Source organism: Rhinolophus ferrumequinum, chromosome 23 (genome assembly GCF_004115265.2).
Source record: "Rhinolophus ferrumequinum isolate MPI-CBG mRhiFer1 chromosome 23, mRhiFer1_v1.p, whole genome shotgun sequence".
Lineage (NCBI taxonomy): Eukaryota > Metazoa > Chordata > Mammalia > Chiroptera > Rhinolophidae > Rhinolophus > Rhinolophus ferrumequinum.
This window is the reverse complement of record NC_046306.1, coordinates 7,980,763-8,039,250: the sequence shown is the minus strand read 5'-3', so window position 1 is coordinate 8,039,250 and position 58,488 is coordinate 7,980,763. Positions and strand designations below refer to the sequence as shown.

The following is a 58,488-nucleotide window of genomic DNA, read 5'->3' as shown; positions in this document are numbered from 1 at the left end:
ACCAAAGAAACTCTTCGCACGTTCCCACCCATTAGCTTCTTCCGTCTGCTACCTTCTTCCACGGTCTCTAACTTGGCGTAATGATTATTTAAAAAACAGTTTATCACCGAAATACCATGTTGCTTAGTTTGGTGGCTTTTGGAAATACATGAGTAATTTTCCTTACTTGCTTCTTTAAGTTTCTGAGCGTCAACATGTAGCTGCAGGCAGCTGTTGTTTGTTCATTTTTACTCTCGCGTAACCTCCATTGTATGAATACACCACATTTTGTCTCCACCTCCACTGCTGGTGGAAGGTGAGTTATAAGCAAGATAGCTATAAACCTTCATAGCACAGATTTCCTGACCCATGTGTGGTAAGTTTCTCTACGCCCAGAATCTGCATTTAACAAGATCTCCAGGTCATCCTTCTGCCCATTAAAGTCTGAGCACAGAAAGCAGAATCCACTACTTAACAAGGTTCCCAGGTGACCTGTGTCCATGTTAAATTTTGAGACACACTGGAGTCAGAATCTGCATTTTAACAAGATCCCAGGTGATTCTCATGCTCTGTAAGTTTGAGAAGTGCAGTGTGGGGGAGGAATAGCTGGATCACAGCGTTTGCTCCCGTTCAACTTTCCTAGGAGATGCCGAACTACTTTCCAACGTGGCTATATCAATTTGCATTCCATCAGCATATGTAACTTTTTAAATTAAAACGAAAGTAAGAAACTAGTTAAAAAGTTACTAGGGCACAATCTTAGTTGAAAATGTAAATAAACAGTATACAATTCCTCACTTCCTCCTCTTTCCTTCTGCTCCCACCCCAGCCACTCCCCTTTATGGATTAGAATCTGGAATGAGGAAACACTGGAGGAGGCTACGGGTGGGGCAACAGAGTGGATCAGGGCCTTTTTTATAGGAAAAATAGCCTCCATTCACCCGCTGGCTTCTACCCTGTTTCCCCGAAAATAAAACCTAGCCGGACAATCAGCTATAATGCGTCTTTTGGAGCAAAAATTAATATAAAACCTGGTCTTATTTTACAATAATATAACACTGGGTCTTTATAACATTACATAACATAACATAACATAACATAACACATATAAAATGTAATATAATGATATGATATAATACCGGGTCTTAAATTAATTTTGCTCCAAAACACGCATTAGAGCTGATTGCCAGCTAAGTCTTATTTTCAAGGAAACACGGTACATGTGTGGAAGTTCCTGACCTGTAAAGGAATGCTGTCCAAGAACAGGAATTTGAAGCTCCTAGACCTGGGGCAGGGTGTGGTGGCCTGGGGGTGGTCAGTTGTTTTACCTATTCCTAAGAAAAACGAGTTTCTGATCCCTTTCTGGCAACACTGAAATCACCCAGATCAATTGTCATTTTCAGGTTGTTTTCGTGTTTCCATGTCTTACGCCACACAATGCCTCTGACTGACATCTTCTGTTAGGGTGTGTTCCAGAGCCATTCATTTGTTAACAAACATTAACTGAGTTCCCTTTGGGTGTGAGGCATTATGCTAACCTCTAGAAATGCAACAGCAGACCTTTAAAGAAGTCACAGAACAATCAGGAGGAAAAATAAGTGAACCGGCAGTTAGTTACAAGACAGTATGACAAAGGTTCACAGAGTGGTCAGACAAAGCTTCCTGTAAGAGGCAGATTCACAACCCCAGATGTGTAGGATGAATAAGGTTGGGGCAGCCAAAGAAGTGAGGAAAAGAGGGTTTCAGGCAGAGGGGATACTTTGTGCAAAGACCATGAGGTAAAGAGATGGCACTTTTGAGGAACCTTAGTCTGGCTGGAGGGGGGTGGAGTGCTGGAAATAAGGTGAAGAAGGTGGCAGGGGGTTGGGGGGAAAGGCAAGCAGGATTTGATTACATCATTTCCTATTACTCCTTTCCCCTCTCCCTATTAAACCTCAGACACATCCAGAAGCAGATTTCAGGCTAGTTTGGGAAGGTTACTTTACCTCTCCTCACCTGAGAAACAACAATGGTGGTGGCGGTAATGACTCTCACAGTGAAAACAGTGAATATTCACAGATGCTCGCCATATGCTAAGTACTATTTTAGAAGACATTTTAATGTGTATTATATCTTACCAGAGTCCAGCTCTTCACAGATGTGTGATTTTGAACAGATTCTTAACCTCATTGAGCCTCAGTTTCCTCATCTATAAAATGAGGATAATAATTCTAACTACCTCAAATGGTTTTCCTGAGTATTAAAAGGGAATACTTGTAAAGGGATTGACAAACAGTGAATAATCAAGAATATTAGTTGTCATCATTGACAGGCATCTACCTACTACCCTTATACTATAGGATCTTTTAAAACTATTTAAAAATAGAATAACAATTATTGTAAATTTATTGATGTTGTTGAATGCCTATATTGTGCCAGGTGTGCTGGGGATACATCAGTGAAAAAGACAGAAGGGGTGTGTTTGGAACACTTAGTTCAGCTATACTATATGGGCCCACATGTGATCCCATATTTAATTAGGTTATTGCTTTGGGTTCTTTAACAGAGATCAAATAAAAGTGACTTAAATACAACAGAAGGTTCATTGCTGCTAAGTGACGCTCCAAGAGCTCATCCAGGGACCCATCTCCTAGCTTATGGCTTTAGTATGCCCTGGAGCGTTTTCCTCAAGGCAAAGATCCACACCAGTGATCCAGCCCATGGGAAGCAGCAAAGAGGAAGAGGAGGGCAAGCAACTGCCTTTTACAGAGGTGACCAAGAGGGTGTGTCTTTCTGGTTGTGTCCCATTGGCCAGAATTTCATCACATGGTCACATGTAGCTGCAAGGGAGTCTGGGGATGTGGATTCTAATAAGGTGGCTGTGTGCCCAGCTAAAACTCGGAGATTTCTGGGAATTTATCCTACAGATACACAGGCACACACACAAAATGACCCATCGACAAGCTTATTCATTGTAATACTCTCTGAAATCCCCACAGCCTGGGAACAACCCAAGTGTTTGTCTACAGGACACTTGCTGAATAAACTGGTACAGTGATACAATGGAATACTCCACAGCTGTAAAAAAAATAAATAAATAAAAGAGAAAGCTCTTTCTGTACTAATATGGTAAGATCCTCTGAATATATAAGTGAAAAAAGAAAGGGATAGGACGGTGTATATAGTATGCTTATGATATACTGGGGGTGCCAAAAAAATGTATACACATTCTTATATTCATCTTTTGTTACTGGTATATATCAAGTATTACAATTTTAAGACAGCTTTTCTTTCTTAAAATGTATATACATTTTTTTGGCACCCTCGATATATATGTTTATATATATATATCATATCATAAACATATATATCTCTCATATATATGATATATATGTATATATATGATATATACATATATATTGCAAAAGGAAAGTGGGTAATGGAAGAGTATATTCACATTTGCTTATGAATTTGTATAAAGAAACACTGGAAGGCTACACAGCATAGCAAATGTATAGCAAATGATCCCTTCATCTATGTCAACTTGGTGCATGCTGGACTGACTTTTAACTGCTAGTACCTGCATTTCTTTTCCTAAGGGGTTTCTCTGGTGACCAGCATCCCCTCTGTCCACCTGTGCAGCAGCCTGAATGACTTGGGCTATTAATCTCTTCCCACCACCTTGGGAGGAGCCCTCCATCAGTGCATGCTGGGAATTGGTGGATCCCCAGCTCCCTTGCCTCGAAGCTTCAGTTCCTTTCTGTCTCCCAGGGCTTTCCATCACAGTGGCAACAAGTATTGTGAACACACTTATGTATCTACTTCTACTCTCCTGTTCCTCATTTCCCCTTCCCTCATTGGTGTTTCATGGGATCACTTACCAAGTAAACTACTTGCCCTCTAATCCTTGTCTTAGTGTCTGATACTGGGGAAACCCCAATAAGTCAATAAGTCAAAAGAAAAAGAGACCAATAAAAACAGCTATTCATAAGGACCAGGAAGAGAACAAAGGATGGGAAAGAGACATCTCAGTGTATACCATCTTATATAGTTTTACTATTTGGACATTATGAATGTATGAACTATTCACTAACGACCTCACAAAAATGTCAGTGGTGCTAGTCCTAAAAAGAAGAGCACACTCGCTATTGGGGTACAATTAAGAGTCTTTGCCAGAGCACCCTGTTCCTGTTAGCTCATTTCTGCTTGATGTCAAACTGCTTGCCATATTGCAAAGGTGTGAGAGACATCTCTTCTCTCTCTGTTCTGTTAGAGGCACAAGTCCAAGGTAGCAAATGGAATGGGGGAATTGAGTGTGATGCTGAATCTTGGCATTGCCTGTCTGGCAGTGAACAATGGGCATCCATGACTTTTGGGCCTCAGTTTCATCACTTGAGTAGTGGGCATAATAAACACCCAACTGGCCTTCCTCTCAAAGTTATAAGGAAAAAGTCCCCTGCAATAAGTATGCAGGCCTGAGGAGCTTCTGGGTTGCTAAATCAATCAACCAACCAATATGGTAAATGTATTTAACTTGAGAGGCTGGGTTGATTAAGTTTCTACAAAGAAGTAAAATGCATGATATTTCACTAAAGACACAATCATTGAAAAGTAATGTTGCCTAATGAATGTTCAAAAATATATAAACTCTGATGTAAGACAGAGCTGGCAAGTCATAGTTCTAGAGCTTGGAACAAATGGTTTAACATTACTGGATCTTGGTTTTCTCATTGGTGAAAAGAGCATTATTGCAGTATCCACTGTTTAGGGCTGTCGGGCAGTTCTCTCATGGCGAAGGCAGCTTCTGACATGGCTCCTACTGAGCCCCACCGCCTGATAGTCTTGCTCTTGGCTAATCCCCTCCCCTAGGAGTTGGACTGGACCCAGAGACTCACTTTGAAGGAACAGAATTTGGCAAAAGTGATGGAATATCACTTCTGAGATTAGATTAGAAAAAGACTCTGGCTTCCTCCCTCTTGCTCACCCTGTCTTGTTCTCTCTAGTTTGCTCACCCTTAAGGAAAGCAGCTGCCATGTTGTGAGCTGTCCTATGGACAGCCCCAAGTGGCAAGATATTGATGACAGCCTCGGGCCGACAGCCCGTGAGGAAATGAGGCCTTCAGCTCAATGACCCACGAGTGACTGACTCTTGCCAACAACCACACGAGTGAGTTTGGAAGCGAACGTGGCCTCACTTGAACCTTCAGATGAGACCCCAGCCCTGGCCAACAATGTGATTACAGTCTTGTGAGAAACTTGAGATGGAAGACCCAGCTAAGCTATGCTTGGATTTTTGAACTGCAGACACTCTGAAATAATAAATATGTTTTGCTTTAAGCCATTAAGTTTTGGGGTAAACTGTTACATAGCAATAGATAAATAATACATCTCTATTTGGAAGTTTTGGTAGTGCCAGCCTTACATCCTCACAGCTCCAAGGAAAAGAAAGTTAAAGAAAGTGCTTTTCCCCCAATCATTCAAACAAAAGTTCCAGAATTCAGCCCTGGTTAGGCCTGATTGGTTTGCCTTGGGTGATAGGCCCAACCTTTAGACCATGAGTTGGCAAACTATGGCTTGTGAGCTAAATCTGACCCACTGCCTGTTTCTGTAAATAAGGTTTCATAGGAACATAGTGTCATTTATTTATGTGTATTATCTATGGCTGCTTTTGTGCTAAAATTGCAGAGTTCAGGAGTTGCAGCAAAGATCAGATGATCCTCTATATCTAAAATATTTACTATCAATTATTTCTGCTGAAACCAGCAACAATTTCTGTGGCTTTAGAAAAAAATTTGTTGACCCCTGCTTTCGACCAATAATTTTGACCAAGGTCATGGGGTACAATGATTGGCCAACCATGGGACACATACCCTCCCCTCCTGTAGGGAGTGTGTCAGCCCCATTTGAAGCTGAAAGTGGGAGGGGTGGATCTTTGAATGGCGGTACTTACCCGCCTACTTAAAGGTAATTTGGATGTGTCTACGCTGTCTACACTGGATTAGGTTGAAAGACAGTCTGTAAAGAATTTTAGTTCTTGTTGAGCCTTCAACATATGAATCTTTCAAATTAATCTTTACTCTGCTTATCTTTCTGAAGATACATGGTAACTTAAAGCATAAAGTCTTGTAAAAGCTGAGGCATCTCCAGCACTTTATTCCTTTCATGCATCTTCTCCTGTGCGGGGCTGGGTCTCAGAGCCAATAGGGAAAATCCTGCTTCTTCATATAGATGCCCATATGGAGACTAATGGGTTTTAGGTAGATTGGGTGAGAAGTCCCACGGGCAGGTTTTCCTTTCCTTTCTTTCCCATGAAAGGAAACTGACCAGAAATTAAGAAAAGAAAAAAAAAAAAAAAAGGGAGGGGGAAGAAAAAGAAAGGAAAAGGAGGCAAGACGAGATAGGAAGAAGAGACTTGCTGTATTTGCATCCAAATTTTCCAAGTACAGATACTTTTTTCATCATACTTGTATTGAGCGTGATTTTTAAAGTAGAATTGTAGGGAAGATATCATTTCATTCATTTAAATAAATACTAGACACTGGATATGGCAATTCATTAGGCAGTCATAAGTTAAGGATTTCACTAACAGTCTCCTGTATCAGTCAGTTTTTGCTGTGTAACAAAACAACCTCAAAATCTCAGTGGCTTTCCACAAGAAATACTCGTTTTCTTTTTTATAGGTCTGTGAGTTCGTTGTGGCTTTGCTGAGTTTGGCTCCAGGCTGCGGGCTGGGTTGAGGCCAGGTCCATGTTGCCTGCTTATTTCTTGTTGGGCCGTCAGCTACATGGGGCATGTTCTTCTTATGACAGGTCACGTGAGAGCAAGAGGATGAGCCAAATCATACAGGCACATTTAAAGCCCCTCTTCCCATCAGGTCCACTAGTGTTCCATTAGCCAAAGCAAATCACATGATTTGGCCCCAAACAATGAGACAGGGAGGTACATGCCATCCCCCATGATGCCCATGAGCAAAGGTGGATCAATATAATTCTGTACCAGGGATGGAGAGCTGAACTGGCAACAACAATTTCTCCTCCTACATTTACTAACACTGAAAACAGGAATACAATCACGTGACTAAGAATAAACAGACTGAGAAAGGCTGATAGATATATTGGCAGTAATAATAATTTTTTTATCTAAAGTATTAGATGGAAAACCCAAAGTCTGATCAGCTTTGTGGCATGTGACTTGTTATTTTTTTCTGGAAAACTGACCCATAGGATGTGAAAATCTAATTTTTGTCTTGTTGGGTTGTGTTGCTGTTTTGCACCACTAGGGTGAAGCATCAGGCATTATTTTATAGCTTCTGGGCTTGACCTTTTATCAGAAATAATGGTATACTGGAAGATGAGTTATTCCTGTTCTCCGAGCGGAATTATCAATAGTGCCACCTCACTCTTAAAGGTGTCTCAGTTTGGATGACAAATTGTATGATCCTTTTATATATATGGTATAAATGTAGTTTATAAAGTAAACTACTAAAGTAATTCTTTAAAAATGTTAATACCTAACATTTTTTGGGAAAAAAAAGATTGCTTTAAGGAACAGTATTCAAAAGTACTATTTTACTTATAATTTGTAAAAGTCTTGACGAGCCTAAGAAGCCATGTTTTAAACACACAAAGAAATACACCTTTTTGTGTTAAAAAGTACATGTAATATGTGTACAAACAGATGCATTTCCTGGGGACTGAGATGCCAATATGGTGCAGTGAGAAATCTCAGAGCTTTCCTCGGGTCCACTCGTGACTTTTGGAGAATTAGTTGTGGGAGGCAACAAGTACCTGGCACACCATCGGTGCCCAAGAAACATGGGCTTACTAAGAGAACTGAGGAGCTGGTTGGCCAGGCACCTCCATCATGTCTGCTCATCTGAGAGGAGACTGGGTTATTTCCTTGCCATGCTCTACTATTTTCCTCCTTTTGCCACTGGACTTGAATCAGCGGCTTTGTCTACGTGTTCATGCAAAGCTGGATGAACGTGCTCTTCTCTTCACTATATATCCAACATGGAATGCTGGCTCCGGCGCAAAACCTTTGTCACTGTATGATTCAAGTCAAATCAAATAAACTAGCTGTGTGACCCAGGGCCAGCTGCTTACCCACTGCACCGTTCAACCTCATCAGCCTTAAGTGGTGATGGGAATAATAGCTCCTGAATAGGGCTGTGGGAGGGTGGGGAGTGGCCAGTGAGTTGATGTGACTGACGCGGAGTAATTGCTCAATACGTAGCAGGTATTATGATAAAAATTCACAAATAATTCTAAAAACCCGAATATATTAATATCTTAAAAACTAGGGCAAATAGTGGGAACAACCCAAATTTCCATCAGTTGACAAACGGACCAACCAATAGCATAGCCATGCAATGGAATATTACTCAGACATAAAACAGGAATGCAGTACTGAGATTAGCCATAAAACAGGAATGCCACAACACGGATGAACCTTGAAAACACTATCTATGCTCAGGGAAAGGAGGCAGACACAAAATATCCCATACGGTATGACTGCAATTATATGAAATGCTAAGAACAGGCAAATCCACAGAGAGACAGTAGAGGAGTGGTTGCCAAGGCCTGGGAAGACGTGGGAATAGAAAGTGACCGCTAATGGGTATAACGTTTCTTTCCGGGGTGACGGAAATATTCTGCAGTTAGATGCTGGTAACGATTGCACACTCTGCGAATATACTAAAAAGTATTGCATTATATACATTAAAAGGTGAATGTTATGGCGTATGAATCATATCTCAATAAAGTGGTGATTAACAAATAAACCAGGGCAAAACAAAGATAACAAATTATCTTTCTGCCCAACCTATTTCTCCTCCCTGAAAAATGAAAACTTCTCTTGCATTCCTCATGTCTTGGTTATAATCTCCCAGCCCCTGGGGGGCCGACTCACCATTCGGCATAGCGGGCATCACGCTCAGAGCCAGCTAAAAGTGCCTGTCGGAGCCCATGAAAGGGCTTTAATTTCTTTTAAAACTCAGGATTTTTTTTTTTTTTTTTAGTATATACATATCTGCTTTATTCTTTTTAACAGGTGCATAATAATCCCATGTGATGGGCGTACATTAATATATTCCACCTGCCTTCTGTTCATGGACATTTAGTATGTTTCCAATGTTAGAAAAAAATTGTTTTTAATACACTCCATCCTGGATTATATTTCTCTTTATACCCATAGACTTGAAAAAAAAATTTTGAACATATATAATTGTGTGTGTGTGTGTGTGTGTGTGTGTGTGAGAGAGAGAAGGGCCTATGGCGGCAAAAAATGCCCACGGCCAGGACAATGCAGCGTGACCCTCTGGGCTCCCAATAATTCAATATTAAACTGTGACCTTTTTTGGAGCTTGTGTGCTCTGGTTTGGGGACTTGTGGGGGCCCTCTTTTGTTTTCATGAGATGAAGCGGAAGTTGGAGGAGGCACAACACAAAATTAGAAAACTGAACTCCCCAAAATGAAAAAGGTGCTTTTGCCTCTGTTCGTTACCCACCAGCCAGATACTCAACACTGGGGGAAGGAGGTGTGAAGGAAGTAAGGAGGAACGGGCTCAGGGGCAGTTAGGCTAGTGATCACCAGAGTGACTTTGGGCAAGTCACCTGACCTCCCTCTCTTGCCTGTGTCCCCATGTCATTGAAAGGGCAGAGATAGGTCAGCGGAAGAGTATTTTTGAAGAGTGAAGGGTTGATTTAAGCAAGAATTCACCCTCTCTTTGGGCTGCCTTCTTTGAACTTGAAGTTCTCCCCTGAGATTAGATAGCCCCATGGGGTTGAATCCAGTTCCTCAGACAACCTCAGATAACCTCTGACTTACAGAAGGACTGTCATCACAGCAAAGGAAGCAGGAATGGCAGGGGGAGAAAAGCTATGATAGTTTTTATTCCAGATTCTCAACTGAAATCTTTCCAGGAGGTCCAATTCTGCCTAATGAATCAAGGAGAAATTTCAGTTGCAAGCATTTGGTTTTTATTGCTCAGAGAGAGAACTCTTCTGAAACCAAGACAAAAAAGGTCAAATTAAAAAAATAAATAAATAAATAAAGAGCTAAAAAAAAAAAAAAAAGGAAGAAAAAGCAGAAGTAGCTACATATACAGTGCCTGCATTCCAGGGATACAACCCTTGAATTCAGTTTTTTAAAAAAATTTATTTTTAATTAACAACCCTTGTATTCTTGGCCTCAACAGAACCCATACAAAACTAGATACCAGCAGGCTTATACCAGCTCCCTAGGATCAAGCACAGTGGAATAATGGTGAACACAAAATTGAACTATTTTGGTGTGTATAAAAAGCTCACAGCAAAGATAACTTTGAATCCCACAAATTGTAAATCGAAGTGCAACAAAATAGGCGTGTCATTTACATTAGGGGCGGGGCCACAGGAACCCCAGGAAGGCCCACCGGGTCCTACAGTAACATTCCATCGACATCCATGGTGGGGGGTCAGAATAGAGGGGATGTGAATTCTTGTAAACAAGCCCTGATTTAGCAAGGAAGGTCACGACTAACCAAAACATGCTGATTAGAAAGAGAGCATGTGATTTGAGTGTTGGTTCTAGGTTTAAATCTGGTAGGGCTAGTAGCTGTGTGACCTTGGGGACGTCTCTTACTTTCTCTGAACCTCTGGTTCTTTACCTTAATATTTCCCACAGGGCTCGACCAGAAAAGTCTCCAGAAGTGCTAGATTTAAAATACAGATTCTCAGGACCCACCCAGATAGATGCCCTGTCTCGGAATTTCCAGAGCTGGGCAGTGGCTGTGCCCATTTTAACAAGTTTTCCAGGTGAGTCTCATACCAGGCAGGTTGGGAAACATCCTTCTCTGTGCAGTGTGGGTATAACAGTGCCACCCTCGTGGGCTGTTGGGAGGATTACGTGAGATTATTATGTACAGAATTTAGAGCTGTGTTGGAACATCGTGAGTTAGCTTTTATCATTGAAAATCATCATTGCCATTTATTATTTATTAAATAAATAAATATTAGTATTTAATTAATATTTATTATGCTCCTACTATGTGCAGGGTCCAGGACAAAGGCTGGCAAACTATGGCCCAACACCTATTTTTGTATGGTCCGTGAGCTAAGAATGGTTTTCACATTTTTAAAAATAAACAAAACAAACAAAAAATTTATGACATATGAAGATTATCTGAAATTCAGATCTCAATGGCCATAAATGAATTTTACTGGAACACCGCTGCACCCACTCCTGTAAAGCCACAGCCAGAAAGTAGTCTGTGGCCTCTTTCACGCTACAAAGTCAGAGCTGAATCATTGCAACAGAGAGCATGTGGCCCAATGAGCTGAAAATATTTTCTACCTGGCCCTTTACAGAGAAAGTTGGCTGAACCCTGCTCCAGGATGAGGGTTTTCAACTGGGGTTCTTGTATTTTGGGAATATGGAAAGATTTTTTTAAGAGGTGTATGGCATGATTCAGGAACTCAATTCTCAGATTTTCATCTTTCATGTGTACTCTTTCCTAAGGTGGATCATCGAAGAACACACCCAAAAGATATGTCATCTTGAATAATCCATACTGAATCAATAAAGAGGTAAAGTCTCTGGGACATTAAGAAGAAACAAGAAAGGAAGGAAGGAAGGGAGGAAGGGAGGGAGGCAGGAAGGGAGAAAGGAAGACTGATATTTTGTTTGAGCTTTGCTGTCACTGGATCTGGGGCATTTGAGAATTGGATCATACCAGTATCAAACTTTTCATCTCCACGAGAACAGAATTTCAAGATTACTTTAGAGACAAGAATCCTATGTCCAAGGTGACATTCATCTGCCAGGACAAAAGGAATACCACCTATGTCCATTTTCTAAGGAACTTACTCAAGAAAGAATTCTAACCGAATAAAGATAAAATCAGAGTCAAGATGTGAAACGGGGGCATCTTAATGATTCCCTCATTAATTAATGAATTAAATAAAATCTCTAACGTGTTCATTTTATATTTGTATGACAGTCATGATTTTAAGTTTTTTTTTTTTTTTAAAAAACGACCTTTTAACACAGGTGAAGTCAAATGGAAAATATGTAGCTTTAAATGCTTTCATTATTAAAGACTGAAAATAAGTGAACCTAATACAGGAAATTAGAATAACAAAATGAACTGAAAGAAAAGGAGGGGAAAGAATTAGTAAAGATAAAAGATATAAGCTGAAATGAATAAAATAGAAGAGGGGTAGAGAAAAGAAATAAAAGCAAAAGCTTTACTTTTAATACAAATGACAAAATAGATACACTCTTGCCAAACTAAGGAGAAGACTGAAAATACAGAACAAAAACAATAGAAATAAGAAAGCTGATGGACAAAAAAAATGATAAAGATTTTAAAATAATTTTCGGAGAATCTTTTTTTTTTTTTTGAGAATCTTAAATAGGATTATAGGGCTACAGATTTGAAAATTTAGAGCACAGTAAATGATTTTTTTTCTTTTGAAAAATATATATTACCCAAATGGATCCAGATGAAACATAAAACCTGAACAGGCCGGTAATTACAGAAAAAATTGTAAAGTTTGTTAAGGATGTACAAAGAAAAAGGGCATCAACCCAGATGATAAACAGATAATTCCTGAGATAGCCAAACTATCGCTGGTTAGTGAAAAAGAAGGAAAGAGCTCCAATTTCTTTTCAGAGTACCATAACCTAAAACAAACAAGCAAAAATCAGAGCGCGCGCACACACACACACACGAAAACTAGAGATTTGTACTTATGCATATAGTTGTAAAAATTTCAAGTAAAATATGAATAAATGAAATCTAGCAATGCCTTAGAAGATGAATCCAATATGACCAAGAGGGTTTGCTTCAGGAAAGCAAGATGATTCAATACCAGGCTATGTCCTACATGAATTCACTGTATCAACATATTTAAGTGCAAAAGCCATATATTTATATCAAAAGATACTGATAAGATATTTGATAATAGTTTGCAACCCACCCTGATAAATACTCTAAGTGAAAGTTGGAGTAGAAGAAAATGACCTTAGTACTATACAAATCACCACCCAAAGGAACCATGTACTTTATATTAAGTTGGGAAATTCTAAACCATTCAAGTTAAAGTTGGAGATGCAACAGGGATGTCAGCTGTATCAACATTGTTTGGAAGTTCTGGCTAATGCAATAGGACAAGAAAACAAAACAAGTGGTATAAATATTATAAGGAAAGGGTCAAAACAACCTGGAAATGAGATGACTGTATCAGAACCATCATAAATTATATTTATCAGAGACCAAGAGTTTCTAATAAATACTATTGATTAATAAGAATTTTTGCTAAGGTAGCTCAATATTGACAAGTATACCAAAATATAGCCATCCTTTACGCTTGTAACAAATAATTATTTTAAAATGGAAAAAAAATTCCTATTTACAATTACAATAACATTCAGACTAATAATAAAATACTGGCTTATATAATAAGACTGGATGGTGTATGAAGAAAACTATGTAATTTCATTGAATAATATTTACAACAGCATCTGAATAAAGATTTTGGGTGGAAGATTTAACATTTTAAGAAAGTCATTCTTTTCACAAGTTCATGTATCACACTGATGCAATTCTAATAAAAATCTTCAAAAGGTTTTCTTTTTCTGGGTGGGGAAGGTACTGGACCAAATGACAGTTCATTTGGAAATATGAGTATCTAAGAATTTCTAGCCTCTTCAATAAACGGTGCTGGCAGAATTGGAAAGCCACATGCAAAAGAATGAAACTGGACTGCTATCTGTCACCATGTACCAAAATTAATTCAAAATGGATCAAAGACTTAAGCATAAGACCTGAAACAATAAACTGCATAGAAGAAAACATAGGTACTAAATTTATGGACCTTGGGTTCAAAAAGCGTTTCATGAATTTGACTCCAAAGACAAGGGAAGTAAAAGCTAAAATAAATGAATGGGACTATCAAACTTAAAAGCTTCTGCACAGCAAAAGAAACCACCGACAAAATAGAGAAGCAACCAACTGAATGGGAGAAGATTTTTGCAAACAATGCCTCTGATAAAGGGCTAATATCCAAAATATACAAGAAACTCATGCAACTCAACAACAAAAAAACAAACTACCCAATTGAAAAACGGGCAGAGGACCTGAAGAGACATTTCTCCAAAGAGGGCATACAAATGGCAAATAGACATATGAAAAAATGTTCAACATCACTAATCATCAGAGAAATGCAAATAAAAACCACAATGAGATATCACCTCACCCCAGTCAGAATGGCTATCATCAACAAGACAAATAGTAACAAGTGTTGGAGAGGCTGTGGAGAAAAAGGAACCCACATACACTGTTCGTGGGAATGCAGATTGGTGCAGCCACTATGGAAGGCAGTGTGGAGGTTCCTCAAAAAATTACAAATAGAATTACCATATGACCCAGCAATCCCTTTGCTGGGCATCTACCCCAAAAATCTGAAAACATTTATCCATAAAAACACGTGTGCTTCAATGTTCATTGCAGCTTTATTTACGGTGGCCAAGACATGGAAACGAACACAATGTCCGTCGATAGATGACTGGATAAAGAAGTTGTGGTATATACACACAATGGAATACTATTCGGTGGTAAGAAAAGATGAAATAGGACCATTTGTGACAACACGGATGGATCTTGAGATTCTAATGCTAAGCGAAATAAGTCAGACAGAAAAAGCAGAGAACCATATGATTTCACTGACATGTGGTATATAAACCAAAAACAACAAAAGAACAAGACAAACAAATGAGAAACAAAAACTCATAGACACAGACAATAGTTTAGTGGTTACCAGAGGGTAAGGGGGGTGGGGGGTGGGAGATGAGGGTAAAGGGGATCAAATATATGGTGACGGAAGGAGAACTGACTCTGAGTGGTGAACACACAATGGGATTTATAGATGATGTAATACAGAATTGTACACCTGAAATCTATGTCACTTTACTAACAATTGTCACCTCAATAAACTTTAATTAAAAAAAAAAAGAATTTCTAAGACAATGTTGGAAACAAATAGCTACAGGGAGGCTTTGTAAGCCTGAAAGTTATTATGGCTTACTTTAATGCTAATATAATCAAATATGTGATACTGGCAAACCACAGAAGATATAGAGATCAGTGAGAAAAAGTAGATTCCAGAAATAGACCCGAGTATATTTGGGAACTTCATGTGAAGGTGAAATTAAGATTTCAGTTCCAAGGAAAATAACACTTTATTTAGCAAATGTTCCTGGTATATGTGGGCAGCCAAACTCCAGTGTTACCCATATTATAAACAGGAATTCTGGCTGCAGTAAGGTGCTAACTAAAAACAAACAAACAATTAAAATGTTACAGAAAAAACCTCAGGAGGAGGGAGGACTTTCTTAGAAAATACAGGAGTCATAAATTAAACAATAGAAGAATCTGCCTGCATAAAAAAAGTTATTTTTAGATGGAAACAACCATAAGGAAAGTCAAAAGACAAAGGACAGGAGGGGAGAAAACTCAGCAATAGGTGACAGCCATAGGGTCCATATCCCAACAACCCAAGGGAAAAAATGAGGGAGTGTGAGTTTCAAGTTTATCGAAGAGAAAAACGGAAATGATCAACAAGTCTATGCAGAGATGTCACAGAATTACCACACAAAACACCAGCTGGGGCAGTGCACAAAGACCAGGTAACTCATTTCACTCATGAGATTGACAAGATGGATAACACACGAGACGGGTGATAGTTGGGCCCACACCAGATGAGATTATCCTTTTGAAAAAGTCATCTGAATTAATGCAAATACGAACGGTGGAAATGTGTTGAAACTCCAAAAGCACAACTGAATATGAGGAGTTATGGAGGTGTTTAATTACTGTGGCAGTTTGTAATTGCAAAAAGCAAACAAACAAACAAAATCTGCCTAAATATCCATGAGTAGGGAGATGGTTGAAGGAACCATGGGATAGTCATAGTCTAACTTCTGTTTAAAAATATAAGTTAGGGATAGCTGTATGGACCCATAGCACCGTTAATAAACGGAATAAGAGCAAGTTGACACAATTGCTACAAAAATAGGAAAGAAAACTTTTCTATGTTATTTTTTGAGTCTATGTATGTTGGTATGAATACAGAGGAAACTTTCCTCACCTGGGGTGGAGTGAGAAAGGCTGGGGGCTGGAGATTAGTGGCAAGCAAGGTTATTGGTTTTTGTATAATTCTGTATATAGTTTATTGCAAGGGACAAGTTTTACTGTTGTACTTTGTTTGAAAAAATCCAAATATGTATGTGTGTGTATGTACATGCACATATGTCTATGTATGTATGGAGGGCAGCAGCTAGGTGGAGATATAAAGGTATAAAAAGAAATATAGTATAAAAAAGGCTACAGTATGCTTAATTCAACCCTCAACTCTGTAACTGGAGTAGAAAACATACACATAAGCAAGGAAAAAAATTAGAGGACAGTCCATCAAAATGGTCACAATTTTTACAACTGGACTGGAAAATTATTCGTGACTTTAATTTTTTTCTAAATAATGTAATGTATTTCCCATATTTTCTATCTTGAATACACATTACTTTATAATTAGGGAAAAAAATCCTTTAAAAGTTGAAAAAAGGGACACTCTGGGAAAAAAGAAAGCAGAAAACAGGTTCATGACAACAGATGTTTTCCAGCTAAAATTCATTGGCTGAATAGCTCCCTAAAGACCTGCAAACAATAATTCTAAAGCAATGACGTTAAAATATTAACATAGGACGCTGCAAGCTTTTTCGATTTCTTACCAAACCATAATGAATCAGTATTACCATTGCTGATATGAAAATAAAGAAATTCGGGCAAAGAAAACACGGAGAGTTATCAGAATTGTGTTCAAATATTAAAGATCAAAGAAAGAAAGAAAGGAGAAAATCCAGCTCGAATTCTGTATCTATTTCCTAAGGGCAGCTGACTTTCCAGTTCAACAGGCAATCCGCAAGGTTTCCAGCATCACCATTTTGTGTATTGCCTTAGTTTGTTACACATCTTTTGTGTAAAAGTGAGCTAAACTGCACGAGCACTTTAGGGAAGTAAAAGTGTGTGAAAACTGGTAAAAATGTATCTACGTGTTCTCAAAACATTTTAAATATACTTCTTGGCACAAGAGTAACCTTCCTTCCTCACCAATCTTTGCTGACACTCTGTGAGAGCATGTTTCATTCATTCAGTATTTATTAAGAGCCCGCTGTGTGTTGAAAATGATGCTAGAGGCTGGAAATTAGAGAGATTACCACGGTAGTTGTCTTTCCGTACAAGCATGGGTAATCCTAGCTTGCTCTCTGGCGCCACCTACCGATAAAACAGCATTTCCATACAAAACAAAATTTTAATTTCCCTCTTCTCAGTATAGCCTATGCTTTGGAAAAACCTAGGTGCTTTTCCAGTCCCATTCGTCTGATCCCTGGGACTGCACATATATTAATGTCTAAAACAATGGTATCTTAGAAAACTCTGTCCTAAATGTTAGCAGGAACTTGCATCATATTTGCATCTAAACAGAAATGTCTGGTTCGTCAGTCAGAAGTTTCAAAAAGAAAACGATAATTAGGTCACTTTAAGCACCACACATATTTGACTGCTCAGGAGGCAAGACGTTTGTATAATATTTATGAGAGAGGACTAAAAACCTCTGCTTCTTCAAGTTCTCTTTAATTATATAATTCATACCCCCTGAACCCCAAATCATACCGTGAGTAAAGACTCATTAACATTCAGTATATTTTAATCATGTATGAATTTATTAGGAAACCATTCCTTTTTTTTCTCATTAGCACTAAACTTTTTTTTTTTTAGGGGGGGTCAAATACCCATGTGATATTATGTAGAAAATGGTCCTTCATGCCAATAGATTTGTATCCATGTGCTCAAACACTAATACCCCAAAGTCTGGTGGGTATTTCAGAATGGGGACTTAAGAGAGGCTGTGAAGTACCACCTACTACACACAGGTAATGAGACAGAAAAACCCTTCCTTAGAATTGGGAAATCAAGTTGGAAACAAACAGATGTATTCACTACTCATCGCTTTTAATTCCAAGCCCTAATTGGAATCATGTTGGTAACATTTAAGATTCTACAACAGTTACGACTGGGTGATTCAGAGGTGGTCTCCAGGTTATCATAGCGTTAAAAAATGATAGTAAGCAGTACAAAATTACAATTTATTCCGCGTGTGTGTGTGTGTTCACAACAATCCTTAAAAACATTAAGGGCAAACCTCTTCCAGAATTCTATTTATGACTTCTTTTTTGTCACATTTCCCTCCCTTTCTTTCTTTCTTTTTTTTTTTTAAGCACTAATCCGGTATGGAGTCCGCCGGACAGAGCAAAGCTGGGTGGGCCCCTCCTTGAATGATGGAGTAAGTCTGCTTGGGCAGTTCTTGTTGGGAGGAGGAGGAGAATATCGGTGGGGCCGTGGAGGCCACAGCAATGCTCTGGCCTCCGTCGCTCACCACTGTCACTTCAGCTGCCCCCTCCTGAATCAGCGCGTTAAGGCCGTCAAAGTCAGTACAAGTAATCCCCGAACTGGTGATGAAAGTCTGGTTGCCAGAGCCTTCCTGGAGGCCACCAGGGCCGGTGGGGATGAGGGCCTGGTGCAGAGTGGCTCCGTCTGTCTGATCATGCGTGGTCAGCAGGACAGCCGGCTGGGTCATCGTGCCCGCCTCGCTCGGACACCCCGAGGACTGAGGAGGGGCGATCAGATTGACCTGGCGTAAGATCTGCAGCCGGCTGTTCCCGGGGAGCTCCTCTGGGCTCTGGGCCACCAAGGCGGGTGGTACGATGTTCACGGCGGCGGCCGCGGCCTGGACAATGGTGTTTGCCTGCGGCACCTGATGCCCCACGATGATTTTGACTCTCCCCTCGCTGAACTGGGGCACTTGGCCGGGCTGCAGCGGCACCTGCAGGTGACCCACCGTGAGGGGCGCGGCCGGCTGCTTGCCGGGCTCGATCTGAAACTGCAGGACGGTCACATCCGAGTTCTTATTCTCACTGTACTCACTGTGCTGCCTCTTGTGGCTGCGGAGCGAATCCTCGCGCATGAACGAGGCATCGCATATGTCGCAGTGGAAAGTCTTCTTGGCGTCCAGCTTGGCCACCTGCCGGCTGCTCTGGCGGCCGGTGTCTTTCCTCTCCGAGGCCTCGGTCTTGACCATATCCCCGTGGAACTTCTTCATGTGCTTGCTCAGGTTGCTGGGCTGTTTGGTGTCGAAGCTGCAGTAATTACACTTGAAGGGGCGGTCGGTGCAGTGGACGCGCTCGTGGATGCGTAGCGCCGCCTTGCTGGAGCAGGAGTAGCTGCACTCAGAGCATTTCTCCGGGTGCTCCGACTGGTGCACCCGGCTGTGCTTCCGGAGGGTGGCTTTGCTGTCACCCAGGAAGTCGCAATGCGGACACTTGAAGTTGTTCCCACTGTGCTTGATGCGGATGTGCGACTTCAGGTTTCCTTTCATGGTGCAGCGGACATTGCAGAACTCACACTTGAAAGGCTTCTCCCCCGAATGCACGCGCATGTGCCTTTTCAAGTCCGAGCTGATTTTGAACTTGGCGCTACAGAGCCAGCACTGGAAGGGGGCGTCCCCTGTCAACACAAGGTGAGTTTCGATAAGAACAGGAAGGCAACAATCACAGCGGATCCCCCCGAAGCACACACCAGAAAATCGCTCACACCAAGGCGGGCGGGTGGAGACCTTCTAACTGCAGCTGCTAGCAGCCCCTGGGAGAAAAAAAAAAAGGGGGTATGGAGGGGCGGGTCGGGGACTTCTCTTCTTTCCCCAAACCTAAACCACCACCATATGCTTGGTACACTACCACCTTTAAAAAACCCAGATGAAAAACAGAGATGGAAAAGAGCTATTTAATTGTCCCAAGTAAAATAAGATTTGTGAATATACTTAGCACATTCTTTGAAACAATCAAGCTATCGTTCATTGAGTTAACGTGGCCACTCTGCTACTTAGTTATTGGCTGACAGTTGTACAATTTTGCATAATCCGTTGATTTTGATTGAGTTACATGTTGTAACAGATCGAAGGGACACATTTTTGAATCATCAGCTCCATGCTCACTCATCAAAAAATTCTTTTTACAATAATTGAAATGCCCAGCTTATACTTTATGCAGATTTTTATTAATAAAGACATGTTGATTGTGCAAACTTTATCCCACATTGCCAGCTGCGTTCTTTACTTGTGAAGTTACAAAATCCAGCTGCTTCATTTGTTTGTTTAATTGCTAAATTCATATTCGCTGAAAGATGAGCAGGGAAAGTGAAACTGCCAACATCTGAATGGACGTGATAATCCAAATTTATTTCGTCAATGAATGTCAAGTCCAAATTATCTAAGGCACTGTGAATTCAAGCACATTGGTGACCCGCCTATTTCGATACTGTGTAAGCAAAATGACAGCAGCTAACGTTCTTCGGTTGCTTCCTTGATGGCAGACGCTCTGCTGAGCACTCCACAAGAATAGTCTCATTGGATGCTCCGAACATTCCCACGAAGTAGGAACTATTATCAATATTATTCTTAATGCTATTATACAAATGAGGAGACTACAAAAATTGTTCATGGTCACCCAGGTGTATGTGGTAGGGCTTGGATTCCAACCGACCCAGGCTGACCCCAAAGCAGGTATTCTTAGATGCTAGATGATTATCTGTACATATGACCGATGTTCACTTTCTTAGGCCATCAACTCAAGAGTAGGATTGTGTTCCAGTTTTTTGGTGTAAGGCTTAACACATCACCTGGAGCTGCTTAACACATACAATTAAAGATGGCGGGGCGCAAACGTAGCAAGCTTTGAGAAAATTGAGAAGCCCAAACCTATGTAATGTTTTGTATGACTGAGTACCACCCAGAGCATACACACTAAACTCTAGAACAAAGAATGGTAAGTAATAGACCATGGGCCAATTTCGGCCCACAGCCTGTTTTTGTCAATAAAGTTTTTTTGGAATACAGCCAGGACCATTTGTTTATGTGTCATTTATGGTTGCTTTCAAGGCAGAGGTGAGCAATTGTGACAGAGACTGTATGGCTCACAAAGCCTAAAATATTTATTATCTGGCCCTTATGGAAAAAGTTTGCTGACCCCTGCCTTAGAATGTTGTTTTTAACCTTTTCTTACACCATCAACCCTTTTCCCCCAGTTTAGTGAAACCCATAGACCCTTTCTTAAATACACAGAGTAAACTAATGCGTACATACACAAAGTAAACTAAAATAAAAATCAATAGGAATACAAATGAAACTAATTATATGGAAATACCCTGTTTCTCCGAAAATAGGACCAAGCCGGATAATCAGCTCTAATGTGTCTTTTGGAGCAAAAATTAATATAAGATCCAGTCTTTATCATATTATATTATACCATACCCAGTCTTATATTATAGTAAAATAAAACTGGGTCTTATATTAATTTTTGCTCCAAAAGATGCATTAGAGCTGATTGTCTGGCTAGGTCTTATTTTTGGGGAAACATGGTAGTTATTACAAAAATTAAAAGAAAAAATTTGTGATATAGCAATGGATGAGCTTTATCAATACATTAAATAATAAAATCTAGTGGCGGGTCTAGTAACTACAATCATTTCTAAATAGAGAAGAGCGGAAAAGATATTTTGATCTACCTACAACATCTGTTATGAAAAGATCTGGGATTTCTCCTGGCAACGAGTTCACATGCACTATTATCAGACTGGCTGCCTATTTTCCTAACTAAGGACATATCAAATTTCAGTACAGGTTAGTGAAAATGAAGATGTAAAATTTTTTTCCCTTCCAAGTTCACGAACCACCTACATTCTATTCATGCGTCCCTGGGTGGAGATGTCTGTGGACTCAGAATAAGAATCTCTGCTCCAGGGGCCAGCCAGATGGCTCAGCTGGTTAGAGTGTGAGCTCTCAACAACAAGGTTGCTGGTTCAATTCCCACATGGGACGGTGGGCTGCGCCCCACCCCGCAACTAAAGATTGAAAATGGTGACTGGACTTGGAGCTGATGGACCCTGGAGATACACACTATTCCCCAATATTCCCCAATAAAATTAAAAAAAAAAAAAAAAGGAATCTCTGCTCCAGAATGTTCTATTAGGTTTTCCCGTCACACTCCTGCCCAAATAGTGACACTCTTTCTGCCTTTTTCTTTTTTAAAGAAGTCAGCAGAGGTGAAACCTAGAAAAACCAGATAACCACATCTCATAGCTGAGCTGCAGAGCTTAATAACACTTCTGACCTGAAAGCAAAGAGTTTAAATCCCTTCATCCTCTTAAATGAGTCATAATGGTCAGTAATAATCCCACCGGACCTTCAGTTCTCCAAAGCTAATGGCTATGCTTCCTGCTGCTCACTACCTGATCCCTAGTATCCAGTATGTAGTGGAGACTCAATGAATGTTGAGTGAATAGGAACTGACATATCAAAGCTGACAGACAGATCTTTCTGGAGTTTAAATTGCTACTAAGACAACTGACAATGTAGTCGATTGATCAAAGCGAAGGAAGGGTAAAAACAAAATCCTATTAATTTTACAATTTGTAAAATGGTCTAAACGCCACCGATCTAAAAAGGGAAATGAACATTCCATGGAGACAATGCACAAATGGCACACACTTACATTTTTAGAAAATACACATTTTCTAGACCAATTAAAGATGCTACTATAAATGGTAAGTGTATCCTTTTAAGTCAAAATGATTCTGAATCACTTTCATAAATGAAACTTTCAGCTCCTCTAACTTGGGCTGTGGAGGTTTCTGAAGAAAATCATTTGGGCATCAATTATGTCAATGTCTTCACTTGCTGTAGTAGATGCCAAAAATGTTCCCAAATCTCCCCGCCTCTCACCCTTCCCTACAGGGGCACGGCCCCTGCCACATATGTAATTATGCCCACTTTCCTGACAGGGCAGGACAACCTGCCACGACCTCAGACAATAGGCTCATTCATGTCATTGGATTTAGCTGATGGCATGTTGTATACACTTGACACAAGTAATGGCTTGAAACAGGCTTGTGCATTGGGGTTTGCTCACTTGCACCTCTGTCATCCATCGCCATGAGAAGGTCAAGTCTGACCTAGCCTGCTGGTCCCAGGAGGAAGATGACAGATAGGTGCAGCAGAGCTACAGAGCTGTAGCCAAGGCCAGTGGAGGGCAAGCCCAAGTCTCCGATTCATGAGCCCCGCCAAGACCGGCAGAGTTGCTTAGACGATACCCAGCTGATCCCCAACACGTGAAGAGAAAAGGCATGTTGTTGTATCCCCTGAGGTTCTGGGGGGAAGAGTTTGTTACACTGCCATTATTGTGACAATAGATAATGGAATCAAATATTGGTGTTGAGACTTGGAGTTCTGCCATAACAGAAAACCACGGAGCACTGGCTTTGGCATTGGGTGGCAGGTAGAGGCTGGAAAAGTGGCAATGAACACTATGGAATGACAGACATTTGGTAAAACTGTCACCTGCAGTAGCTTAGACGATAGAAACTATTCCTCTTAAATCTGAGACTTGGTCAAAGAGATTAATTCCAGGCAGAATAGTGAAAGTGTGTTATCAGCTATACATGATAAGGCATCACAAGAAAGACACACACTCAAACTGACCATTTTCTACATGGAATTTAGAGAGAATAGAGAAAAATCAAAGATGTGTTGGGTTAAAGTTTCTCATTTCCAACGAGCAAATGGTTTGCAAAGTCAGACAGAAGCCTGGGGACAAAGATCATATCCGAGGAACTGATTTCGGGGTAGATTGAATGAGAAATGACGGGTGTGAATGTAAGACTTTTGTTACAATCTCCGAAAGAATGAAGTTGGTGCCAAGTTAAGTTCTCTCAGCTGGACAAAGATTCCTAGAAGTCTCAAGGGATTCAACCCACAGAGGGTTATATGCCAAAAGTGCTTATAATTGGCTTTAGAGGAAAGGCAAGACTCCAGAAGAATTGTGGATGTGGCTGCTGGCACATTGACACACAGGAAACTAACACAGTGTTTTAAGAGAGCAAAGCTGTCACCAACCTAGACTAAAGCAAAAACAAAAAACGGTCCCTAGCTTTCGGTAGACAGGAAGCCATGCTAAAAAGTTTCTCAAAGGTACATTTTCCACTCCTTTGCAGAAGTGGGTAAGGAAGGTGTTGGAAAGGAGGCACTGGTAGACAGAATCAAGTACCAGGGGGCTGAGCCAAGGGCCAATCAAGAACTATTCCGTCCACAGGGTGGGGGGACCTGGGTACATCTGTCCAGAGGGATTTCAGAAATCTGTGGACCAGTGACTGCCAAGTGCCCCTGTTCTCCCCCTTTCGAACAGCAGGATGACTGCACTTATCCTGACTCTGTCGCACCGCTATACGTTGGGAGTGTGGGCACAGACGACTTGTGTGTTTACTTCAAAGGCTTTAGGTCCACAGGAACCACATCCAGATGGAGATCATAACATCCTGGTCTTTAAGCCTGATCCCACGATTGGGTGCGACTTGTGAGGGTTTGGGGAGAATGTGAATGCATTTGCATGTCAGAGAGATGTGAATGAAGGTGGGGTGGACTGTTGTTTGCAAAAATGGCCGCAATTCAAGGCGGCTGGTTAGCCCAGTTGGTTAGAGCGCGGTGCTCTTAACAACAAGGTTGCCGGTTCGATCCCCATATGAGCCACTGTGAGCTGCATTCTCCACAACTAGATTGAAACAACTACTTGACTTGGAGCTGATAGGTCCTGGAAAAACACATTTAAAAAAATAAATTTTTTTTTTAAAAAAGCGGCCCCAATTCTTTATTCCTCCTTATATCTCTGTCCCTTGCCATGTAACTTTGTGGTGACTTCCCACTGTGGGTAAGCTCAGCCCCATTCGTTGACACCAGGCCCAAACTATAACTTGCTTTAGCCAATGGGATGCAAGCAGAAGTTTGAAGAGACTTACACAGTGGGGCATGCTTGCACGTATCTCTGCTGTTGTCAGGAGAAGGATAAGCCTGGGGTAGCCCAATGGTCCCAGAAGGAGGATGAGAGCTATGTAGAGCAGAGCCAGACTGTCTCAGCCAAGGACAGCCAGCTAACCTACAGCCAGATCCCCAGCCAAGGTCAGTGGACACCCAGCCTTCCCCACACATGTGATTAAGCCCAGCCAAGATGAACAGAGTTGTGTAGCCAACCCCCTGCTGACCTGAAGTATGGGAGAAATAAATACTTGTGATAACACGCCACTGAGGTTCTGTGGTGGTTGTTACACAGCATCATTGTATCAATAGCTAATGGATACACTTGACAAAAGGCAAACATACATAATTTGTTACCTACTCTGCTGAGTTTTTCCATCAAGCTGTCCCATGCTGAACTGATCAGAGTATACTTAAAAATGAGTGAAATGCCTCACCAACCATTATACAGAAATTTATTAAAACTGCATTGCTTATACCTCTATTTCATTTAGCATACCTCCTCAATTAAACACTAGTGAATAAGTTACAAAGTTACATAAATATATATTCCATGTTTCCCCGAAAATAAGACCTAGCCAGATTATCAGCTCTAATGTGTCTTTTGGAGCAAAAATGGTCTTATAGTAAAATAAGACCGGGTCTTATATAATATAAGACTGGGTCTTACTTTAATTTTTGCTCCAAAAGACGCAATAGAGCTGATTGTACTGCTAAGTCTTATTTTCAGGGAAACACAGTATATTGTTATCAATTTGATCTTTCCCCGTATCTTACTGATACAGGCCCTTCTGGGCAGATGAAACGCAAAACTGCACAGGATGGGATGACCAAACGTCCCCAATTCATTTACTTCCGACGTGACTACATGCTTTAAGGTGCTGATGACTGAAGCAGGAGGAAGTGAGGAGCACAGAGTGAGAACACTGGGAGGGACTTACCTGTATGGGACCGCAGGTGGACGGTGAGCTGGCTGGAGTTGCGGCTGGCGTAGGGGCAGATCTGGCATTTGAAGGGCCGCTCGTCGGAGTGTATCCGCAGGTGCTTGTTGAGGCTGCTGCTGTCTGCGGCGGCGTAGTCACACGTCTTACACTTGTAGGGCTTCACGCCCGTGTGGCACCGCATGTGCGTCTTCAGCTTGTCCTTCCGGCTGAAGCACTTGCCACAGACCTCACACTTGTGGGGTTTGTCTCCTTCAAATACACACACAGATGGCATCAGGAAACGCGAGCAAAAAAGAAAAAGGCTCATTTCCCACTGCCTTGGGAAGCGTAATACACAGTTACCAAAGCGTATTTAGAAAACTCCCAAAAGCTGGATAGATGATTGGCAAAGAGCTAACATCTTTGGAGGGTGTGTGTGTGTGGGGGTATTTCTTCTATTTTCTTTTATTATTATGCTATTATTGGTGTTTTCTAATTTTTCCTACACTGAATCTGTTATTAATTAAAAATCAAAAGCAACTGAAATACATTTTTAAAGTACAGCTAGTAAAATCAGAAACTGTTCTTTGTCTCATACCCATTTTCTGTCCTTATTTCCTCTTCACGTCAAATATACCCTAAAACTCAGAATGCCTAAGTTGTACGAGCTCATGGCTGACCAGCTAACGATTACATTTTTCAGCCTCACGTGCAGTGAGCTGGGATTCTACAACAAAGTCATCAATGGAGCAGCAAAGAAGGTAACTATGTCCCTTTCGTAAGTGGAAATTGCTTGCTTTATAACTTTTTCTCTTTCACCTCCTTGTTGCCAGCTGTAACCAAGACATGGGGGTGAACTGGCAGGTGTGGACAGGTGGGGCAGCCCACCTGCAGATGGTGGATCATGGGACGTAATGGACCCTAATGCCAGAGAAGGAACTTGTGATCTCATAGGACAGAGCAGCCTACCTGCCCGAGATCACCTGCTCACCTCTGGTCAGTTATGCAAGGGACACATAAAGCCCTACCTTGTCTGAGTGGGTGTCTGGGTTTCTTTGCTCTAGCAGCTTCGTCTGTGCTCATTATACATATGTCAACTTGTCATCCCCAAATAACTGCTAGTTTTTTCATGTATGTTTTTCCCATCTTTTTTTGTATCTGTGTGGATGTGTGCTTTTTCAGTTAAAAAAAACTTCTTGGCCAACATCAGTGTAAACACTGTGCCTGTCAATGATTTTATTTCTCTCAACAAGTGGGATCAGAACCCAGGACTATCTCGCTCTCGTCAACGTGGTCTCCCCAATGACTACTTTCTTCCACTTAAAATAATTTTAATCATCTTTTCACATCCTGAGTACCCACAATAGGACTTTGAAGGCTGGAAGACATATTCCACTCTATGGATGTACCATAAATTACTGAACCAGTTCCTTACTTGTCCATTGAGATGAACGAAGTCGATATGAACTTACTAATGTGGAAAGATGTCCAATAGTAAATGAAAAGCAGCACGTTGCAGTGATAGTGTATGCAATATTAACGTAATAAGAGATGAAAAAAGTAAATTGTGTGTGTTTTTAGGCTCAGTACAGGCATGCCAAAATCTAAGAATGAGTCACACTAGACTATTAAGGCCGTGGGATAAGAAGGAGGTGAGTCAGGATTTTCACCTTTTACTTTATATGTCCATATGTATTTTGGCCAAATCCTAAATAGTAGCCAAAGCTGGTCACTGTCATCACAGAATACACATCTGGCATTTAAGAATATGTCTAAAAGTATATTAAGGATTATAATTTTACTATTAAAAATGTTAGTTGTCAAATCTAAAAATCCAGCAACAGTAGTTTCTCATTATTGTCAGCTGCTACGTAGCTCATGGGTCGCCATCCTGTGTACAAGTATTTGCAATACTGGGCACATGCTGGCTAGCTCTGAGGGTAAAGAGCCCTGCTATTCTTGTTGCAACCTTGTCTCTAAAAGTAACTAAGGTAAGGACACCTTTCTGTCAATTCTCCGCCCTGAAGATGTTAATGGAGACACTGCAGTTATGTAGAAACTGTCCTACAAACCCAAGCTTGGGTTTGTATATAGAAGATGCTTTCTGAAGACGTGTAGAGACAGACTGAAGGTCGTTGCACTCACTTACATTTTATGATGCTTCCCCCATCCTCATTAATAATTACAGCCCTTTACTCTTGCCCTGACGAATCTCCTATGCTTGACTGACGGCACTCCAGCATATGAAACCCACATGGAGAGATGCATTGCTTGTTACATTGTGAATACTCACCAATACTTGAAACTTAATAACTTAACATTCTGACAGAATAAATCCAAGTGACGTGACATTGTGAGGTTGATGAGATAAGAGGGTGATCCAAGGGCAACAAGGAAACCAGTGGCCGTGGCCAAAGAATAGCAGAAATAGCTGCTGGATATTTCAGCTTCCAAAGGCTGAGGCTAAAATGTAGGCTTTGGGCAATGAGTGACCCCACAAGCCAAATGTCAGTGTGTCCCTACCTCATACACACCTATACTCTAAATTGATACATATCTGTATCATTGAATTATGAGCATCTAATACTTTGTTAAACATAGTCTAAAAGCAATTCCCTGCTCATGCAGAAAATCTGGGAGACAAAAAAATACCTTAAAGAAAATTAAAATCAGTAGAAATAATCATGTTTTTCTTTTTTCCATGCATCAATCTTTTCCTCTCCTTTTAAAAAAGGAAGTACTTATTTATTAAATTACCCCTTCAAAATTGTAAAAACAACACACACTAACTTCATCCAATGACACAATGTAAAGATACATAAAAGTTACTATTCTTCCCCCTTATTCCTCTCTTTACAGTCATCTCTCTCTCACACACACACAGACACACGTGTGTGTGCATACACACACACACACGCATACACACAGACACATTTAAAGAACCTCCTTAAAATGAGAATAGGCGCATTTGGATTTTAGTTAATTTTACCAGATTAATTTCAGAGTGGCTGTAGCAATTCACATTGCCACTAGGTAAGTTTGCTCATATTTGTTCCATCCCTGGATTTTATTGCTTTAAACATTTCCTGCCAAAATCATGTGTAGACACAGCATCTTATTTTTATTTAATTTCTATCTGTATTCCAGGGAGGTTCTATGTCATATCATGTGCCTGACTCGTGTGGATCCCCAGTTCCTAGCACTGCATGTGTTCAGGGCATATGTGCCAAAGAAATGGTACTTACCTGTGTGAATTTTTAAATGACGCTCCATGTCCTTCATGCCATAGGCAGTCTTGAATTGGCAACCTTAAAAAGGCAAGGAAAGATGAGTTACAAAGGGAAACAGAGTAACTTTAGAGTGGAGAAACCTGGCCGAAACTTCCAGAACTAAATGATGCAAGTTAACTCCACAGTAACAGGACAAACAGATATCACGCACCTCCTGATATGACCAAGATCATAGCATCGCGTCTGTGGTTCCTGCCCAAACTGCATAACCTAAATCTAATCATAAAGGAACATCAGCCAAACCCCAAAGGAGGAAATTTTTACAAAACAACTGGCCTGGACTTTGCAAAAAATTTCAGGGGCATGAAAGACAAAAGTTAAAGGAAACTAAAGACTCGTGAAAATTAAATGCAAAGTGTGATTGTGAATTGGAACCTGGACCAGGGGAAAAATGTTTATCTTCTGATATAGAGGGCATTAGTGAGACAACTGGTAAAATCTTAAAACGGTCAATAATGGGAAAATTGTGTGTATAAATGTTAATTACCTGATTTTGATGATTGTACTGTGGTTCTACAAAAGAATTTCCTTGTTTCTAGGAAATACACATTGAAGTACTTAGGGATAAAGAGACATCATGTCTGCAACTTATTCTAAAATGGTTTGAGAGAAAATGTATGTATACGTAGAATGACAAAGCAAATGTAATACGTTAACATTGGGAAACCTAGATGAAGCGTATACAGAAAGTTTTTGTACTATTTTTACAACTTTTCTGTAATTCTGAAATTATTTCCCAATAAAAAAATTTTTTTTTTTAAAGGAAAGAAAAATCTTTCCTAAGCTATAGCACCGACAGAAAAAAAAAATCACAGTAACATAAAATTCTCACGAGTCCCATTTCAAAGTCTCATGGCTAGAAAAGTCTTAGAGACTGTGCATGGTGACCAGCGACAGGAGAGAGAGGTCCTATGTGATGATGAAAATACTGTGGGGTTCTGATTTTTAAGCCGGGCAGTTTGGAGAACATCTATGTCTGGTTGTCAAGAATTCACGCGTTAGAGCCCTGGAGCCTGTTAAACGTCACATCCTTTACACGAGTAGGACACAATACGGCCTTTACCTGGATAGCAACAGTTAAGCCTTTTCTGAGCAGGTGGGGCCGTGGGCTTTTTGGCACGTGACTTGGCAGGGAGAGAGATGACGGTGGCTGTCTGGTTTTCATTGCTTTCCGTGGGCAGATAAGTTTGATAGCCATGTTCAAAAACAAATTCTGGAGCTGAAACTGAAAGGTACGATGATTAATTATTTTCATAGTATGAACACCCAACAGCTATTCCCTTTGCCTCCCATCCTTTGTAAAGAATGAACGTGTTAGCTGGCTTTCCCCGTCTCCCTAGCTGCTTAGGGGCGGTCACGTGACCCTGTTCCAGCCAATGAGACACTAGGGAACACCTGCTGGGGGGCTTCTGCAAAAGATTTTGTTTCTCGTTTAAGATGAAAAACAAGTGGGTGAAGAAAAAGAGGCAGTTAAGGAAAGCTCATTCTTGCCGCCCTGGTTGCCCCACTTCCTGTCTTTGAATATGGGGGAGTGAGGATGTGATGCCTGGAACGGTGGCAGCCATTCACAGGGGAGAGGGAATCAGACGCTGGGCCAGAGCTCGGAAACCATCCAAATCTAGACTTATTAAATAAATCAGAAATGCCCCTATCATTTATGCCAGGTAGGTTTTCTGTTTATTCAGCCACAGTTTCATAAGCTTGACCATAAAATCCTAACAAACAACTGGAAAGGAGCTGATTGAGGGAATTCAGGGTAAAATGACAAGTACTCTCTGAAAACACCAGTACTCTTTTTAACACAAGTACTCCTAAAAAAAAAAAAAAATCCTTGTACTCTCACTGACGTTTTGAGGAAAAAAAGAAGAAAAAAAGAGACCGAACATCTTTATCGTTATAAAAGATAAAACAGGTAGTTTCAAATTTATTTCTTTCTTCTTTTTTCTTACAAAAAATTTTTGTGACTACTTTGTTAACTAAATTTATGGTTTGCGGTTTGGAAATATGCTCTTTATTACATGTAGTTTGTCACATGGAGATTTGGCTTCCAATGAAGAGTAAAGACGACCAATGGGGCTCGTTCTGTGGGTGAAGGTGTCAGGCCAACAGGCCCTAATGATGACTCTGAAAGCCCTACTCTGTTTCCCAAATTTGTCACAATGGCATCACCTTGGACATTTTGCCATTTTATTTACAGAATATACGTATTTAAATCAATACAGACCTGACACCACTACCTATTTTGGCTGGGCCTGAAGGAGTAATAGGTATCCACGCCACAGGTGTGAAGTGTTAGCATTTCTCTCAAGACAAACATCTTCCTTCTCTGAATCTAAGATGTTATAGATTGTAAGATGCACCATGATTTTATGTACGACAGATAAAAAAAGCTGCCAGTTAAACACATCAGAATGCAATGCTTTCATATCCCTTATTTTATATATATACAGATATTCCTCAGAAATTCTATATTTCTTGAATGAGTTCTTTTAAATGTCTTTGCACATTTGCTTCATCACTGTCAGGTTGACCCCCTGCTACTGTTTCCAGGTACTTCCGGGTATACGGTTACTTTTCGTCTTCAACCTGAATCATCAAGCAATATCTTGGAAGACATTCTAAACAGCAATTAAAATCAAGACATGTAAGTTCCAAACACTGCACACAACTGTCAAAGTGACCAAAAGGTGATCAGCTACGATCAAGTTTGTTCACAGGCACACAAAGACATTTTTTCAGTGTGACTGCCTGTTGGTTGAATGCAGTCTCATTCTAGGTCCTCCTCGTTTCAGATTTCTTAAAATGAATCTTTGAATTGACACGAGTCCGGGTTCAGCCACTGACTGTGCGTGAGACCTCAGGCGAGTTATGTAACTACTCTGAGTTTCAGTTGCCTCGCCTGTAAGCAGAGATAATCACTGTACCCGCTTCATAAGGTTGCTACAGAGTTTAATGAGAGAATCGGAAGCTATGGTCGAGTCTTCATAAACGTCAGCCACTAAGAGTTAAGCAGAACCAGGCACAAAAATCTCAATGGGAGTGATCAAGGGTGACCAGCTGTCCCTGTTTCCCTGGGACAGTGGGTCACCCAGGACATAGGACTTTCAGTGCTAAACTAGGATGGCTGGTCATGCTATCGTGACTTTCTGCTCTACAACTTCTTGAACAAAAAGGCGGCTGGAAGGCGTGGCGTGGGGCAGGGGTTGTGGGCGTGGCCAGGTCCTCCCCACAGCACCTGGAGTCCTCACAACCCTCCCGGAAGGTAAATGCTGAGCCGGGCAGCCACCTGCACCTGAGCCTTCCTGCACTCCTGGAGACCGGCGGGGCTTCCTCTCCTGACTGCCGCCTACCTGCCCCTCCACCATGAGCCTCAGCAACCCTTTGGTGGCAAGTTACAGCCCAGGGGAAACAGAGGCGGCGTATTCTGGATATTAACCCCTTCTCAGATATACGGGGTGCAAATGTCTCCCATTCTGTAGGCTGCCTTTTCATTCTGTTGATTGTTTCCTTTGATGCACAGAGTTTGGATGCAATCCCATTTGCCCAGGCTTGCCATTTGTCGCCTGTGCTTTTAGTATCAGCGGAGGCAGCAGGAAGCAAAGGGAGCCAGGCACCTAACTGCAGGGGTCATTTGGGGGATGGGCTAATCACACATACCGTGTGAGTCACCCCAAAATCGATAGCTCCTAGACTGCAAAGGGTTTGTTCAAGAGTTTGGGCTCTTACGTCTTATCTCTTTGAGCCTCACTTTCCTCACCTGGAGAATGGGGGCAATTTCCAGTCCTATTTCCCAGAGCTGTTGTGAGGACTAGAGATGAGGCACGTAAAAGTGTTATCACTGGTGTCATTATTCACTGATTTATTCAGCAAACATTTATTAAGCACCTACTGGGTTCCAGGCATGATTCTAGGTACTAGAAACACATCAGTGAGCCAAGCAGGCAAAAATCCCTGCCTTCATGGAGCTCTAGTTGGGAGTGTGCAGGCAAGCATTTAAATATATACTATATGGTTAATATAAGTATATAGCGAAATGCTACAGAGAAAAATAAAGCAGGGAAGGGGTACAGGGAGTCCCGGGGGGCATGCAATTTTAAGGAGTGTGATCCGGGAAGGCCTCAGTGAGAAGGTGACATTGCAACACGGAAGCACATAATTATTAACAGTATTCTGTTGCAGGTGTCTGGAATTCAACAGCCAACAAAGGGGCATCGGGCATCCAGTTACCCAGGCTGGCTGTAGCCTCCGTTTTATCAGGGTCAGCCCCTCTCTCCCCTCCCCCACACTCTGCTTCTTTCCCGGAGCGACTGTGAACAGTAGGACCTGCAGATACCCCAGGGAAAGCCTTCAGGAGGCCCTGGCCACTGAGGGGCTGCGTTGAGTGTGTGTGTAATTTGATGTTGGCGTAGCCACCCATTCCCAGGTGGTAGTGGGGAGGAGGGCTGGGGGGAGGAGAGGAGGGAGAGAGATAGAGACAGAGAGAACTTCTGTCTGTCCTGGGAGCAACTTCTGTCTCCACCACTCACTAGCTATGGGTTCTTGACCAAATCATTTCTCTGCTCTCCAGTCCTTTCGCCAGCAAAATGGGGATGTTAGCCGTGACCTTTGAGCTTAGACCTTACCGTTCTAGCAGACACTTGACAGGAGCTGGGCCAATGAGATCCACTTACCCTGAAATTAGGACTGAAATACTGCGTTCAGGTGTGGACTTTCCTTCTGAAAAAAGAAGGCCTAAAACTTGGGAGCTGTTCCGAGGACAAAGTGCTCCACCCACTGTGACATGCGCACAGACCATCTTGGAATCACTTTAAAAACGCAGATTCTGATTCAGTAGTTCTGGGTGGGGCTAAGACTGGATTTCTAACAAGCTCCTGGGAGGTGGTCATGGTCCTCAGACTACACGTGGAGCTGTGAGCATCTTAGAGAGCCCTGATATATTTCTAGCTTTTGGTGTCAGCCTCTTTGAGATCCAGCTGCTTCCCCGCCCTTAGTCCTCAGTTATTTCCTATACCCTTCTAAATAAAAATCTCCTCTTTGGCTTAAATGATATCCAAAGTAAAGGTCTGTTACAGGCTCATTCCTCAGTAAAAGAAAACTAACCAGCACTATACTGGGAATTCACCAAACAGGAAAAAAACAAATCAAACTAAAACCACAAATGGAACAGACTTTCTGTTCCATGCCCCACCCCCACCCTTCCTTCCCACTTCCAGGGCTCAGTTCACTTATTCATTCAGATCTGCTGAGCACCTACTATGTGCCAGACACTGATGGATTTCCGTCTTTTCTTCTCCTTCTCCTGGTACAGCGGTTTTCAACCTTGATCATGTACCAGGGAGTCGGATGAAGAGATTGTGGTAAAGTCTTTATAATTACTTTTAATGAGCTTTCTAGGTCACTCTTTTGCGCACCAGCTTTGAGAACTCTTGTTCTAGTCCAGTCTGACAAGGCAGGGGCAGGCGTGTGGCTCTGCACAGGGGCCCTGGTGATTGGACTCCACTGCTAAGCCCTCCTCCTCGTCCCTTGTTGGCCCAGCTGCCCCACGACAGTGGAACTGGGCATGTGTCCCATCTTAGTCAGCAGGACCTTGAGTTTTGAGGGAAGCGTTTCCTCCCTGACAAAGAGAAACTGTCCCTTTCCCCACCTGCGGACATGGTTGAGTGAGAACTGGAGGCCGAAAGCAGAAGCAGCTATCTTCGGCCGTGAGGGGCACGGAGGGCACAGCCAAAGGACAAAGCCCACTGCCAAGGACAGCGAGATGATGACAAGAATCCACCCTCTTTGTGCTCCAGAACCTACCCTGGGTCTGCCCTGTCCGTTCTTGTCCGGAGAGATAACCAATGTTTTACAGTCCAGCCCTTCGTGGTTGGGTGTTAAGAGCAATGGAAAGCACCTGAACTGACCCAGGCCCTCAGAGGTTGGTTCAGATTCCCACCCCAGATGTTCTCCCCAGGGCAGGGTCTGGGTGACGGCGTTTTCACTGAAGCTTCAGGTGGTTCTTTTGAGAAACACTGTGACGAGGAGTTTGCTGACGGATGCTGTGGTCAGTGCACAGATTCTGCAGCCAGGTAGCCTGGGTGTGAGACCCAGTTCTGCCGCTTGCTGGCTCTGTCATCTTGCGTAAGTCATTTAACCCCTTTGTGCCTTAGTTCGTTATTCGTACAGCGGGGACAATAATTCTCAGTATTCCACTGAGGATTGTGACAAGACTTCTTCATACAGAGTCCTTAGAAAAGTGACTGGCACCTCATAAGCACTACATAAGAATTCGCTCTCATGGTTAGTGTCGTTGTTGCTGCCAGACCCTTCTGGCGCGTCCTTGTCTCACTAAATCACTGCCATGATCCACAACCTTCAAGCCCCCCCAGCTCCTTCAGCATAAAGGCCAGGGATGCAGCATGCCTCCTACCACACGCTCCTGTGTCATCTCTAGCCACTCTCACCACATCTTGCCTGGAGCTGCCCCACCCCCAGGCCACCACGAGGAAATGCCCCTTTCCTACCATCTTCCTCCCAGAGGCAGGGGAGTCTTTCAATTCCGAGACTGATTATATATGCTGGATCTCACTCACAATTTCTCCCCCTGGCTTTCCCCGCTTGGGGCCAATCTGCTGCATAAACTCTTTGCATAAGGCTGTGCTCTGATAGGTGGCTGGACTTGAATGTCTGACAACGAAACCCTCCTCCCCTGCCCATGGTCCTGGAATTCTCCAGGGGTGAACATTTCCATTCTCTCGGCTCCAACAGCTGCCACACACACCAGACCCCGAAGCTGCCCTCGCCGGGTCCTCATGGTGCGGCAGACGCCTCGCCACGTGCTTCAGGCCCAGTAACGAATTTAATCCTCATCGTTGCCCTTTCCTCTAGTCAGTCGGTAACTGTTTTACTGAGCATCTGTGCTGTACCAGGTCTGGTGCTGGGTGGCAAGAAAACAAGACTAATTACGTCCCTGCCTGCAGGGAGAGAAGCGGTCTAGTAAACTAGGAATTAAACCAGTCGTCTATGTCCCACAGGCCACTGAGCCTTCAGAGTCTTTCTTAAGGCTTCCAAACATCAACGGGGTGGGCTGTGTCCCCTAGCCACAGACCACCAGGGACACGCTGGTAGTTAAATAAGTTTACTCATTGCACCGGGGGAGCTCTCACACCATGGGAACGGTGGAACATCTCAGTAAGAGGGTGCTAGAACGGACTTACAGTTCGGGGCTCATGTTAAATGTTGTTCAGGGAGAGTTCAAGGAATTCTGCATTGGAAGCTGTCAGGAAGTGGGGAAAAGTCCATAATTTGGTATCTTAATAAATATCACCGAAAAGCAGAGAAGGTGAAAGCAGTAATAGGTAGAGAAGCAGCCGTCACTCAGATTAGTGGGGGAGGGGATGCTGGGTATTTTGTGGCTCTTGTGTTTGTTCTGTCCCACCACAGTCACAGAGGGGCCGTGTCTCAGGTTGCTGTTCCGTGAAACTGTTTATGTTCAGCAGCAGAACAGCATGGCCTACCTGCGGGGGCCAGTCCAGCTCCTGGCAACCCCGAGACCCGGCAGATGAGGGCTGCTGGCTGTCGGGGCTGCTTTCCTTTCTCAGCTGGTTGCCCATAGGCCCTCCCACTCTCCATCAGAGCATAGCTGCTGCTGCATTTGCTGCCACTGCCAGACCCCCAGCACTATCTGAAGTCACTGCTCTGGATAACTAAAGATTGTTTGTCACCAAATAACTGATTAATGACCACTGTGGTAAGTGTTAGGTGGGGAAGCAGTGAGAAACCTAACTTCAAGGATAGGGGGTTGGGGGAAATCATGGCTACCTTCTAGGTGGAGGTGACGTTTAACCTGGGACCTGAAGAGTAGGAATCAACCAGAAGGGGAGCGGAAGATCCTTCTAGGTCAAGAAATCAGTTCAACAAATGTTGGCTAGGGGCATGCCACGAGCCCTGCCCCGTGTCAACATTTTCCATGTTTCATTTACTTCTCACATCCCGACTCGGTAAATACGAGCGAACATTGACAACTCTAAGTGTTTTCCACGTAGGAGCCACTAAATCCTGGTTAGAACCCTCTAAAATGACTACTACATACTATCATTACACTCATTTTACAGTTGGCGAAACGGAGACACTGAGACCCAAGGTTACCTGGTGAGCAAGTGGTTACAGCCAGGATTTCATCCCAGTCTGGCTCAGGACCCCAGACTTTCTATGTATTCCTGTCCCCACATTACAAATGAAACTCCAAGAATCCTTGTCACGTGCCACGGTCTGATGACGGTCTGATGGCTGGCTCCTTACGCCCTAGGCAGCCAAGACTCCAACTCAGGGCCATGACTCCAAAGCCCCTTGATCTTAAGCCATGAACTTCGAAAATGCATCTGAGATGCTATTTTTTTTTTTTTTTCACCAGCATCACCATGTAATTTTACTGCTCCTACAGGAAAGTTCTTAAATCAAACGTGAAACAACAGGCAGCAAAGCTGGCAGGCAGAGAATAAATTTTACTTACATCTCACTATTGCTGGACACAGAGGAGACCTATGAGCTGAGTGAGGAAGGGTTCAGCTGAATCAGGGCCAAAGAACGACAACTAAGTCTGCACAACATCTGGGTGAGGGTATTTGGAGAAATCTGCCAGTGTCGGGTCGGGTGGTGGCCTTGGGCGGTGAGTGACTCTCCAACCCAGTTGAGACTCTGAATCTCCTGGGAGCTTGTTAAAAAAACAGATGCGTGATCCTTACCCCCAGAGATCCAGATTCAGGAGGTGGAGCCCACTCAGGCACCAGTACCTTTAACAAGCTCCCCTGGGACTCTGGTCCACAGGCAGGTCTGGGAACTGCCGCCTGTGGCACATGGCAGCCCAGGCTTGGGGGGAGTTGGGCTCAGAAAACCAAACTAGATAATGTAAAAGAAAGGGGAAAAAAGCAAGATTCTGCCTGTTTTGTGGTTTCTGATTGAAACAGGAACAATCAGAAAGAGCAGCTGAGTCGGGCAGAGAAGCCGCCCACTGCAAATCTCACCATCCATCCGTTCATCACCTGTTCATTAATCTCTACATTAATAAAAGTGGTTGTTTATTGGGCCCAATTACTCTGCCCCAGGTCTTTTATGTGGATTATCCCCAAGTCCTCACAATCACCCAATGACATTAGGTATTAGGCACGCAATTCTATTACCTAATAGTATTAGGTACTATTATAGCTCTATTTTACAGATGAGGAATATTAATCAGAGAGGGGAAGTGACTTGCCCACCGTCTAGGGCTGTGGCGTATGAGAATGGGACTCACGTCCAGCAGTGTATGTCGGGGGCTCGGAGTGGGTGCCAGTGGGTGCCAAACTCAGCCGGGCATTTTGAGCCGGGCACAGAGAGGACTCCAGGCTTCGCCTGAGTGAGCAGGGTGTGAGCAAAACTGAGGCATGGCAAGAGGGAATGATCGCAGGGCCGCGGGAACACAGAGAGGACGGTGACGTCTCTGAGCAATGGACTAGGAGGACAGAAGAAGGAACAGTTGTTTGGCGTGGGGTCAGCTTCACTGGCGGGTGTCAGATCTGGGCAGCTGTTCATTTACTCAACCGAGAATGAGTTCCTTTGTGCCCAGTGCCTTGTAGGTGCTGGGGGTCCAGTCGGGAACGTGAGGGGTGCAGCCCCTGACCTCATTTTGCTGATGGTTCAGGGATGGGACAGATGTTCAGTTTGTCCTGCAAATAAGCATTTGATTATAAGGACCTAACCTGGTCTGGGAGAAATATGTGTGTGTGTGTGTGTGTGTGTGTGTGTGTGTGTGTGTGTGGTGTCAACGAAGGGGCCTTTGCTGAAATGCCTAAGCTCAGCTCTGATGCATGCGTAAGAATTAAGTCAGTTCCAGGCAGAGGGAACAGCACATACAAAGGCTCTGAGGCTAGAGGAAATGGGACTTGTTTAGGAAGCAGAAAGATGTTCATTATGCAATTCAGGGGGGACGGGAAGGGAGTGTCCCAAGATCAAGTCAGATCCTTTACATAGAGAGTGTCATGAAACTTAAAGTCTGGAGGCTGAGCTGGCATCAGCCAGGCAAAGGCAGGAAAGGTATTTCAGGCAGGGGGAACAGCATCAGCAAAGGCTCAGAATCTAGAAAGACGGAATGGTCACAAATAAAGTGTGAGCCTCGAAGCTCCTCACTCTGGGGCATTGTGCTATAGGCTTCACGCCCAGAGTGTGGGGTTACCGGGTATCTGTTTTTGGGGACAGGACACAGAACACTAAATCTTCAGGGAGAAGACCATTAGGGTAAGGGCTGAAACATGTAAGTCCCAGGACTGTTCTGAACTTGTGGGGGGGCCTTGGCCATGTCTTTTCCCCATTCACAGCTTCCCTTTGTCCAGCTGTAAAATGAGAAGGTCATTGCAGGCCCATCTCTAAGGTATTTTTTTAGTTTTAACATTTGTTTGGTGACTTCCTCTAAGATGATAGTTAAGATAAACTCAGGAGAAAGTAGGAAGACCTCAAGGTACTTCCATTAAGGTTTGTGAGGTGATCAGTTAGTTATATTCCAATGTATAACTCAGCAGAGGGGGCAAGAGGGTAGTAGATGAGGGTAAAGGGGATCAAACGTGGTGATGGAAAGAGAACTGACTCTGGGTGGTGAACACACAATGTGAGATATGGAGGATGTATTACAGAATCGTACACCTGAAATCTATGTAACTTTACTAACTATTGTCACCCCAATAAACTTTAATTTAAAAAAACAAAAACAAAAAGCAAAAAAAACCTCAGCAGAATCATTATGGTGGATGCATTAGGGAAACAACCACAGAACTTTGCTTATCGCCAAAAAAAAAATCAAACATCACACCAATCTACAATTGATAAGGTGGAAGTTAACTCCTCAGCTCCACATTCACTATTTGGAAAACACTGAGAATCAGTTCGAAAAAGCTTGTGGGCTCACTCAGGCTCCCAGATGTATTTTGTCTGGCCATGAAAGTTTTAAAATTTGGGACATTTCACATTTTTCAGTTTCACTGAAAAGCCCAAATATCTAACTGACTGGATCTAAAGAGCAACTTTCTCCACTTCACCACCGTCCTCACCATTTCCTAATGCTGACACACAACTTACACTTCTGTGTTTCACATCACTTGCCTCATTCCTGTTCTAGAAGCTTTCCTTGAATACAGTACTATGTAAGTATGCAAAAGGATGTTTTTCACATGTACTGCAAGAAGTTTTCTACAGATGCACACAGATCTAGCTTCCCTTTTCAAGGCGAGGTCACAATTCACTGTCTGAATCTCTGATATGTATTTATCTGAAATCCTCTTGGTGTGTATACATATAGAAGTTCCACTTTCTTTGCAGTATATACTAGAAACAACTATCCTCATACATTTGTTTATCAAGTTTTATAGGATAAATACCTGTAAGTGGACTTACCGGGTAAATGTGTTTATGTACATTTTAAAATGTGAAAGATTTCAAATATAATAGTTGAGACTTGGAAAATATCACAAACATCCCCAGAAAAGGAAAGCGGTATCCTTACCCTAAGCCTTCTTTTGAGCTGCATTTCTTTAGTTACTAAGGTGAGAGAGCATTATTTCATGTTTCGTGTCCTCTTGTATGCCCTCTTACTTTTTCACTTGGTTCTTTTTCTCTACTTTTATTGATTTTAGGAGTTCTTTATATATGAGGGACATCTGGCCTTAGGCATACATGCTGCAATTTTTTTTCCAGTTGTTTTCAGACTTTAATACATTGTTTGTACTTCAGAAAAATTGCAACTTTATTTGCAACCACATACATGAGTCTTTTTCTTCTTTTGGTGGGAGGGGAGTGTCTACAACCTGTCTTCTTTGGTAGGTACATTAAATATATACATATTTTAATCTAAAAATGCGAATGCCTTTAGCTAAGGAATATATTCTCCAAGTCCCCACAGGATCCAGCGGTATCTGTACTATCTTATAAATGAGTTACCTCATACTTTTTAAAGTGATCTGTCTGGTCCCTGAAGACAGAGTATATAGGTTTAAGTACAGGTATGTGTGTGTGTGTGTGAGGGGAAGATATCAACACTTGTTTATAGATTTAAAAACAAATAAAAAAGCCCCTATGTTTTTTGTCCCTTTACACAAATAACGCAAATTCAGGAATCACACACATACTCCCATCACACAAAATAACCATTTTTTTTAATTGCAATGTATGTCTCGCAAGTATTTTTTTTCTTAGTATATAGGTTTTTGTTTTAGAAACCTGTTTGTGTTTGTTTATTTCTTTACCATGTGACAACATTTATCACCACTAACACTTAATTTTTTAACCCAGCAGTTTCCAAACTGGGCCGGGCAGCTGTTTGCCCAGTGGACCTTGTTAAAAATAATGAATCAGCAACCCTAGGGGGAGGATGGACCCTGGGAACCTAGAGTTTTCACAAGTTCCAAGGAAGCGCTTGGGACATCGCCAACTTTAACAGATGCCCCATCCCCCAGTCATACCTGTGATCGTCTGGGTCTCCGAGGTGATGGTTCTGGTGGTGGTCTGAGTCTGGGTGGCAGGTACCGTTTCCTCGGATAGAAACTGGACTGTGTTGGGGGCTGCCCCGGAGGTGCTGGTCAGCTGGCAGCCACTCTGCTTGTGAGCTACAAAGGTATCCAGGTTGTTAAACTGCTGCTTGCAGATGCCGCAGATGTGGATGTCGGGAGTCAGCTCAACCAGCACCGTTGTGCCACCTGGAACTCCATGGGACAAAGGGAAAGTCACAGATTAATTCCAAGCAGCCTGAAATGACAACACCAGCCAGAGTCAGGGTAGGAAAAAAGGACACGGTGGCGGATGTGGTTAGTTGCTGGCCCAGGGTCCATTCCCTTACCCTCTTCTTCCTTGCAGACAGAATCCCAATTCTTTCCTAGCAGCAACGTACCCAGACCCATGCGATGGTTCCTAACACATCTTTGTCTAGACGCACTAGTGGCATTTTATTCAGGAAAATTTCTTTGCTGTGCAGGACTGACCTGCCTTTCTAAGGACCAGCAGCCTTCTGCTACCCCAATGGAAAGAGAGCTGTACTTCCCAGTCATTATGAAAACCAATCCTTCCACATTTCCAAACCCTACCTCACCCGCACTGTAAGAACCACTAGTCTAAACAATCTTGGTTCCCTACATATTCGGGGAACCCTCCAGCACAATGCTAGTGGAGCTGCTGGAGAAAGTTTGGCTTTTATGATAAAAAGGGAAGAGACATTCTGCCTTGAATGCAGGTGTGATGCCAGGGACTTCTGCAGCTATGTTGTAACTATGAGGAAAACGCGGAGATCCCTACAGATATTATTCTTTACTTCACTGATCCCCTGAATCAACCAATTCCAGACTTCTCATTAGGCTAGCAGAGTTCCGTTGTGTGCTTTGCAGTCAAAATCCATTCCTAACAGAGGGGGACATTATTTCGCAATAGTAATGCTCCCAAAAGTTAATACTGTGTTAACATTTGCAAAGCACTCACCACAGTACCTGGCATTATATTAGAAAGTGCTATGTAAATGTTTACTAAAGAAATACCACTAAGTAATAAATCTCTAATATGACCTTAATTTTTCTTTTTAAAATTTTCTTTGCCCTATTATAAGGAGACTCATGTTTATAACAGAAAATTTGGAGGAGAAGCAGGGGGAAATCACTCACAATCTTTCTTGCTTTCAAAATTTTTTTTAATTAAACGTATTGGGGTGACAACGGTTAATAAAATTAAATACTGTGTTTCTCCTAAAATAAGACCTAGCCAGACCATCAGCTCTAATGCGTCTTTTGGAGCAAAAATTAATATAAGACCCGGTATTATATTGTATTGTATTGTATTACATTACATTACATTATATTACATAAGACCCGGTTTTATATTATAGTAAAATAAGACCGGGTCTTAATTTTTGCTCCAAAAGACACATTAGAGCTGATGGTCCAGCTAGGTCTTATTTTCGGGGAAACATGGTAGATTTCAAGTGTACAATTCTATACTACATCATCTATATACCACTTTGTACACTCACGACCCAGAATCAGTTCTACACTCACAATCTTTCCACGTATGTGTACCAGGAACATTACAAAGTATTTTCTTCCATTCATCTTCAATTAAAAATTGCCTTTAAATGAAAATTGTTTAAGATCATAGTGTACCGTAAAACTAATCTCTCCCCCACATAATATCACATAAGCATGTGCTACATCTCTAAAATACACTTATAAATATATTTAATGATAATACAATATTTCGTGTTCTCCATGCTTCATATTCTTCTCAGTAACCATCAGGTCTTTATGTTATTTCCAATTTCCCCCAAGCCTAAATAATGTGAGAACTACTTTGTGCGTATATGGTTGGCATCCATGCATCATAATTTTCTGAAAATGTATACAATATTTACATCGTGTTCAATTTCCTCCAAGTCTAACGAAGACGAGGAGTCTGTTTAGAAATACACGTTGGTCAATGTGCTAAGGAGAGATGCTCTGGGCTGAGCGGTGAGAACGTTTTCTCAGCTGCCAGGAGCAGAGCACCCTGGGTACTTAAATACTTTGAAATCAGTGGACGGAAGGAACAAAGACTTGGCTTCTCCTCTGGAACCTGCTTCCCTGCAGCTGCTGAGATGCTCACGGGACTAAGAGGAACAGAAGGACCCGAAAGAGGAGGTGACTTGCATTGCTGACCTTTCCTTAATGATCAGACAGGACTGGTACCCAGGATGAAATGGGGAGAAGAGAAGTTTCCGCTTCCCCGTATGGTGATGAGGCTTAAAGGAGATGGTGCTTGTAAAAGTCCAGCACAAGGGGGTCCCCTCCCTCAGCATGTCTCCTGGTGGGATTCTTACTGAGGTCTCCTATTTAAACTTGAAAGTATGCCCCTCTGAACATGTGGAATGATAAAATATACCCACCTCTTGCGCTGGTAGTGAGCATTAATTGAGACCAAATAAAAACCACTGCGCTCAGTTTGTGCTCACCACCAACAAAAAGAATTCCTTTATCTTTGCAAAGTTCTCCAAACCTGTGTCAGCAGCAGAAAAACCTGGGGGTGGGTGGCTAGGGGTTAAACATGGACATATCTGAGTCCCACCTCCGAGATGAGTCATAAAGGAGGTGGGGTGAAGGGGCACTGGGGTTTAGGGAAATCTGTGCTTTTCACAAATTATGCAAGGAATACCCAGCCAAGTTGGGGAGCCAATGTCTCTCAAACTGTTAACAGCAACAGCTAACAGTCTAAGCGCTTACTCTATGCCAGGGGTCTGCAAACCCTTGTGCCAGGGGTTCTCAAACTTTACGTGCATCTGATTCACCCAGGGAAGGCCGGCCGGCAGATCCCTCTGGCCCGCGTCTCCACCCCATTCCCCGACCTGATGGGTGGGGCCCAGAGAGTTTTATTTATATTTTTTAAATAAGCGCTCGCGCTCCCAGGTGGTTGGTTTGCACTCAGTCCCTGGACCACACTTTGGGAAACAATGCACCAGGCAAATCGAGGGACTGCTGTCCTCATCAGGAAAATATAAATGAACCCCAAACTCAAAGAAAACGACCAAGGCTCCGTTCCCCATTCAAAGCTCCACCTTTAACGTAGAAAAGGCTTTGCAGTAAGGCGGCAAGCCCAGCCAGACAGACCTCGTGAAACACTCCGTTCCCCAGACTTCAAGAATTGGGACCACCGAGGCAGAAGTTTTCCCACCAGCGTTGCCACGGTTACCCCAAATCCCCCCAAACTCCGTTGGGGGGCGGTAAACATCTCGGGGGGGTGGCGATTGTCTGAAAGCATGCCCTCCCCCACCATTCTCTTCGCAGGAGTCTTGCGAGGCTGGAGAGCGCCCCCCGCCTTGTACGGGGTTAGGTGCCCCCACTCCAGCGCCCCCTGCACGGCGCGCCCGCCGCGGTCCCCGAGACACCAGCTCCGGGCCGTCACCCCGATTTCGGGGCCCCGGGCCTGCTCACTGCGTCGCAGACGTGCTTGGGCCCGGGCCCCGGAGCGCGCACTGCGCCCGGAAAAGCACTTACTTTGCACGGAGCCCGGGAAGCTCTCGCCCTCGCTGCTCGTGTTCATGGCCGCAGACTGGGAGGTTCCCTGCCGGCCGGGGTGCTAGGGTGGGGGGCGCTGGTCTACATGGTGCAAGGACTTTTCCTTTTATTTTTCCACACCCCCAGCCTTCCTTCTCCCAACTCTGCGAGGCGGGGAGGACGGATGTAATGCAAGCTCCACTTCCGCTGCCTAGAGGGCGCTGGCCGGGCCCGGCCGCTCCAACCTGGCTTTGCATCAGCGGCTCCCGGGGGAAGCTGCGGGCCAATCCCGAGGCCGGAGCCGCGCGGCCCGGGACTCGCGGAATCCCCGGGGAGCTGGAAGGCTCACACGCGCCTGGGAGCGTAGGGTGACCGCGGGCGGCGAGGGATGCGCCCCCGGCCCGCACCCCTGCGGTCTAGGCCGACACTTTTGTCCTCCCCGGACCTGGTGCCTTTGCACCTGCCACCCTGGGCGTCTGGTCCCCAAGGCGGGTCGCCGGGGTGGCTTGCAGAGAGGACCGCGTCGGGCTGTAGTTGGTGGGGGGATGGGTGCTCGGGGTGCGGTGGGCTTAGGAGAAACCCCGGCTGAGCATTAGCGCCCAGCAGATCCGCAGAGCGCTGGACTGGTACCTCTCCCTGCCCAGCTAGTGAAATAAAGAGGACCGTGATCACGTGGATGATTAAGAGTAACAATTGGGACCAAAACGCCGAAAGCCTCCTTCTCCAGGGGTCTGCCACCTTTACCGTGCACACAATCACCTGGAGAGCTTGTTAGAGCAGACTGCTCGGCCCACCCCACAGTTTCTGATTCCGTAGGTCTGGGGTGAGGCCCGAGAGTGAGCATTTGTAAGTTCCGCGGGTGATGCCCCAGGTGTTGGTCGACCCTACCCTCCCTGATTGGTCCGCTCTCCCGACCTCTTCTCGTAGTACCCTATCCTTCCCTCCAGCTTCAGCCCCAAGCTCCCTCTGCCCTCTCTCTAAGCTTTTGCACTTAAAGCTATTCCCTCTCTATTCACCTGCCAAGCTCCCTGACACCTTCAGGTTTTGATTCAAATTCACATTCTTAGAGAGGCCATCCTTGACTTGCTCATTCTAATACTGCCGCCCCCTGTCCCTGCACCGAAACGCGTGGAGACTCCCTCCTTTGTGCTTCATCTTTCTTCTTAGAACTTATTCCATCTAACGTTATACATCTGGAGCCTATCTAACTATACAGCTAGATAATGATTTACTTGTGTATTGCCTGTTTTCCTTTCCCCTTTACATTCACTAAGTCCTCATGAAAGCGGGATTTTGTTTGTAAATCTCTTTGCTTACCTGGGAGAGCTATCCTCAGCAACGTGGCCTAGAGCCGGCGTATAGCAAATACGGTTTGCATAATTAATAGAATTGTCCCTGCTGCTTCCTTTAAGGGTTTGTTCCTTTTTTCAGCAACTATTTGTAAGTGTTTGCAATGTGCCAGGCACTGTGCCAGCCCCTGGAAGTACAAGGGGGATTCAAACGACAAGAGAACTTTGTTAGTGGCCAGCAAAGCAGTCAACACTCAATGATCAAATCAGCCTTGTAGTTTCTTGATAATGATAAGGTCTCAGAAGACATAAAACAAGGATGTGATAGTGGCTGTGGGAATGGTCCAGGAAGGCCTCTCTGAGCAGGTAATATTTGAATGTGTGTGTGTGTGGGGGGGGGAGGGGGGCAATTTCAGCCTGAGGAATTGATTGGCAGAGGCAAGAGCACCGAGACGGGAACTAGCCACGCCCACCATGTCTATCCCCGGCATGTCTTACTGCTCTCCTCCTGCTTCGCGCAGGCCAGCTACACCTGCTCCTTGCGATTGCTCAAACAAGCCCAGTTTTCTCTGCCCCTGGGGCTCTGCATCTGCTCCTCCCTCTGCTGGGGTTGCTTTCCCTTGGTCCTTGCAGAACTGGCTCCTTTCTGTTATCCGGGGCCATATGGAATGTCCACTTCCCAGGGTACCTTCATGTCTCTTATCTAAAGCACTTACTGTCCCTGCTTCTCTCTGCTACATTACCCTCAGTATACCTATCCCTGGCTAACGTGATCCAGGAAGGCACCGAAGCTTAGGGCAATATTTGTTTTTTAATGCTTGATAATGCTTTACATATGTGCATACCTGAGGAACCCCCAGCCCATCAAGATATAGACTATTTCCAGCCTGTGTCCCTTCCCTGTCAATGCTACTCCAGCTCCCCAAGCTGTGTGTGTTGTTCAAATATATATATATAACTGCATATATATATGAACTGCATTAAAATTGTAATACTCAATATATACTGACAACAGAAGATGAATGCAAGTCACGTTTGACTTCTGCAATTATAAGAGGTGCTCAAAGTGGTTACCATCAGCGTAATTTTAATACAGTTTTTTCCTTTCTCAAAATGTGTATACATTTTTTTGTATCTCTCTATATGTATGTATATACATTTATATGTTGTATTCATATGTTTTATAAAAATGTGATTATAACTTACATGCTGGTTTTAATCTCCTTTTTTGTGTACATATTATGATCCTTATTTTAAAAAATTACATGGCTACCTGAGAGTCAACCAACTAGAGACAAACAGTATTCACATCTTTATGTACTGCGTGTCTTTCTAGACTTTTCCCCATAGAAATATAATAGAATGAACCATATGAACTGCTATTTGTCTATTTCTAACTTAAAAATGTTAATTTCACATGGCTCCAATCAATATGTACTCACCATATAATATTATATTTCCAGTAGAGATTGCTGTATGTGTACCCACATTGGTTGTCTCAAATTTTCTTAGTAATAAAATTTCTGATTTGTAGCTGAGTGCGCGACTTCCTGAAAAATGACTTTTCTCAGCCTCCTTTGAGCTAGACATAGCTCAATGACTAAATTCTATTAACGTAAATGAAATGTTGTGATGTAACTTCTAGGCAATCTAAAAATAGCAATTGACATACGCCATGTGCGCCTTCATTTTCATTTTCTGCCTTCATTTCTTGGAATGAGGATGTGATGACTGGAGCTCTAGCTGCTATTTTGGACTCTGAGTATGAGGCTATACTCTAGGTATGTTGGGGTGGTGAATTGGAAGTATCCCAAGTCACCGACTTCTTTATGGAGCTGTCAACGGGACTGCCTACTTCTGAGCTTCATTCACACGAAAAATGCACTTTTAGTTTGTTTCAGCTACTGTGACTTGTGTGTATATGTGTGTGGTGGGGGTGGGGATGTTTCACATGCAGCTGAATCAAATCCTAACGAAACACAATACTATGTATATTGTTTCATAACTGGCTTTGGTTTTGAAGAGCGTTCCCAGTTGGCTTGGTGCATTAGAATCACCTGGGAAGTTGTTAAATATACAGACACCCCAAACCTATTTGTGGAGACTCTGCTGCAGAAAGACTGGTGTCGAGCCTGGGCTTCGGTTTGTTTGACAAGCTCCCCGCGTAATTGTGATGCATTTGGTGTTTGCAACCTCTGCTTCCTGCTCTTTGTTTTAATGGTTACGTAATATTTTATTGTAGGGTTGCATCATAATTTATTTGATATGCTACTGGATGTTATTAATGATTTTTTAGATATAAATAGTATACTGCAGTAGCTTTATTTTATTTTATTTTGGCCCATGTGAACACATTATCTCTCTATGCCAGCCATCCTGAACAGAGCTGCCAGAATAATTTGTTTCAACACAATTTGGAAGGGCTTTTTCTTCCTTTCCCTTTTCAGATCATTTTCTCAATATGGGTTCTTTCCAGATGAATTTTCTCAGTCAGAATTACATTTTTTAAAAAGTTAACAGCCTTTGTTTGACTAGAATGCTCATGGTTTTTTCTGCTTTTAAGTTTTTGACCACTTCTCATTTAATAGGTAAAATATAATTTAAAAATGCTTCATATTTTAAGTGATTGAAATTTGTTCCACAGTAAACATTCTAACAAATATAGTGTCCTAGAGTAATCATGCATAGTCCACTAAAATATAAGATCTCAGGGCAGGAAATGTATTTATTTTCTTCCTTGTTGTACAATGGCATCTATTAACTGCCTGGTGTATAAAAAGTGATAGATGAATGGATGGATAGATGGATGGATGGGTGGATGGATGAATGGATGGATGGATGGTTTCAAGGTTCCTTTGGAAGATAAATATAAAAGCAAACCTTTGACTGTTACAGAAAAGTATTACCCCTTTTTAGTAAACACACAGACAAAAGTGTTGTATGACGACAGAATCTACACAAATTATGGATTCCGTATAAATCGTATGGAAATATTTTAAATATTTTTCTAGACAAAGGCTTACAAGGATGGCTAACTCAGGGCTTTGCACTCTCAAAAGCACTTGCATCAGCAGCTTCTCCACTCAAAGTTTCTCAGAATGACTACAGAAAATTGTGGCCCAAGGTTTCAACTAAATTTAACCAAAGCTGGTGGGATGGCCCTGAGTCTATTGCCCTCTGATGCCTTCCTTGCCTCTCCTGCTCAGCTCTGCATGTCAGGGCAGCTGACAGTCCACCCCTCCTCCCCGCCTGCCTTTCACCCCAAGTCTGTGTTTTCCAGGCTTCTGGGGCTTCTAGCTTCCTATTGGGTTTGGCTAATAGGTGGAAGGGAGAAGCCTGAGTATTTCTTCCCCTCCCTCCCTATCTTGATGGCAGTGGCTGCATCTGCTCTGGCCCCAGATTCCAGATGGGCACACTGTGGCCTCAGTTTCTGCCATGTGACTCTGGTTCCTTGTCTCTGCAAACATCACCTCCTCCCTTTGTTCCCAGCCTCCTCCCTGGGGAGGCGGGGGCGTGGCTTCCCACTGTTACATATCAATCTCTGGGCTATCCAGCCATTCCCATTTGGCTTCTGAACTCTTTCATCACCTGTGCCTCAATCCCCTGCATTGAATTTACTCCCATCCCCAGAGTTGCTTCTCTTTTGCTGGTTGGGCCCTGACTGACATAGGTAGCTGGATTAAGGTTTGAGAGGCTTAACATTTTTTTCCTGCTTTTCTGGATACTGCAGGTGAATGCTAACTGCAGAGTGCCTTAGAGTCTCCCAGGGAACTTGCTGAGAACACACTTGCTCAGGCACCACCCAGCTGCACTGGAACGGAATCTGGGCAGGGTGTGTGGTCCAGGCACGCAGCATGGAGACACGCCTTGGGTGACTAGCAAGCACTTCTGACTTCATCACTGAAACTTGATCCGAAATCTTGGAAGGGACCAGGGGGAAATTTATTCCAAAATCGATTCACTAACAATATTTAACGACTGCCTGCGATCCTTACATAAATGTAAAAGTCAACGAAGAGACACTTGAAAGTTAAAACAAGTGCAAAAATAGTGTGTAACAGATGATCAAGATTCAACCTGTTGGGCATTAAGTGGTGATTACACAACCAATTATTTGATGAGAGTTGGCTTTAAGTCTTGCCTGGCATCTAATTGAGGGTGGCACACCTGTATTTTAATAGTATATTCACTTGGATAATTTCACACAGGCAAGCATACACAGGCCTGATTTTTTTTCACTCTTTTGTATAGTTAGTGTATGAACATGAAAATACTCAAACAAGATTGAAAAAAAAAGCGTATACAGTGAAAAGTGGGTGCCCCTTCAACCTCTGGTAGCCCTCCATTTTCCTTTCCAGGAAGCAATAACGTTTACTAGTTTTTGTCAATTTCTTTTTCTTTTTTCCCAATTTATATTATCATGCAAACAACATTCTACACTCTGCTTTTTTCTTTTTTGCAGTGTATCTTGGAAAATATTGCTTATAAGTGGATCTAGATTTGCTTCTTTGTTTTAGGAACTAGAATTCAGTTTTCCATGGTATATGTACATAGACTAAAATTTACTCACACAATCCCTGTTAATGAACATTTCATTTGTTTCCATTTTTTTGTTACTATAAAGTTGCAGTGAATAGCTATATCTATATTTGTATCTACGTCTGTACATGAGAGAGTATATAGATAGAATAATTTCCTAAAATAGAATTACTAGGTCAGAGAGTATGAGCATTTAAAATTTTGAAATAGTCCAAAGGCGTTGTATCACTTAGAATTCCCGTCAGTAACTTGTAAGAGCATCTATTTTCTGCATCCTTACTCACCTGGTATTACCACATTTTGATCTTTGTCAATCTGATGGGTTAAAAATGCCCTGAGGTAGGTTTAATTTGCATTTCTATAATTGTGATACAGGTCTGAATTTAAGCAAACAAAAAGCAAATTCTTAACACCCATCTCCAACAAAGTAAAACAACGAAGTTGCAATCGGTGTAATTATTGACTCCAAAGAGGTGCAAGTATAATGCATAGACGGCAAAGGAGACACTTTGTTACAATGTCAAAGAAAGTACAAGTGAACTTGGAGCTCCAGTAGTGCAATTGGTTAGCGACAGATACTTATAATATGAAAGTACAAGTGAGCTTGCTGGGCTTTCCAGTGTATTAAAAGTTAGCATGTAATGCTTTTGCCTGTGTATTTTCAAATGGTTTGGATAACATACTAAAGACGACAATGAAAGCAAATGCTGGCTGAGCTGTTAAAACACCCTTAGTGACATCATGGTTTAAAAACCATTGATCTAGTCCTCATTTTACAGAAGGGGAAACTGAGGCGCTTTCATGTGGGAATCCAAAGATTGTGATGCAAATTTGGAAAACACAAATTTTTAAACCTTTTTGGCATGTTTTTTTTTAATATTCTTTTATTTTGAGAGAGTTTAAGACTCACAAGGAGTTACAAAAATAGTACAGAGCATTCTCATGTACACTTTCCCCAGCTTCCCCCAATAACGTCAGGTTCGTTTTTCTTTTTTTTTTAAGAAGGGCTCAGCCCAGAGTGGCCTAAGCGGGATCGAAGAGCAACCAGCCATCCCATGTCAGATTTTTTTGAGTTGCAAAAACTTTTAAATGCTCTTTACTTATCCAAGTTCATAGCCAATTCAGAAGGTAGTCACCTCACGATTATACTGATAATCCAGATTTTCACTAAAATGTCCTGGAAAGTAGTTAGAGTCACACTTGACACTGAAATCAATATTGCCCAAAATACAAAGGCTCAAATCAAAGTCCTAGAAACTTATTTCTCATTCTCAACAGTCTTAGCTGCTAAAACCCCTTGGAATTTTCTAAGTGTTGAGAGTGATAAAGGTGTCTTTTGTTATGTAAATGAGATGACTTTAGGAAAGAACCTAGGTAACCCAAGAATGGGGGTGGGGCTGGTTGCCAGGGGAACTAGCCCTGTGATTGAGGGTTGGAACTTCCAGTCACACCCCTGCCTCCCATCCACCCACCTTCCAGGGAGGGGAGAGGGGCTGGAGGTGGAATCCGGTCACCTGTGGCCAATGATTCAATGAACCAAGCCCATTAAATGAAGCCTCCACCAAGAACCAGAAGGATGACGGGCTTCAGAGAGCATCCAGATTGTAGTGTATCTGGAGAGTCAAGGAGAATGTGGAAGCTCTGTGCCCCTTCCCACATACCTGGCCCTAGGCATCTCCTATGTGGCTGTTCCTGAGTTGTATCTTTTTATAATAAACTGGTGATCTAGTAAGTAAAATGTTTCTCGGAGTTCTGTGAGCTACTGTAGCAAATTAAATGAACCCAAGGAGGAGGTCCTGGAACCTCAGGCTATAGACACTGCGAGAAACCCAGGTGACAGCCTGGACTTGCTACTGGCTTCTGAAGTTGTGGGGGAAGGTAGTTTTGTAGGTCTGAGCCTTTAACCTATGGGCTTGGATGCTATCTCCAGGTGGATAGTGTCAGAACTGAGAAGAGCTGCAGGACACCCAAGGTAGCTGGTGTTGGAACACACATACTGGAACGTGTGACCAATTTCTGCTCTGTAAGACATAGAGGAAATCTCCCGGAGCCTTTTGTGAAAGATTTTCAATCCTGAAAAGAAAGGAGCATGTGAAATGAAAGCCCTTTCTTACCCTCATTGCCATCTTCATCCTCTTTGCCAGGGGTGGACCTGGTTTCCATCTTGTGAGCAGCAGGTGGCAAGCTTGGGACAGGAAGCTGCGATGCTAGGAAAAATACACGGCTGGGTCCCTTCCAGCCTCTGGTCAGGACATTTTCATGACTCCATCAGTCCGTAACCTTATTTCATGTTGTTTAAAGACACCTTGTTTGCCATATATTGTTGATTCATTGGCATTGAACTTTCTGCCAACAGCACTGTTACTTATGCTCAAAGCTTCTCTGACATACAGCACGGTTCCCCGGAAGCACACGCCAGCCTCGCACTCAGGACCAGGAGAAAGCGCTTTAGCTCTGTGCTTGGGGGACATGTTAAACAGTTCGCAATCACTACCAAAAAAACACAAAAAATGTGAACAAGGTGGCACTGTGATGAGGACACTTGCTTAGAGAAGAAGGCAGAGTGTCGCCTTGGGAATGTGTGTATTGCTCGGAGTTTTCACCACTCTGCCCAAGGCCCTGAATGAGCAGGAAAACATCTCAAGTATTGATCTCCACGTTAAAAAATAAATTCTAGCGAGTAGGCGAATTCCAAATACTGAATCCTTGAATAATGAAGATCAACTGTAATTGCCCCTCAGACATTTGAAGGCGTTGTGCCATGGTTTTGAGTGTCCCATGTTTCTGATGAGTCTGATGCCATTTTGATTGTTGAACTTTTAGATGAACACATTGTGTTTTTCCCCACCAGCTTTTAGCTACTTTTCCCCACCCCTTGGCAATCTGAAATGTAATGGTAATATTTATTGATTGGGTCTATTTCTATCTATTGCCTGGGATTCTCAGGTGAGTCCTACCCTCTAATAACTCACGTCCTCTGATACGAGTCCTGGGACACGTCACTGAACGTTTTTTCTTCTCTGTTCTCTTTCTGGAACTACCAATATTTGGCATTGGAACTCCTGCACTGGTCCCCTCATTTTCTTATTTATCCTTTCTCTCCAAGTTCCATGTCTTGGTGTTTTTGCTCTCCTTTCTAGGATATTTCCTCAACTGCAATCTTTCAAGCTTTCTACTTAGTGTTTCAATTCTGCGCTCATTTTTAATTTCCCAGAACTTTTTTCTGTTATCCACGTTGTTAAAAATGGCATCTGATTCGTACCTCCCGGGTGCTACTGTTTCGGGGGAAGCATTTTCTTCCTCCTGCACAGTTTTGGTTTCCCTCATGTGGCCTGCCTCTTTTCTGTTTGCTTGTCTTGGCCTTGGTCTTTCGGGTCTCCGCAAATGTCTTATGCTCCTTCGCTGTCTGAGTGTGATCTAGAAAGAGGCACTAGAGAGGTGATTGGCAGCTCTGAGAGCATGGGGTGGGGGTGGGTGCTTGTCAAACTTGGGCGTCAGTGCAGGGTGACCTGGCTGGGCTGTGTCACTGCACCCACATATGAATATCTCTAGGTTTCCTTTTTCTACATGGGACAAATTTTCCAGAGAATCTTGCCCACCTGCCTGCCTGGAGGATAGCAGCTTTCTTGCCTGTGGAAGGTGTTGGTGAAGGAAGGGGTGTGTGTGTGGGCTCTCCTCAATCAGTATGTAACCCCTCTCCTGTCCCCTCAGTTTTCACAGTAGTCCCTGTGTCTGAAGCTCCCTGTCCAGGGACCCTCTCTTTAATCCTTTCAAAAGCATCAAGTCCGGTCATTTGAACAGGGTTGGAAGAGTCCATACCAGCATATGGCGCGGGGGAGGGAGTCTGGTGATCTGACTCTTCCTTAGATTTTCAAACAGTCTATTTTTTTTTGCCACACTTTCACCTCCACCTTGCAGAAGTATCTGGTAGCACTGATTCCTGAGCATCTCAGGGCTCTGTAGGACACAAGGGTTCCTTTTTGGTCTTTCCCCCTGCTGGCTGAAGAGTCAGCTTTCCTGAGTCGGCTCATTCAGTTTCCACTTGTTCACCTGCTTTGCAGCATTACAAGATACTTTCCAAAAGAGGTAAAATCCTGTCAGAAAAATGAACACACTTCAAAGATTTTATTTAACTCATTAACGAGGAAAAGTGAGATGTTAGAAGCAGCTCAAAGGAGAATCCAAAGGACAGAGACATTCACGTATCGGGGATATTGAAATGAATGACCCCAAAGAGGTGTATTAGTTTCCTACTGCTGCAGTGACACATTACCACACACGTAGTGCCTTACAGCACTGAATGGCTCATTACCGTACAGTTCTGGAGGTCCGAAGTGCTAAAGCCAAGTTAATGGCAGGGCTGTTTATTTCTGGAGCCACGTCAGTTTCCTATTTCCCATTTCTCCTCCTGTGGCAGTCAGAGAAATGCCCTCCACTCCCAAGATATCCTAATTCCCAGGAACAAGAACCTGTGACCTCACATGGCAAAAGGGACTTTGCAGATGTGATTAAATGAAGGACCTTGACCTGGGGAGATGCCCCTGGATTGTCTGGGTGGGTCCAATGTCATCATAAGGATCGTCATGCAAGGGGGGCTGGAGGGGGAGTGTGAGAGAAGATGTGGTGATAGAAGAAGAGGTCAGGGAAGACATCTGAAGATGCTTCTGGCTTTGAAGATGGAGGAAGGCGCCACAAGCCGAGGAAAGCAGGCAGCCTCTAGATGCTGGAAAAGGCCAGGGAATGGATTCCCCCTTAGAGCCCACGGAAGGAACGTAGCCGGGCCAACAGCTTGGTTCTAGGACTTCTGATCTTGAGAACTGTAAGATAATAAACCAGTACATGTATGGCAATTTGTTACAGCAGCATTAGGAAACTAACACACCTCCATTTGCACATTCATTTCAATATCCCTGATCTGTGAATGTCCCTGTTCTTTGAATTCTCCTTTGAACTGGTTCTAACACCTTCACAAGCAATCAGACCTGCTCATACCTTGCACTGAGCCCAGTGAGACTAGGGGTGGACTTCTGACCTCCAGGGTTGTAAGATGATAAATTTGTGTTGGGGTAATTTAGTATGAGCAGCAAGAGGGAACTGCCCTCTACTGTGGGACACAAAGAAAATTTCAGTACCCAGGCCTGAGATCACGGGGTTGGCACGAAGAAGTGCTTGAATAACTTACAAACTTCATAAATAACTCAACCTGAAGCCTGCGGCCTGACTTAAAGTAAGCTTTCATTATATTGGGATCACTTACATAGTTTTGGAAATGTATTCAAGTCCCCAAACTCCCATTAATGTAACAGAAATTCAACTATCAGTGTGAGAAAACAGAGATCCTGTTGGGTCAGCATTAATGTCTGACCGTCACGCATAAAAGTTCTCAGGACCTCCTGGAGTCACAGGAAATAAAGCTGGAGTTAATGAGACCCGTCCAAGAGGCGTCAAAGGCAGAGGAAAGTTATGCAGCGACAGTCACTGACTTTAATCTCTTGTCCCACACTGCGAAGATGACTTGATGGCTGAAACATTACAACTGACTTCCTTTTTGATTTTTACCAGAGAGTTCACCATTCACTTCATTTTCTTTTTTTTTTTTTTTTTTGGTTGGCAGATATGTGACATATTTTTTTTTTCCCCAAAAAACATATTCAGCACTTCAAGTTGTCAGTACTCATTAGTCCTGTGTCCTAGCATATCTGGCTCAAGTTTAAAAAAAAGGGTGGGGTGGGGTGGGGTGGGGATAGATTTGGTCTGTGCATGTGACTGACCAGGTCTAGAGGGAAAAAGGAAAAAGAAAAGTGATCAGAACTGATCAAGAAGATTTCAGTAAAGTCTCATTTCTGGTGCAAGTTCCACATATTCCCCCTCCCCCCACCCCGCCCCCAATGGCCTCCGACCTGGGAAATGGCTAAAGAGACACACGAATAGCTTAGTTTAGAGCCTGGCTTCTGCTGTGGGTTTCATTGTGCACAGCCCAAAAGTTACGTTCCAGTCCTAACCCCTGGTACTTGTGAATGTGACTTTATTTGGCAATAGGGTCTTTGCAGCTGTAAGGGAGGATGAGATAGATCATCCTGGAGTAGGGTGGGCCCTTCATCCAAATGGTACCCATTTAAGAAGAGATACAGACACGCGCACGTACACAGAAGGCCGTGGGAAGACAGAGGCAGAGATTGGAGTGACGCAGCTTCATGCCAAGGGACACCAAGGCTTGCCAGCCAACACTAGCAGCTAAGCAAAAGGCAAGTGACAGATTCTCCCTGAGAGCCATCAGAGAGAACACAGCCCTGCTGACACCTTGATCTTGGACTTCCAGCCTCCAGAACTATGAGAGATTACAGCCTGTTGTTTTAAGTCACCAAGTTTGTGGTGCTTTGTTACAGCAGCCTTAGGAAACGGATACAGCTTATCAACCGTGACGCGCTGGCTATTTGGGGCTGGATGATTCTTGGTGGTGGGGGCCTTGTAGGATGTTTAGCAGCATCCCTGGTCTCTGTGCACTAGACATCAACAGCACCTGCCCACTTGGGACAACCCAAAGCGCCTACAGACATTGTCAAAAGTCCCCAGGAGACCAAATCATCCCTGGTTGAGAGCCACTGGTTTATAGTTTAGGAATTGTCTGTCCATTGAAATGATGAGGATGTAGCTGAAAGCACTGATTATAATTAACCTGTTCATTCTTTTGACCAATAAATCACTTTTAGTTGCCAACTACTCTTGGTCAGGTGTTTATTTTCCAAGCGACATCTTCAAGGGCTGTACTTCCCCCTGGCGTGTTTCCCCCTCCAGGCGGTGGGTGGACTTGGGCTCTCTGGGTTTCTCTCCTTGGGCCACACAGAAGGACCCTAGGGGTCATGCTTGAATGCTTACAACAACGTCCGTCTCCGCGTGGCTACAGACTACGTGCCTCACGTCATCTCAGGGGAACAACTGGGTAAAGATGCAGATTTCTGGGCCTGGAATATTGACTCCAAATATGTGCAGTGGGACCCCAGAATGTGTACTCTCACCAGCCTATCCTCGTGACTCCAACGCAAGCTAAGTTTGGGACCTACGGGCTCAGAAAATGGAAAACAATGTGAATTTAAAGTCACTTGTTTTGTATTAAAGAGGAACATCTGGGTCACGATTGTACTTCAAAGTCCTTTCAAACAGATTGTTTTTTCATATTTGTCTAAAATTTATTTAGAAGGAGGCTAACGGCTGGGAGGGAGGAATACTGAAGGTAACAGCAGTCAGTCCCTCTGAAACTATTCAAAGCCTTTGTTCCCTTGCGGATCCCATTGGCTACAAGTAGCAGAGAACTTGAGTAATGATGGGAGAAAGGAGAGAAAGAGAAAGACAGATGATCTTTTCCTATAAGGGCACTAATACTAATCATGAAGGCGCCACCCTCATGACTCAATTATTTCCCATAAGGCTCCACTTCCAAATAACATCACGCTGGGATTCGGGGTTCAATATATGAATTTTCGGTGGGGTTGGGTGGGACGCAAACATTCAGTCCATAGCAGCTGTCTAG

At 43.0% G+C, this 58,488-nt stretch overlaps 1 protein-coding gene across 2 annotated transcripts; it reads right to left on the bottom strand.

Annotated features, from left to right (window-relative positions):
- Nucleotides 1-18,246: 18,246 nt before the first annotated feature.
- Nucleotides 18,247-45,324, bottom strand: ZFP64 (ZFP64 zinc finger protein). Of its 2 annotated transcripts, none has more exons than XM_033095338.1 (6): nt 45,133-45,324; nt 41,590-41,829; nt 30,189-30,350; nt 29,081-29,143; nt 25,854-26,105; nt 18,247-19,559 (listed from the first exon to the last, which is right to left on the bottom strand). In XM_033095338.1, the coding sequence occupies exons 1-6, from the start codon at nt 45,176-45,178 to the stop codon at nt 18,277-18,279; spliced, it is 2,046 nt and encodes a 681-aa protein (XP_032951229.1). In that variant the 5' UTR covers nt 45,179-45,324; the 3' UTR covers nt 18,247-18,276. The 2 variants fall into 2 exon arrangements, with proteins under 2 accessions (XP_032951229.1, XP_032951231.1); XM_033095340.1 differs by having other exon boundaries at nt 41,590-41,823.
- Nucleotides 45,325-58,488: the final 13,164 nt, after the last annotated feature.

Coding starts and splice junctions, on each gene's coding strand:
- ZFP64 (XM_033095338.1), bottom strand. CDS start 45,178: ATGAACACGAGCAGCGAGGGCGAGAGCTTCCCGGGCTCCGTGCAAA. Junction 30,351..41,589: donor GGAGACCCAGACGATCACAG/GTATGACTGGGG, acceptor CGTACCTTTCAG/TTTCAGCTCCAGAATTTGTT. Junction 29,144..30,188: donor GCTTAACTGTTGCTATCCAG/GTAAAGGCCGTA, acceptor TGCCTTTTTAAG/GTTGCCAATTCAAGACTGCC.